General features: G+C 48.2%; 1 protein-coding gene and 1 non-coding gene across 9 annotated transcripts; both read left to right on the plus strand.

Annotated features, from left to right (window-relative positions):
• Nucleotides 1–5242: 5242 nt before the first annotated feature.
• Nucleotides 5243–55285, plus strand: AZIN2 (antizyme inhibitor 2). 8 transcript variants are annotated; one of them, XR_006601588.1, is made up of 11 exons: nt 6004–6583; nt 16049–16169; nt 16863–17045; nt 18569–18742; nt 26515–26687; nt 27662–27796; nt 28544–28709; nt 30099–30272; nt 31456–31568; nt 49755–49969; nt 52491–52579. XR_006601588.1 is itself a non-coding variant. In XM_013064256.2 (11 exons), the coding sequence occupies exons 3-11, from the start codon at nt 16941–16943 to the stop codon at nt 52627–52629; spliced, it is 1383 nt and encodes a 460-aa protein (XP_012919710.1). In that variant the 5' UTR covers nt 6024–6583; nt 16049–16169; nt 16863–16940; the 3' UTR covers nt 52630–52977. The 8 variants fall into 8 exon arrangements, 7 of the variants coding, with proteins under 7 accessions (XP_044919352.1, XP_012919714.1, XP_012919710.1 ...); XM_013064256.2 differs by having other exon boundaries at nt 6024–6583; nt 30099–30261; nt 52491–52977; NM_001293742.1 differs by lacking the exon at nt 6004–6583 and adding an exon at nt 15822–15957 and having other exon boundaries at nt 30099–30261; nt 52491–55285.
• On the plus strand, nt 39231–39336 carry LOC123387401. The gene has a single exon (XR_006601859.1). It is a non-coding gene; the product is annotated as a U6 spliceosomal RNA (small nuclear RNA).
• Nucleotides 55286–70532: the final 15247 nt, after the last annotated feature.

Consider the following 70532-nt stretch of genomic DNA (forward strand, 5'->3'; position numbering starts at 1 on the left):
TTCCCTTGAAAGGCATAACTCAGGACTTGCCCACATCACTTTCATTTACATTGTACTACCCAGAATTCAGTGTGGCTATGGCTAGGGGCCAGGTTGCTGGGAAATGTAGTTTCTATTCTGGGCAGACATGTGTTTAGCTAAAAGGCAGAGGCTCTATTATTAAAGGAAGGATGGAAGCTGGGAAACAACCAGCTGTCTTCAACAGGGAGTGATGATCCTATTTGCTTTTTGGAAAGATCTCTCTCAGGAAAGGTGGAGGAAGTTCTGGGTGGTAAGAGATCAGAGCCAAGGAAGTCATCCAAAGGAGAGCTACGGAGGCCCGAACCAAGGTGGAGACATCTGGGGTAGAGGAAGTAGACAGAGGCTTAGGAGAGAGCTGGAGTTTGAACAGACCAGGATATGGTGACCAACTGGACTTAGACACACATCGAATTGACTGTACTTAGCACAGTGCTAGGAGATTGTGAATGTACGAGGGGAGAGTAGGAGCCAAGGACAATGACAGTGATAATAATGGCTCCTGGAACTAGCTTGACTGAGGAATATCAACATTTAAAGATAAATATCGGGGTGCCCTGGGTGGCTCAGTTGGTTGGGTGTCTGCCTTCGGCTCAGGTCATGATCCCAGGGTCCTGGGATTGAGCCCCGCATTGGGTTCCCCACAGTGGGGAGCCTTCTCCCTCTGCCTGCTGCTCCCCCTGCTTATGCTCTCTGTCCAATAAATAAATAAAATCTTTAAAAAGAAGGTAAATATGGAATAATTTTTTTTAAGAAAAATAAGTGCCACCCACTGGTCCTCCAGCTGGGAGGACATTCTGTCATTCTTAGTTATTAACGCAGTCTCTTGTTTTGGGCATTAGCCTGGTCTTTCTAATTCCTCCCTCCTCCTTCCTCCCCCCTCCCTCCTTCCTCCCTCTTTCCTCTTCCTTCTCCTCCTCCTTCTCTCTCACTCCTTCCTCCTTTCTTTACCCTCTTTGTCTTTCTACTTTCAAATGTTGATCTCATGGTGGACTCCAAGTCCCAGCATGCAGGACCGGTGGTGGGAAGGGAGTTGACCACGGTCTGCCCTCTCCCGGTGGGGAGGAACAGAAGGAAAACAGGACCTGTCCCCTGCTGGCCCTTGGCAGGACCCTTCATCACTGCTTATAAGCGGGCTGAGTTCCTGTTGTCACAGCTGCTCAGCTGATGGTCTACAGCCACGGAGTGTGGGGCTGAGGGCCGCACAGGCCACCCTGAGAAAGGACTTGGTGCTAAAGAGCACTCCTCTGCCGGCGGCCTCGGGCTCACCTCTTTGCCTCCAGCACGCCTGCTGCCCCCATCACATCTCCCCTCTGTGGCTCCAAACCCGGGGCTGTGGACATGGGCAGAGTCTGTCTTTCTTCTTCTCACCCACTGGCCACCCGGTCACACCCTCAGCCTTTTCTCTTGGGTGTCCTTTGCCCTACTTCAGTTAGCGCCAGGGCAGGTCACAAGTACAGTGGTTCAGCTGACACCCATGGGAATGCGAGGCCAGGCCCCTCCAGGGACACCCCAAACTCAATGAATAATTCTCTGGGCTCTGGTCCACTTGTCTAGTACCATGTACTAGACTACCCCAAACTTCATGGCAGAAACAATTACAAATAGCATCCCCTCAGGTTCTGTGGGCCAGGAATTTGACAGGATGCCAGGGGCATGGCTGGACTCTGGTGGAGGTAGGCAGCCTCCGAGATGCCTCCCAGTACTCACACCCTTGCATGTTAGTCTGCGCCCCCTCTGTATCAAGGTGGGTCTGTGTGGCAGTCCAATATGGCACATGTGATCATATGTCACTTTCGAGGTGAGGTTATAAAATATATTGAGGTTCCTGCGGATCTGTCTTTTGGATCGCTTGGGGGAAGCCAGCTGCCATGCTGTTAGGACACATATTCATGGAGAGGCCCATCTGGAGAGGAATGGAGGCCTCCCGCCAGCAGCCATGTGAGGGAGCTTTGAAGTGGCTCCTCTGGCCCCAGAGAAGTTCTAAGATGACTGCAGCCCTTGGCCGACAGCTAGACAGCAACTTCATGAGAGAGTGGGAGTCAGAACAACTCAGGTGTGCTTCTCTAGGACTCCTGGCTGTCAGAAACTGTCAGATGCTAACTGTTGTTTGAAGCTGTCACACTTCGGGATCATTTGTTATGCGGCATTAGGTAACTGATACACTGCTCCAGGATGTCTGTGTCCTTAGCTGAGAAGACTCACATGGCGGGGGGCTGGGATCCCCTGGAGGCTGCTTTACTTGGGGTGGGGAGATGGAGCCTTAGTGGGGATGGCCTGAAGGTTCTGTTGGCCTTGTCACCTGGAGGGCCGACATGTGGACTATCCATGTGGTGTGGCTTCTCACAGCATAGTAGCTGGGCCACTAGAAGGAGTGTCTGTAGAGTGGGCTTTCTGAGAGAATGTTTGGCCTTGTCCCCAAGTCGAGCAGGGTAATTTCTGCTGTATTCCGCTGTTACAGGTGAGTCACTAAGGCTAGTACAGATTCCAGAGGAAGGGATTTAACTGGTTCTCTTGATGGAGGAGTGATAAGGTCGCATTGCAAAAGAACAAGTGGGATGGTAGAAACAGCGGCCATCTTTGCAAAAGACAGTTGGAGCCCTGCGTCAGGGGGAGGAGCCAGTCCCTTGGTCCAGCCCTCAGGAAGGGAGGGATCCCTGGCTTTTTACCAGCGACACATCTCCAGTCCTTCCTATCAAGTCCTGGGAGGACTTGATCAAGATAGGAAATGGCCCTTCCTATCAAGTCCTGGGAGTCATCCTCCGAACTTGGAAGGCAGGGTAGTGCATACCTTTTCTTCTCAGCTCTGGATTCTGGGGATCGTTTCCCTTTCAGGATAAACAGGGAAGGTCCCACACGTCACCTTCTCCTGCCAAGGCCTGCCACCCTTTCCCTACAAGCCGCAGTGCTAACCTTTTTCCCTCAGTTAGTCTTGTACCCCTCTACTAGCTAGGAATTAAGATTCCCTGCCTTTTCAGAGCAGGAAGTAATCCAACCAAGGTCACATAGCCGGAAGTGGTAAGCGGAGACTCAGCACCCTGACCGGTAAGTCCAGGCTCTAGGGCCCTGGGATTCCAGAAAGCCTACGGGGCATTGGAGCCTTTCCCCTAGTCTCCTCAGGACCCTGCTGAGGGCAAGGCCAGTGTGAGCAGTGTGAGGGGGAGGGGCTGGACTCTGCCTGAGGGTTTGGGCTAGTTGTCAGGTGTGCTGCTGGGTGAACGGGCAGGAGAAACAAGAAAAGGAAAATCCATTTTTACTTTCTTTTCAGGCCTGTCCCCAGTCAGCAAATTTTTCAGCATCCAGAGGGTGACCTCCAGAGTACCAGACCTGGGCTCACTGCCCCTCTGCATTTGCTTGATGGAAACCCCTTCTCTGTCCCGGAGCCTCTGGTCGGAGAGCCGTCTGAGCTCCTGGGACCGGAGGATGCTGGGTCTTGCGGCGATTTCTGGCCCCAGTGAACAGGTCTCTGGCCGGTGTCCAGCCTGACCTGCCCCTCCTCTCCCTTGTCCCCTACTTCCCAACACGCCACACCTCCAGATGCCAGGATGGGACATTTCCCAGCACCTACTGCCTGCCAGGCGCTGAGCTCATGTTAGGGACCCAGAAATAAGGCAGATATAGCCTCCGTTCCTGAGCCAGTTGCAGTCTAGTAGGAGGTGAAACGTGAGCTGTGAAGTGGTTGGTGTCAGGTCAAGGGCATGTCGAATAAGGGTTTATAAAGCTCCAGGTAAAACTATGATTATACAGAGATAGATTCAAGATCAGTAGTCATTTAGGGTGGGGGGGGGGCGAGACTGGGAAGAAGCAGGAGGTGGTGGCTCTTCTGTGGAGTGTTTTGAGGATGAGGAATGGTCTGCGGTGGGGAAAATAGCCTAAATCTTGATAGGAGTGTGAGTCACATGAGAATATTTGCTTGTTACAGCTGAGGGGTTCACCTAAGATCTGTGAATTTCATCATATGTAGATCATACCTGTGATGGGCAGCATTCAAAATAGGCCCCGGGACCCCTGCCTCCCAGTGTGCACGCCCGAGGGCAAACCCCATTCCTTGGATGGCGTCAGGTTGGTCTCCGTGGCTCATAGAATATGGCAGAAAGGATGGTGAGTCCCTGCTGAGATTAGGCTACAGAAGACGCTGCTGTTCCATCTTAGTCTCTCTCTCTCCTCATATGGCTTGTTCTAGAAGAGGCCCTGTGCTGAGCATCCCTATGGAGAAGGGCGTGTAGCAGAGGAACCGAAGCCGCCTGCCAAGAGCCGTGTGAGCGAGCTTGCGGGAAGTGGGTCCTTCAGTCCCAGTCAAAGCCTTCAGGTGTCTGCAGCCTTGGCTTGCTGCTTGATCACAAACTCATGAGAGACCTTGATCCAGGGTCCCCCAGCTAAGCAGCCTTCCGATTCTGCCTCTCAGAAGTTGTGTGGGATGATAAATGCTTAGTGCTTTAAGCCATTACATTTCGGGAATTATTTGTTCGGGAGCTCTAAGTGATGAATACAATATTTCAGTAAACTGAACATGTGGGGAGAACAGCTTCTAAGTGTGCTTGGCCCAGCTGGCTTTCCAGAGGACCTCCAAGTGCTTTCTATGACTCAGACTTCTGGGCTCAGTGTCTGGAACAGGGAGATGAGCGGCCTGGAGCTCTGTCTAGACATCAGGAATGGGTGTCTCCAACATAGCCACGGCATCTACCCCCGGCCCCAGCTCCGAAACAGCTGCACACGGCACCCAGCCTGCAACTGCTGTGGGGAGAAGACTCCAGAAATGTTCCTCCATCCCTCGCCCGCACCCCCCGGCCTCATGCCCAGGTCTACCTGCAGGAATCCACACAGGCCTCAGAAGCGAATCACAGCTACTATTTTTGGAACACTTCTTATGTGACAGGTGATATGCAAAGCGCCTGGCGTGCATCTTTTAATTTATTCTTCCCACCATATCAGATATTCCTGAATCTATTTTACAGTGGAGGAAACAGAGACCCTGAAGCCACCTGCCTTGGATCCTAGAGCTACTAGGGCGTGGCTGCTTTAGACTTCCATTTGGATTTGTCTAGTTCCCCCACTGAGAGGCCAGGAAGCAACCCTAGACCTGAAAATACTTTTCTTATCTGTTCTCTGGGAGAGAAATCCCCTGCGCATTCCTCCATCAGAGAAAAGGCCACAATATCAACCCAGATTCCCCAGACCGATGATATAAAGAGCTTGGGGTGGGGGATGGGAGGGGGGTGGTGGTGATGGTCATATTCCAGAGCCAGGAATCTCAGAGATCACGGGAATCACGGAGAGCAGGGGACTGAGATCCAGAAAGGGAAGCGACTCTTCCAAGGACTCCAGCAGCCCAGGGCTCTTTCTACTGCACTGCCCTGCCTCTGTCACACAGAGGGGAATTGTCACCTTGTGGGAGAAGCATAACAGGGTAATGGCTTTGGGGGAGGGGAATGAGAGAAAAAGGGAAGTCAAAGGTAACAATGGCAAAATTGAGATTTGCTAATTTTGTCTTGGGTCAAGTCTACAATGGCCAGGGGCTATGGAACCAGCATCACAGATGGTCCCACTGAGAGCCTCAGCAGCCCCAGTGGACATCACAGAACATCTCTGAGAACAGCGCCTGGCTTGTGGCAGGACCTGCTGAAAAGCACTGTTACTCATTTGCTGTGATGTTAGGTTGCCCTAGTCATTCATTCATTCATTCATTCATTTGTTAATTCCCTAAGTATTTATTGACGGTCTGCTATCTGCTAAGTACTGTTTTAGGAGCATGGGTTATTTCAGTGAACACAAGATCCTTGTCCTTATAAAGTTTACAATACATAGACAATATATAAATTCCAACTAACCTAGAAAGTGAAAGGTGTAAAAGAAGAAAAATTAAAGAGGGGCTAAGACCTGAGAATGAAAACTGCATATGGAGGGCGTGGGTTGATGTCTTTTCAAGGTGGATTGGGTCAGCCTCCTTGAGGAGTGTAGTGAGTACGAACCTTTAATAAATAAAGTGTAATAAATAAATGAATGAATAAATAAATAATATTTAGTAAGTGCAAACCCCTATTAAATGAAAAACAGGAACAAATTGCAAACTAACCACATAACAAGTAAGCCTGGACCATATGCGTGTAGTGATAACAAACTAACCTCATAGCAAATACCACATAGCAAGTAAGCCTAGACCATATGCGTGTAGTGATAAGATTAGCGCGGAGTAACAAGTTGTAAATATTTTAACTTGTGCGAAATATCGTAGACCAAAACATGTTTACGACGTGTGTATGTTTTTGGTGTGTAAGCATAAGGAAAACAAGTGATGTAATATGTTTATGAAGGAGACTTAGCACAGTATATAAAGAGGCATCGGGTTGGACTGAGGTGAAGCGAGTTCCCTGTCGGGAGGACATCATCGCCGGTGCTACCGACGCCCCGACAGTTTCGTTGCCGACCACTTGCTGGTTCTCAGTCTCAACTTCTGCGGTGACCTCTCTGTCTAGATTGTGAGGCGACGTCTCCTTCTCCGTGACAACGTCAGCGGACCATGACCGGGCCATGATAGTGGTGCGGACCTCGTCCCAATAAAGATCAAGTGAGTTACATCATATCCATCTCTCTATCTCCTCTTTACACGTTGCGACCTCCTGGCGGGATGCAGGGGTTTTGCTCGCGACAAGGAGGTTTCTTTGGATCAAAGACTTGAAGAAGGTGAGGTGTGCCACATCCAAGTGAGTTATATGGACATCCGGACAAAGCACATTCCTGGCAAAACACACACTGATGTATTATGGGTAAAGGGAAATTATGTCTACAATTTACTCTCACACAGTTCAGAAAATTAAATTACAGGGACACATAGATATAGATACACAATATGCATGTATATTCACACTTGTATAAATATACATGTACACATAGAAAAAGAAAGATACAAATAATGTCAAAATGTTAATATTTGGGGAATCTGGGTGAAGGGTATATATTATTTTTAGAAATTTTCTGTATGAATTTTCAAAATAAAATACTGTTTTGAAAAATTTCTATTCTTTTTTTTTCTTTTAAAGATTTCATTTTATTTATTTGCCTGAGAGAGAGAAAGAGAGAAAGCAGCAGAGGGAGAGAGAAGCAGGATCCTCGCTGAGCAGGGAGCCTGGTGGGGACTCCATCCCAGGACCTTGGGATCATAACCTGAGGCAAAGGCAGATGCTGAACTGACTGAGGCACCCAGGAGCCTTAAAGGATTTATATTCCTAAAAAAAGAAGAAGAAAAGCATCTTAGGAAGAGGGAGCAGCCTGTGGGAGGATCCTAAGGCAAGACTGCCCGAAGGGCACCCCACTGGTTTTGTCAGTGGAGCGCCTGACTCTTGCTCTCCGGGTTGTGAGTTCAAGCATCATGCTGGGTGTAGAGATTACTTAAAAATAACTTAATTACTTAAAAAAGAGAGAAAGAGAGAGAGAGAAAGTGCCCGAATGTATGAAGTGAACAGAGTACCCACAAAGGGAGAAAGGGAGTGCATTGGTGGTTTTTACTGGCCTAGGATGCATCCCTCTTCTTCTTTTTTTTTTTTTTTTAAAGATTTTATTTATTCATTTGACAGAGATCACAAGTAGGCAGAGAGGCAGGCAGAGAGAGAGAGAGGAAGGGAAGCAGGCTCCCTGCTGAGCAGAGAGCCCTGATGCGGGGCTTGATCCCAGGACCTTGAGACCATAACCTGAGCCGAAGGCAGAGGCTTAACTCACTGAGCCACCCAGGCACCCCTGCATCCCTCTTCTTTAGGTAACAACACCCTATTTTTCCTTTGGGGAAGTACCCTCTCCCCAGTCTCCTTCCATATTGATTCCATCTCCTATCTGGGGGAGAGGAGTAGCTCTAGACCCAGGCCCGGCCAATCAAAGACAGGGCTGAGGAGACAATTCTGGGGTCCAGGGCTGGTGGTGGGGTAAGAGCCCACCTGGGGAGGAAACCAGTCCTGAAGAAGGCAGAGCTGAGACCCAAAGCAAAGTCTGCACCTGAACGTTTTGCCCTCCAGTGGCTTCGGTGCACGAGGCAAAAAGAAATTTACTTTTTGCTTGAGCCGGTGTGAGTGGGATTTTTTCTTACTCTCAAAAACAAAAAAAATGTGTTGACTGCTTCCAGGTGTCGGGCACAGCCTCTCTGAGGAAAGGACATTTATGCAGAAACCCAGAGGATGAGTAGCAATGGGGCAGGTGAAGAGGTGGGAAAGTGTTCCAGGCAGAGGGGCCAGCAAACACGAAGGCCCCAGGAAAGGAATGGGCGAAGCGGTTTGGAGGAGCTATGGGACAGTGGCCATGGTGGTGGCAGGGAGAGTGAGGAGCTGGGCAGAGAGGAGGCTGGAGCTGGGTCCCTCACGGAGGTCCTCGCAGGTGTTGTCAAGGATAGGGGACTTGATCCCACTAGCAACAGAGAAATCTGACCCTGACTTAATTTGCATTTTGACATTATTTGCATTTTAATAACATGCTGGGGGCTGTGTGGGGACTAGATTGACAGGAGGGAAGAGTAGTACAGGGGGATTACTTGGAAAATAATTGCAGACCTCCAGGCTAGAGATGACAAGCACGACTCAGAGTCAGGGCAGTGGGCAGTACAGAGACTGGATGGCTTTTGGGGCAGCTAGGCTCCCAAGACAGCCCCGAGGAACCAGCCGCATCCCACGCTGAATCTGGGACAGCTCCATGACCCACTTTAGCCAACAGAATGCAGAGGAAGTGACACTGTGCCTTTCAAGGGCAAGAAGCCTGGTGTCCATGTCATCAAGGACTGCTATGTGACCTCTGTGAAGGAGCCTACCCAAAGGACCCAGAGTATCTCCCAGACTCGAGGTGTGAGTAGAAGCCTTTGGCTCCCTCTAGAGTAGATTCCATTGACCCTGACTCTGACCTATCACCTGAGCACAGTCTCCATGTCTCTGATTGGTGCGTTCACTGGAGGCCTAAGGATGTGGGGATGTTTAGTCAGCAGTGGGGGAGGGGAACAGAGCGCCCTGAAGTATGACATGGCCGCCTGGTTCCACTCTGCCTGGGGGTGAGTGAGCAGTTTTCCAGAGGAGAACATGACTACTACGGTAATTTAGAAAGAGGCCCAGCTTGCCTCAGGCTGGCATGATGGGCCTCGGTTCCAATTTCTTGGGCTGACTCACACTGGGCTGACTCTCCCTGAGCCTCTGACCCCTGGTAGGTGTCCCTTAGCCCATGTCCCCAGACAAAGCTCCCTGTGGAGCTGCTTCTCCCACGCTGCCCCAGCAGGGTCCTTCTGATACATTTCCAGATTTTCTCTTCTGACCTCCTGCACCCCTGGCTCGGGGTAATAATATTAATTGCTACCATTTAGAATGCATTTGTGAATGTATGTGCCAGGCACTAGGCAAAAGCTTTTACATCCTCGTGAATTCCTTACACCTGTTCTAGGAGGTAGGCATGCTTGTGCCCAGGTCACAGATGAATAAAGGGAGGGTTCACGCAGGATAAGTAAGTTTGCCAAGGTCATACAGCCAGGAAGTGGACCTAAGCTTATCCACCCCTGAAATGTGTTCTCTTGTTGTTTAGAGATGGTACAACCGTTCAGCCCAGGATGGTTTTTGCCCCATTCTACAGCTGGGGATGAGAACCTGATGCCCTTCTTTTAAGAGTACTCAGCCTTGGGTGCCTGGGTGACTCAGTGGGTTAAGCTGCTGCCTTCGGCTCAGGTCATGATCTCAGGGTCCTGGGATCGAGCCCCTCATCAGACTCTCTGCTCATCAGTGAGCCTGCTTCCCTTCCTCTCTCTCTGCCTGCTTCTCTGTCTACTTGTGATCTCTCTCTGTCAAATAAATAAATAAAATCTTAAAAAAAAAAAAAAAGAAAAAAAGAAGAGTACTCAGCTTTGACCTCTTTGCAGGCTGTGCCTCAAGTTCACTGAAGCAGGTGTTCTCAAAGTGTGGTCCCTGGGCCAGCAGCCTCAGTATGCCCTGGGAACTTGTCAGGAATACATATTGTCAAGCCTTCTCCTGACTTTCCGAAATGAAACTCTGGGGTGAAGCTGAGGCATCTGCTCCTATCTGAGAGCTGCTGGAGAAGGTGGGAGAGGCCACAGCATTTTCCATCCCCTCCCAGTGGCTCCAGGGATGGCAGCTGGAGAAAGAATTTTCCCCTGAGTAGTTTTATTTGGTTATTGTTGTTTTCCTATCACATTTGTCAGAAATGACTCAGGTCCGGCTTGAGAGAGGGTGTGTGAATTCCTTAATTGTCACACACTATTACTATTTTTTCACATTTCTGTTCAGCCTGAAAGAGAGTGAAAATAAACATAAAGAGATCCAAACTACCAAATTCAGCATCTCAGCACCTCATTCGTCTAGGGAAGGGGTGTGACGATAATCCCACAGGCAGTCACCACACTCGAACCTCGCCTCCGCAGTGCCTCGCCCTGGGCCTCTGTCCCACTTGCCTCTGTGTCAGGGGATATGGACACCTCACTCATAACTAGAATTCTGGGTTCCCACGGATGGGGGCCAACGTCTGCTCCCACATGACCCTGGGCTCCATGGTTCTAATTTCCTCACTGTAGAGCCTTGAGGTGGAGTCCAGACTCTGCCGTCTGCCTGCTGTGTGGTCTTGGGAAAATCACTTGGCCTCTCTGGGTTTCAAATTCCTCCACTGTGAAATGAGGGTAGTAATTCTCACTTTGCAGGCCTTGTTGTGAGGATGGAGGAAATGTATGTAGCCTGGTGGTGCCTCATGCTTGTTTTGGGTCCTTGAGATTAGCCTCTCCTTCGTGTTGCCTCCCCTCTAATACCCACGGCACACACTGCATCAGGCGGCTGTGAGGTTAGGGGTTATATCCATCTTACAACAAGGCCACGTGATGGCAAGTACTCTGGCCATGTTATCATTAATGCATACTACCATGCCTGGGGCCTGTAGTACGCTCAATCCATGGTGGCTACTGGTATTACTGGTTTCCATCCCGAACTTGAAGACAGTTCTGCTCTTGCGATGCCGAAGGCTGCTTCCAGCTTCTGGTTGCTTCAAAGTCTCCATCTCACTGATGCCTCCTGGGAATTTGCCATTCATGCCCTTTCTGCCAGGTCAGCTTGCATCTGACTCTCAGTTCCAGATTTTCTTGGGTCTCCTGTCGTTTGCTCTTGACCTGGTCTTCATCTTCTTTGTTCTGGCTTCCTGCCCCATTCCCAGGGCCTGTCTTATAGGCATCAAGTTTGCCAGACCAGAGTTAAGTCCCAGCTCTATTACTCACTAGCTGTGTGACCTTAGACAAAGGATTTAACCCCAATTTTCTCATTTGTAAAATGGGACTAATAGGGACCCCTGTGCGGTCCAGTCAGTTAAGTATCTGCCTTCGGCTTAGGTCATGATCCCAGGGTTCTGGGATCCAGTCCATCAGGCTCCCTGCTCAGCCGGGGGGAGCCTGTGTCTCCCTCTTCCTCTGCCTCTCCCCTGGCCCTTCCTCCCTGCCGGTATTCTACCTCTTGCTCTGTTTCTCTTAAATAAATAAAATATTTTTAATAAAAAATAATAATTATAAAATAATTTTTAATAAAAAATATTTATTTATTTATTCATTTATTTTGGGGGGAGAAAAAAAGAGTTAGAGAGTGAGCATGGGGGGGACGGGCAGAGAGAGAAGCAGATGCCCAGCTGGGCAGGGAGCCCAATGTGGGACTCTTTCCTAGGACTCTGGGATCACGACCTGAGTCAAAGGCAGACACTTAATCTATTGAGCCACCCAGGTGCCCCAAATAAATAAAATCTTATTATTATTTTTTAAATGAAATCTTAAAAAAAAAAAGAAAGAAAATAAGGTCTTTACATAAGTAAATCAAGTTAAAATGAGGTCATTTGGGTGGGTCCTTACCCAATATGACTGGAGTCCTTATTAAAACGGGAAATTTGGACACAGAATCAGATACAGACACAGGAAGATGGTGTGAAGAAGCACAGTGAGAAGACAGTTGTGCGAGCAGGGGAAGAGTCTCCCCTAGGACCATCAGAGAGAGAGCAGGGCACGGCCCATTTGGCACACCTTGATTTGGGACTTCCGGCCTCCAGAACTGTGACAACAAATGTCGGTTGTCTTAAGCCACCCAGTCTTTGGTACTTTGGTACAGCAGCCCTAGGAAGTTAACAAATGTGCGATTTGGTGATGGCAACCGGAGCTAGCTTTCCTGGTGACCGCACCATCCAGCGCTTGTCCTTAACGTTGGGAACAATCACAGGGAGATGGGCACCGAACAGTTGGTCTTACTGGTTAAATGTTAGCTCTGGCAATGCTCCTGCAGCCATTTTGGGCGATGAAGCCAGAAGCCAGGAGATGAGGATGGCAGAGTTAGAAGAGGGGAGGAGCCTTGGTTCCTGATGACCTTGTGGAGCTGCCACACCAGACTTGACTGCCCACCTCCAACGTTGTATAGCAGAACAGACCTGTGTTTGTTCATGGTCTCGAGAAATTTTTTTTAAAGATTTTATTTATTTCTTTGTCAGGAAGAGAGAGAGAGTGAGCACAAGCAGGGGGAGCAGCAGGCAGAGGGAGAAGCAGGCTCCTTGCTGAGCAGGGACGCCCCCCACCCCATGCTGAACTCGATCCCAGGACTCTGGGATCATGTCCTGAGCTGAAGGCAGATGCTTAACTGACTAAGCCACCCAGACATCCTGCTTTGGGAGTTTTGTCCTCTTATTTTCCTCAGCCAAGCCTAAATTGAACTGAGGTCCAATCCTGTGAAGCATTGGGAACCCTGCATAAAATGATGAACCAGAAAGTATTTTGTAAACTCTCCAGTTCTCAACACATGTAAGGCATTTTTATTTCTGCTGTGGTTGTGACTATAATTATGATTGGTTTAGGAGGAATGGGTTGAAATTGACTGACATGATCCTGGCCAGAGAAGAGAGGCTCTTTGTCCTGCTTCAGCAACATGTTTCTGAGGGCTGTGCAGGGATAATAGTGGTACAGGAGCCTGGCAGAAGAGGAGCAACCAGCCTCTCATCTGGATGCCAGCAGGATGACTGGGTGATGTTTGGTGACCTGGGGCCCAAATGCTCAGGCACTGGTTGGCAGGAAAGCATAAAGGCTGAATTGGGATGGATGGGTTTAAATCCGGGCTCCCCCTTTACTCGTGATGTAACCCTGGGCAGGTTACCGAACTTCTCTGAGTTTTCAGATTCGTCATCTATAAAATGCGAACAATTATAGCCCCTATGACATAGGGTTGTCATGGAGATTCAGTGACATCACATACCCAGGAGGGAAAAAGATAAATCTACAGCTTATCTGTATCCAGCCAGGGATACAGATTTTTCTGCTCTGACTACTAACCCGTGACAAATTACAAATGGATAGGGTGGATTCGGGCTTGTTCCTTCTTACCTTTTTTGATTCATTCAGTAAGAAGACTGAATGGGCCCACTGTGCACTTAACCATGTACCAGGTGATGACAAGAGCTATGAGGCAGACTTAGACCATGGCATCCAAATACAGCCAGCTCAATGAATAATTAAAACAAAATAGAGCCAGTTTGTTGGAGTGTCCATACCCTTCTCTTGCTGTCACCTTTTCTTGAGGGCTCCTTTTGAGGTTTCTGCCATAGCTAAGTTGGATGCTTAGTCTCAGGAAGACCTCAGTCACTAATTCATCTTACGGTGCAAATGACTACAAATCTCTCAGAGCACAGACCTGCAAGGACCTGCCGATGACCCATCCTGTCAAGAGGAGTGCCCCTGAAAGGTTGCTGCAATGCATAGAGAGCAAGACGGTTCCAGGCAGAAGGGCCTAGAGTACTCACTCAGTTTGAACCCTCTCAGTTCACAGTGGGGAAACCAAGTTAGGCAAAGGGAACCTTGGTCGAAGCAGAATGACCCAACCAAGGATACTCAGCAGTCATGTGGTCAGGCTGGGTAGGGAGCAGAAAATGGCTCCTCCATACTCCCATGGTCTACACCATATGTATGCCTTCCAATTAGGTTGTGCATGATGCCCTAGGGAGGTACTGAAGCAGGACAGGAAGTGCCTCTGGCTTTCAAGAAGCCTACAGTCCGACAGAGAACATAAACACACGTATGTTAGACCAAAGAGCCCTTTGGCCCCATGGATTGGAAATGCTGCCATTACCTATCAGATTCTACAATCTGCATGAGACTGTTCTAGACTCCGTTCTGTTCTGCTGTCTCTTCCTGCTCAGCAACACGTTTTAAAGACTATAGCTTATAAAATATTTTGATATCTGGTCTAAGAAGTCCTCTCTTTTTTTCTTTTCTTTTCCTTTTTTTCCTTACCTTTCCTTTTCTTTCCCTTCCTTCCTTCCTTCCTTTTTTTTTTTTTTTTAAAGATTTTATTTATTTATTTGACAGACAGAGATCATATGTAGGCAGAGAGGCAGGCAGAAAGAGGAAGGGAAGCAGGCTCCCTGCTGAGCAGAGGGCCTGATGCAGGGCTCGATGCAGGGCTTGATCTCAGGACCCTTGGAACATGACCGGAGCTGAAGGCAGACGCTTTAAACCACTGAGCCACCCAGGTGCCCCCTTCTTTCCTTCATAAGAATGTCCTGGCTAGGGACGCCTGGGTGGCTCAGTTGGTTAAGCAGCTGCCTTCGGCTCAGGTCATGATCCCAGCGTCCTGGGTTCGAGTCCCACATCAGGCTCCTTGCTCGGCGGGGAGCCTGCTTCTCCCTCTGCCTCTGCCTGCCATTCTGTCTGCCTGTGCTCGCTCTCTCTCCCTCTCTCTCTCTGACAAATAAATAAAAAAAAATCTTAAAAAAAAAAAAAAAGAATGTCCTGGCTATACTTGTACAATCACTGTTTCAGATGGACTTTGGAAGCAGTTTTTGAATAACACAGATACTGAATCGTCTTTGGCACGCTTGTTTACAGCAGGCACTGGATACTTTTTGAGGAGTCAGGCCCTCATTTCCTGCCCTTGGGAGATCACACAATAGCTGGGAAGTGTAACCAAGCAAGAAGTGTAAAGCAACAATAGGATTCTCATGCTCTAGGTAACAAGAGCCAGATGAGTGAGGAGTGTACACAGATATAACCGCTGTGAGTTCCATTGTCCCTCCAGCCAAGGAAAGTCATAGACGCTCAACAGGGAAGGTCACATTATACTGTATTTTGATAGGTGAGCAGGAGTTTGCCAGGTGTAGAAGAGGGAAAAAAAAATGCATTGAGTTGAGAGGAAGTCAGAGAATGCATCTTGGAGGAGACATTTTATTTGAAAGTGAGTAGGAGTTTGCCAGATTCAGAAGGTGGGATGAAGGCAGCGATTGCCCTGAGCTGGGAAAGTCACGTTTTTGAAGCTGGGTTTTGAGTTGGAGGAATCAGAGAAGATGCTGGGAGAGGTAATTAAGAAGGATTTTATTAGAAAAGTAACACAAGGAGATGACATTTGACCTAGGCTTTGAGGGATAAAATGAGGAGATCACCAAGAGGAGAGGAGAGAGGCACCCGCAAGAGGAGGTAGTCAGAGAAGATTTCCCAGAGCAAATAGATAACCTCCCGGCTTCCTGCCCGCTCGCTAAGATCCATGATCCAAGACCTAAGCTTCCCAGCGTGTAGGCGCTCCGGATTCTGAGGTGGCGGCTCTGCAGTTCCCACTTCCCAGTGTGGGGTAGCTGTGCAGCCCGGCTGGGAGGATTGACGCTTACTCAGGTTTGCGGAGCAGGGTAGCAGAGCTGAATGCTTTATGTCGGAATCGACCAATGGGATGGCGGCACCCGGTTGCCCGGGCTACGGAGGGGGCCGAGAGGGGCGGGGCCTGGGCGTCAGGGGCGGGGCTTGGGCGGGGCTTATATAAGCAGGCGGCAGGGGCAGGCGGGGTGTGGGGTCGGTGGCTGCTGGGCGGGCGGGGCGCAGGCCGCGGGGCCCGAGCCGGGGGGAGCGGGCGAGCGGAGGCGCCGAGGATCCGATTCACTCGCTGGGGAGACCTATGGGCCGAAGCCGTGTAAATGCGTTTTAAGGCGAGTGCGGGGAGTGGCTCGGGGAGCCTCCGGGGGCGGACGCCCTCGGCTCCAGTGCTGACCTGCCCCCGGCCCCCTTGCCTCCTCTCAGCAGGGGCCTCGGCTCCGCAACTGCCACTCCTCCTTGGGGTGTTGCACAAGTTTCGAGGTCACCGGCGACCCCCCCTAGCAGCGCGCCTGGCTCTGGCCCCCGCGAAGGAGGACGGGGCTTGGTAAGGTGATGTGGGGGGCGGGTCCTTGGCCCTGCACTCGGGAGGGCTCTCCCGGGCAGAACCTCAGGTTTCGGTTCCCGCCCAGGAGCCCGCGACCTCTACCCACCATGTGGCCCCATGCACGCTTAGAATCCTGGCACGTCAGGACCTGCCCGCCAGCCCCCCCCCCCCATTTACAAACGGTGAAACTGAGGCTCGGAGAGGTGACAGGGCATAGCCAAGGTCACGGAGCTGAGGGGGGACTCGAACCTAAGCTCCTGTTCTGGGGCTGAGACTCCTTAGTGGGGCCACTCCTTAGTGGGGCCACCCCCAGTCTCTTTAGTTGGGGTGGTCAAAACTGGGGGGTCCCTTGAAAACTTCCCCACCTGAGCTTCTTGGCTTTCCTGCTCCCTCTCCTTTCCCTTTTTGCTAAAACCCGAATTTCATAACTAGAAAGGATCTCTAAAATGATCCATCCGTTTTACAGATGGGAAAACTGAGGGTCAGAGAGGCAGTGACATCTAGGCATGTTATGCCTTGTCCCAGTCCGGGATTCCTGGTCGTCCCCACCCTTCCCAGGAGGCCTAAGCTCTCCAGACTTGAGCTGGTGGTGGGTTGTGACAGGACTGGAGCCCCCGGCTTGGGGAGGTCAGAGGGACAGTGGAGGGCAGCCCTCCAGCGAGCCAACTCACTTTACTCCCTCTTCCCCTGCAGTGTGTTGCATACTTTCTAAGGCGGCGGGGCGGCGGGGCAGCGGCTCCATCCAGCCCGAAACGGCTCCTCCTCCTCGGCATGGCTGGCTACTTGAGCGAAACAGACTTTGTGATGGTGGAGGAGGGCTTCAGCACCCGAGACCTGTTGGAGGAGCTCACTCTGGGGGCCTCACAGGCCACCGCGGTGAGGGATGGGGAGTTGGGTTGGGTCTCTTATTCCCCATGCCGGCCTTTCTTGGAAGGACTCCTTGGGTCCTCATCTTCCTTCATATTTGGCATTCAGTCTTTGCTGTTGCCCGAGATGGGCTCATTTGACCCCCATTTCCTTGTTTTTGCCCCAAACTTTGTCCTTCCTGCCTGCCCTGCCCTGATGAACAGCACCACCACCATCTACCCCGCCCTCTAGGTCAGAAACAGGGGAGTCTGGCTCGCCCCCCCCCCCCCCCCGCCCCAGGGCACCACCAAGCTCATTATACCACCAGCCTGCCCCCGGGGGTGCTCTGCTGGGCCCTGGCTTTGTAGTTCAGACCTCATCTCTCTAGGGGCCCACTAATCTCCCTGCCTCCTCTCACTAGCCACCCCCCAACCCCATCACAGCCATGCTCAAACTCAGAATTGTTGGGCGGTCCCCAACTGCTTGCAAGGTGAAGCCAGAGTTCTGCCTTTGGAGCCCCGCACCCGCCCGGCTTTGCCCAGAGCGGATCATGCTTGATCCCAGCCGAACCACTGCTGCTTCCTGATGACGCTGTGTGCTGTTATCGCCCCTCGGCCCAGGCTGTTCTCTCTGCCTGGAATGCCTTTCTCCCAGGCTGTCTCACTCTTACCTGTTTCCGTCCTTCCTCATTACTCATCAGTGTCACTTTGTCCTAATCTCCCGGGCCGATTTTGTATTTCCTCTTCTCTGTGGCCTCCACCGCGTTGTGGAGAAGCTCCGGGAGAACATTTATTGAACGGACCTGTCCTCGCTCAGAGGGTTGGTTGCCTTCAAGACCCAAGCGCCTTCAGGGCCAGAGCCCTGTCTGGTCACCTGTGTCCCTTAGCATCACGCCAGACACCAAGTGGGCTTCAGTAAAAAAGTGTAGCGTAAAAGGGAAACTGTTCCAGGGAGGGCTGAAGTAAATGCTTTCTCACCTGGAATCTCGTACAGGTTTTGCCCTCAACAAATCTGTGGTGACCCATTGCTCAGAGGCAGGGGTCGCAGTGGAGGTGGGACTCATGCAAGGCTTCAGTGGGCACCTACATGTGGAAAGCCATGGGCTTTGGCCTGCAAAGAATCTATCTTTTTCTGGAGAAAACGAATGTATATACAGCTCTGATACTTTGAAAGCATGTGTTACATGCAGCGAGAGCCCTAAAGTGGCGTTATTGTTTCGGGGGAGGTAGCCTGTGAGGGGAATCTTGAAGGTAGACTGGGAATTTGCCAGATCCAAGTGGGGGCAAGGGTATTCTGCGCCAAGGGCATGATGGGAACGAGAGCTCGGAAGGTGTGGAGCTGGGGCTGGAGCTGCAGTGAGGGGAAAAGGGGACTTGAGCCAGATCCCAGAACCCCCAGTGCAGTCGGCCTTCTCTGCAGAGACCGGAAGAGGTAGAGCCGGGCGGCTTGGTGGCCAGAGTGGGGCCTGGGTCAGGTTCCCCGGGAGGATGGCAGATGGCACGCACCAGGAGGGAGCTAAGCAGGGGGGTCTCACATTCACTCTTCTTGCACAGGGTGATGTTGCTGCCTTCTTCGTGGCCGACCTGGGTGCTGTGGTGAGGAAGCACTTCTGCTTCCTGAAGTGCCTGCCCCGAGTCCGGCCCTTTTACACGGTCAAGTGCAACAGCAGCCCAGGTGTGCTGAAGGTCCTGGCTGAGCTGGGGCTGGGCTTCAGCTGTGCCAACAAGGTGAGCCCCTATCCTCCCCCACCCCAACCCCACTGCTTACTGACCCTTGCTGCCGGGTCAGCACACAGGAGGCTGGAGTGCTGCCATTGGCCCCTACCCCCTGGGACAGGCCACCCACTTGGAAGAGGGCTTGAAGCATCCCTTCAACAGGGAGAAACAAGCATGGAAGTTCTCAATGGGAACCCGTGTGTGTGTGTGTGTGTGTGTGTGTGTGTGTGTGTGTAGGTGAGTCACCTTATTCATGGAGATTTTCAGGCTTCTTGGCTTAGAGCTCTGCATGGTATCCCTCTAATTAAAACAAGACAAAACAAAACAAAAATACCTTCTTATCATTTTTTTTTCTTTTATAGTCTTAGTAACGTGTGGCAGTACCTTTTCTCAACTAGTCCTTTGAGAATTCTGTTGTGTTGCCAATTTTGCTGCCTTTCTAATGAGATGACTACTGTTGTCTGAATTCCCCGCCTGCTCTCTCTAGATTCACTCTGCTTACTTAGTGTCGTTCCCTGTCATCGGGCTGCAGTGTGCGGGTCAGTGTGTAACTAGGGCTGGCAATCCAGTGTTGAGTAAGACAGGCTCTGTCGTCTGGGGGTTGAACTCTTTGCTCATCTCTTTTCTCCCTGTCCTTAGCTGATGACAGCCTTCAAGTGTATAAAGTTTCTCAGAGTACCGCTCTGGACACATTTAGTCATTCAGCAAACCTTTTTTGAGCACCTACCAGAGGGCACATTTCAGGCGGGGATTTAGCAAGTGAACAAACCAAACCAAACAAAAACGGCCCTTGTTCATGGGACTTGCTTTCTAAAAAACAAACAAGTGAAACGATGAAAATCTATGTTGTTTTAGGTGGTCATTGCTAGCGAGAAAGTTAAAGTGGGGAAGGGAAGTAGGGAATGTTAGGAAGGAAGATTGTACTTTCATGGAGCTTGGCCAGAGAAGGCTTTGCTGAAATTTAAATACGGACCCAAAGGAAGCAAAGGATCCAGCCAGGTGGTTAACTAGGGGATGTGCTTCCAGGCAGAGGGAACAGCAAGTGTAAAGGCCCTGAGGTGAGAACAAACCTGGTGGGCGTTGCTTTGTGAGGTTGTCATTACTGTTGTTTTTTTAATGGTTAGTATTGATTGTTTTGAGGGGAACTCGTTTGAAATCCTGGCTGGCAGTGTGGTTGGGTGTTAGGAGGAGGAGGATTCTAGAAAGGGACTCTGGAGGAGAAAGGAGGAGAGCTAGCCTGGGCAGGGTGACAGGGGTGGAGGGATTCTGGGTGGGAAGGAGGTGGGCAGCATGGTGGGATGGTGAGTGAGAATAAGTCTTTTCTCAAAGACAATGTTAATGCTCTGAGTGATAGATGAGTCTCTCTCCCTATCGTCATCGCAAAACCTCTTGGCATTAGCTCTACCTCTTGGCATTAGCTCTTCCTTTGCACACCTAGCTTCATGCGTGTCTTGCGCCAAGCTTGTGAGGAGAGTAGGAGAGAGATCGCCATTCTACAGTGGAGGAGACTGGGGCCAACTGTGCGCAGCTTGCTGGTAGCAGAGCCCGGACGTCCCCCTGCAGGCCTGCCATGCCAGGGTTCAGCTCTGGGAGAAGAGGAAGGGGCTCCTTTCCAGGCTTCTTGGTCTAGGGGTGAAGAAAAGGAGCCAACCCCCCTGACAGGTCCTATGCATCTGGAAACCGAGAGATGGGACACTGTGCTTGACCGTCTGGCCTCAGAGCTGGCCTCCAAAGAGCAGAGTTAGAGGGGGTTAGGGCTTAGCCTTTGAAGTCCACAGGGACGTTAAAAGTGCGTTCTGTTGTTGAGGGCTTCTGTCCTGTCAGGCATTTTGCCAAGCGTTTTCTGTACGTTATCTCATTTTATTCTTGCAACAACCCTGTGAGGTAATTATTACTACCCTGATTCTGACAATAGCCCTGTGAGAAAGCAGTTAACAGACCAGGAAGGGGGCGCAGGACGTGAGTGACTCACTAGGGAGTGGCCACGTGTGTAGTGTGGCCAGTGGTAGTGTGGGGTCTCCAGCTCTTGCTGTATCTATCCATGTCCTTGGGAAGGGGATGGCAGAGCTGGGCCCCAGCTGGTGAGGAGATTGCCTTTGCTAAGCCCCAGGGCCGAGAGGGGGCCATGGCTCCCTCCCTGCAGTTGAGATGATCCCACTTACTGAGAGGTGGCTCTGGGAAGCACAGCTTTTCTTGAAAGGCCAAGACTGCCCTCTTCTGGTTGGCCATCATTAGTGGCTACACTTAACATCACCATGCCCCTGGCCAACATTGACCTAGGATCTGGTGTGAGCGGTGGGCTGGGTGTAATTATGCCATGGATAGGTCAATGGCACAGGCCATGCCTTGCATGGGGCTCTCGTCCACCCACCCACCTTCACAAGGACCTAATGTCATCTCCCCTGCCCCCATTCTGCCTTTTCTTGCTGTCTCTATCAGCATCCTCCCGTCTTAAAAAGCCTTCCAGGGACTCTTCACCACCTCCTGCGTAGTCCCGTGCTCTCTCTCCATGGCCAAACAGAGCTGTCTACACCCGCTTGTGTGTGTGCACCTGGCTCTTTCCTCTAACCCCGACATCTGAGCCATGCGCCCCCATTTCCACTCTCACTACTCTGAGGAATCTCTTACCAACTTCCTTACCAACTTTTTTTTTGTTTTGTTTTGTTTTGTTTTTTAGAGTTTATGATAATTTTTATGTTCATTTATAGTTTTAATATAGCATTAACAACATAGAAATCAAAGACTTAGTATTTAATCTATATCAACTATAGTCTATTAAATCATAAGAGATATTTTCAAAAGATCCTCTAACTTGAATAATACTCTAAAATATTAATTTTGGTACTGACTGTTCATCAATAGGCTATGAAAGAGAACATATTCACTTTTCAAAGAAAGTAACAAATCAAACCTCAAGCCAGAATATAACACTGAGTATATTGGTTTCATAACATAATACTGTAAAGTATTCTTTTTCTTCTAGCATCTACATTAGCAACATTTCAGTAAGACAAAAAAAAAAATCTTAGATGACAAAAAGCAACTTAAGCACTTTGCTTTCTTTTTGTGCAGCTTCTTGTTACTATTGGCACTCGAGAATAATTAATAGTTGTTTTGGCTTTCAAAGATTTTTTAAAGTATTTAAAAATTGACTGGAGGCTAGAGGAAGGGGCTAGGTTGTGTTTTTCTGTACCAGCAGAAACCATAGGAAACTCCTTTCTTAAAACAGTAGTTGCAGGTTTATCCAAAGGCTTGGGACTTGTCACCCATTCATGGCAATGGTGCTTTATCCAGGCTAATAACTGTACATCACTTCCCAGCGATCCCCCAAGACTCAGTAAGCACTTGATTTTAAACATGCGTTTTGAATTATTCGAAGAATACATTGATTCATTCACGCCCACACGTAGGCCATCAGCTTTGTGTCTCTAGAGACAATCACCATTATCTCTGTTTGACTTTGGTGGGTATATGGTGTTTAAAAAATACGTACAAATATGATCCATAGAAAAGATACAAAACATAAAAGATGTTTATGTGGTGGGGACTGTGTCTCAATAGCTTTAAGCTTGGCAGGTTGGAGATCTGTCCGTGTAGATGCATTTAGATCTTGTCAGGGGCACTCTTTGGTTCTCTTATTATCCAGACTCTCAGTAACATTCAACACAACGACTGTTCGTTTTTGGAGTAAGAACACTTAACGTGAGGGACTCCTGGATGGCTCAGTTGGTTAAGCATCTGCCTTCAGCTCAGGTCATGATCCCGAGGTCCTGGGGTCGAGCCCCATGTCAGGCTCTTTGCTCAGCAGGAAGTCTGCTTCTCCCTCTCCCTCTGCCTCTCCTCCTGCTTGTGTGAGCACATGTGCTCTCTCTCTTTCTCTTTCTTGCTCAAATAAATAAAATCTTTAAAAAAAGAACACTTATCACAAGATCTACCCTCTTAACGCATTTTTAAGTGTACAGCACGGTATGGTTGATTGTAAACATGGTTCGGCAGATTTCTAGAACTTCCTTCATCTTGCAGGACAGGAACTTTATACGCACTAAGAGCTACTCTCCATTTGGGACAGATTCTTTTTTTAAAAACACTCAACAATAACCTATGTTCCTAGTTTAAAGACTTCAGAAGTAAATGAGAGGAATGAGAGTGCTGCTCCGCACCTACCCTTCCTGCCCAACCCCCGCTCCCCGCCCAACCCCCCTCCCCACGCCCCGCACCTGTGAGAGTTGACACCCTCCTTCTGTACGGATAGGAGTCACAAGATAAGGTTTGCCGTGACAAGACTATATAATCTAGGTGTTGTTCCCCTTCTGGATGAATCCTTGCTCCTCCCCTCTCTGCAGGTCCTGGGTGCCCGACTTCCCTCTCTCTCAATGGGAGAGTGCCTTTGGATTCTGTCTCGGGCTCCCTTTCTCTTGTAAACGCTCCTGCCTCTTAGGGAATTTCATCTCCTCCCACTGCTGTAGATACCATTAGTATGCCACCACCTCCCACATTTCGATCTCCAGACCAGACCTTCTATATCCGGTGGCTGCCTGGATCCCACAGGTCACCTAGAACCCAGTGTGCTCCAACACTCTCATCATCTTCCCCTTGGAGAAGGGCTGCTGGGCCTGCTAGGCGTGGAGTCAGATAGCCCCACGAGCTAGCCACCACCACACTTGCCAGCCCTGCCCCTGGAATACCTCTCTCCCATCTGTTCCCTCACCTCGGGAGATTGCCACCAGTCCCCCACAGAATCCTGTCAGCCCTTCCTGAGTCTGTACTCACATGGTAGCCAGTGATGTGCATTTAAACCTTGCAGTTCAAGTGCAAATCTGACTGCGCCATTTCCCTCCTTGAAACCCTTCCAACAGATTCCCTTGAGTCGCAGGATAAAATATAAATCCACATCAGCCTTCTCGGTCTCCCTGTTGGCTCTGCCCACCTCCCTGACACCCTGTCTTCCCCCCCCCCACGGTGCTCTCCCTGCCCAGGCGAGAGCACATTCTGTCTCTATCAGCATCCTGATAGAGGGTCCCCTGGTCCTCGACCAGGCTGAGGGTCCCCTGGTCCTAGACCAGGCTGAGCACATTCTGCCTCCGGGTCTCGGCAGGACCTTCTTCCTGCTACCAGAAAGTTCCTTCCTTCCCTCTGGGCCTGGACGAGGCCTCCTGTGGAACTCAGCTTCACTTTCTGACCTTCAGAAAGGCTGTTCTTGACTCTTCACATCCAGGTCCCCCATTGGGCTCTCTAGTATCCCGTGCCTTTTCCCCATGCTCTGCTCACGTTTGTAACTCCTTCATCATTCAGTGCTCATGTGTTCTTGCCTGCCCCCGCCCCAACCCAAGAAAGCTCCATGGGGTCAGAGGTTTTCTGCTTCTCTCACCACTTGTTTTCTTATTAGCATCTCAACTGATGCTCCAGGAACACTTGTCTGCTTTGAGGTTGAATTCTCCATCGCAGTACTGTGGTAAAGAGCTTGTTGTGCGGGGCACCTGGGTGGCTCAGTGGGTTAAAGCCTCTGCCTTCGGCTCAGGTCATGATCCCAGGGTCCTGGGATCGAGCCCCGCATTGGGCTCTCTGCTCTGCAGAGAGCCTGCTTCCCTTCCTCTCTCTCTGTTTGCCTCTCTACCTACTTGTGATCTCTCTCTGTCGAATAAATAAATAAAATCTTGAAAAAAAAAAAAAAAGAGCTTGTTGTGCTGAAGTCTGACAGTCCTGGGTTAGAGTCCCAGCTTTGCCGCTTACCAGCTGGGTGACTTTGGACAAGTCACTTTACTTCTGAGCCTCTGCTTCCTGCCTCATAAAATTATTATGAGACTTAAATACAAATGAATAGAAAATATTTAAGGCGATGGCTGGCCTGTGGAAATCCTTCAGTGAATAACAGTTGTTACTGTGTGTTTATAACTAGATCACAAGCCCCAGATTGCCACTGTGGCTTCCTCCTCATGTGAAGTCAGGAGCAGAAACACATTTGCACATCCACTCGGACTCAGGGTCTTTGGAAAACAGCTGTGAGGCCAGCAGTTCCAGCTCCATCCTGCTCTCTTCCTTAGTGTTTCAGCAGGCACATGGGCTTCTCTGAGCTCCATGTGGTCCTCTGTAAAGTGTGGCCAATGCATATGTCTCAGGACAGTTACAGGTATCACGCGAGATAATGCACGATAGTACCCCATGTTGAAAAATTGCTACATTAAATTGGAGACTTATTATAAACTCAGAATGGCTAAAAATGGCCCTGTGTCTCCTACATTTTTTCAGAGCTGGCTTCCTCTTCTTTTCCTGCCCTCCATCATGGAAAGTCAGACCTGAGTTTGAAAGCTGGCTCTGCCCCCTGCCCACTGTGTCTCTCCGCTGAGTACCAGTTTCCTTCTCTCTAGAGTGGAGTCGGCCCCCCTCTGATGGGATTAGTGCAAGGAGTAGATAAAGCAGTGAATCCAAAGCAAGGGTTGGCCGATGATGGATGGTTATCAAAGCTAGGCCACTGCCTGATTCTGTCAGGTTCTGTCGGATCACAGCCGTGCTCGTTCACTTGGGCCCTCTCTCTGGCTGCTTTCGTGTTGAGCAGATGTCAGGGAACCTCTATGGCTGGGGCGCCTGGGTGGCTCAGTCCATTGGGCACCTGGTTCTTGGTTTTGGCTCAGGTCATGATCTCATGGTCATGAGATCCAGCTTGGCCTCAGGCTCTGTGCTTGGCCTGGAGTCTGCTTTGGATGCTCTCTTCCTCCCCCTCTGCCCCTCTGCCCCTCTGCCCAGCTGCCCCTTTCCCCGTCTGCTCCTCTCCCTGCTCATGGCTTGCCCATGAGCACACAGGTCCTCTTTCTCCCTCTCTCAAAATAAATAAAATCTTAAAAAGAAAAAAAAAGGAACCTCTGTGGTTGACCAAACCTAAACTATTTGTTCTCTGGCCCTTTTTCTGACATCTCATTCAGTGCCTGCTTGTGGTATGTGCTCAGTGACAGTGGTTGCTCTCATCAGCATTGTCTGTATCATTAATGCTGCAAGCTGGTGGAACTGTGTTCTGTAAAGGTGAGGAAGAGGAAGCCCCTCACGGAGAAGGGCTGACCAGAGTCACCCAGCAGAGCGCCATGCACACAGCGGGCCTTGGGATGTGGGATGACCTGTCAAAAGGACTCTTGGTCTGATGAACTTTCCAGTACATCAAGGAATATATTTTTTTAAGATTTTATTTATTTGAGAGAGAGCGCATGAGCACTTGAGCTTGCACAGGTTGGGGGAGGGGCAGACAGAGAGGGAGAAGCAGATTCCCCTCTGAGCAGGGACCCTGGGATCATGATTTGAGCTGAAGGCAGATGCTTAACCAACTGAGCCACCCAGGTATCCCCACCAAGGAATACTCTGAATATTAAATCTGTCAGGAAAATGTATCATGCCTATTGTTAGGCCTATCATGACTCTATGTAATGTCTTTCAGTGAATTAGAATATATATATGATATATTATAATATATATATATGACTTTGTGAGGCTAAGATGCTCTACTGCCAGGAAGTTATAATAACTATATAAATCTACCATGGATTCTCTGTGACTGGGACCTCCCTCACCTCGGTTGTACAGTGCACCACCTGCCCAGCTGTCTGTGGCAGCCTTGTCTGTCAAAGAATGGCGAACTGTCACGCGTCCTGATTTTCACATATCTGTTGTGTAAAACTGCAGCCCACTTCTTAGGGACCTCCCCAGGCATGCTATGACTCTGCCCCTCATTTGTGCGTCCTCGACTTCTGTGGGCCCGGTAGACCCTGAGCCTCCTCACCATCACCTTTGGGATCCCACAGGCAGAGATGGAGTTGGTCCAGCGTATTGGCGTCCCTGCCAGTAAGATCATCTACGCCAACCCCTGTAAGCAAATTGCACAGATCAAGTACGCCGCCAAGCACGGGGTCCGGCTGCTGAGCTTTGACAACGAGATGGAGCTGGCAAAGGTGGTAAAGGGCTACCCCAGTGCCAGGTAAGCTGAGGACTGCTCGTGGGGAGGGCTGGGCTGAGTGTGAGGGCCGAGGGGGAGGGAGGGGGAGCACTGGAGCTGAGGACCCTGAGCTGGCCCGGGCCATAGTCCCAGGAGTCTGGGGTGGGCGCGCCTGGGTCAGACCCAGCGAGCTGGGGCCTGATGAGGACCGGGGCAGAAATACCTGTGACGGCCTGGGCACAGCAAAGCTGCGGTATTCTGGAGGTCAAAGTCATAGGCCGAGGGAGCAAGAGGGGGTTGGTCAGGAAGGCAGCGCAAAGGAGGCGGCCTTCGAGGTGGGCCCGATCAACAATGTATGTGGGTGAACTGCTCAGCAAAGAATGCGAGGAAGTCAGAAGCAGCCCTTGGGTGTTTGAGGAATGAACAGAAATTTGGGGTGGCCAGAACAAACCCTGTGTGAGGGCAGAGGGCAGCTGTGAAGGCTGGTTGGTCACAGTCCCAGGGCAGAGACCTGATGCATGTGGGCTTTGGTGGGGGTCAGGGCTGGATGCTTTGCTCTGGCTTTGGCTTTCTCGTGGTCACCTGATGCCATAGGGGCTCCAGGGAGGGCCACCTTGGGGTGATGGGGGACCACTCTGGTTCACCCAAAGAATCTTCCACGTTGTTGATTTCACTTGATATCGGGGTTCTCAATAAGACTGTGTTTAAAAAACGGTTCCCCTCATACAAGAAAAGTTGGAAAAGCCTGGCTGGTGTCGAGGCTGATTTGGAGGAAGTGGAGCTGCCTGGGAGAGCTGGAGAATTCAGGGCCAGGGCAGCGGCTGCGGGGCTGGGCCCAGGGAGGTTTAGGGAATGGACTGGACAGGCTCCAGAGGCTGACTGGCAGTGCAGGTACAGGAAGGGGACAGGGCCCTGTGGGGTGGGTGGCTCTGAGCTTATGCCTCTGTTCTCCGAGAGGATATAATTGGGGTGGGGGGTGGGGTCCCCCCGCAGAGGTGTGCTGCGTGTCTCCTCAGGATGGTTCTGGGCATTGCTACTGATGACCGTCACTCCCTGAGCCCCCTGAGCTTCAAGTTCGGAGCGTCGCTGCAATCCTGCAGACACCTGCTTGAAAACGCCAAGAGGAGCCACGTGGAGGTAGTGGGGGTGAGGTGAGTGCCCAGAAACCCCACCCTCCCTGCCAGCCCCCTGCCTCTTTCCCAGAAATTAATCAGTTCTCTTATGAGATCCTCCTTCAGGGTTTGCAAGGAGGGCCTGTCCCCAGGCATAGAATCCTGCCATTGGACAATTTCCTCTCTTTGGAAAGAAAGTTCGGAGTGTCCCACTCACTCAACCCCATGGTCCTCAGATCTTGTCCCCAGAGGCCCTAGGAGGGACCTGGCTTGGCAGGAGCCATGCACACCTTTGCTCTGACTCTTTGCACGCAGGGATATGGAAGAAGTCATGATAATGACCTAATAATATAGTTGTCATTTATTCTGTGCTTAAGATACACCAGGCACTGTGCTAAATGCGTCAGGTACATTATTGCACAGCCTTGTGGGATCTTAACTCCACTTTATAGCTGGGGAAACTAAAGCACAGTGCTGGCTGGGAGGGACCTACGGACACAGCTGACTCTGAGCCCTGCTCCTCATCCCAGGGGCCTCAGCCCCAGTGGCAGCATGAAGGGATGGGAGGGACACCAAGTGCCAAAGGACTTTGGATCTAGTCTCCTGTCCACACCTCACTTGCCCCATGACCTTTGGCAATGCATCTAACCTCTGGGGCCCTCAGTCACTGTATCTGCAGAATGGGCACGATGCCCATTGTGCTTGCCCAAGGCTGCTCCTGGCTTGGGCTGCGGCCATGGCACCTGGGGCCCTGCATGTAAGCCGAGGGTCTTCCTCCCTTCCCAGTTTTCACGTTGGCAGCGGCTGTCCTGACCTTCACGCCTACGCTCAGTCCATCGCAGACGCCCGGCTTGTGTTTGAGATGGGCGCTGAGCTGGGCCACAGGATGCATCTCCTGGACCTTGGTGGTGGCTTCCCTGGATTGGAGGGGGCCAAAGTGAGATTCGAAGAGGTAACCCTAGACTGTGTGGGAAGTGGGGATGGTGTGCCCAGGGCTGTTGAGTGGGTCCTACGTGCTGTATGCTGTGCTAGGTGCTTTTCCCAGATCATCTTATTATTAGCCCCATGTTACGGCCGAGCAAACTGAGGCTTCTCAAGGTCACTTTCTGGTGTACAGCAGAGCTGGCAACACACCCTGCTCTCTCTGACACTAGTCCATGCGCATATTTGAAGTTAACCAGGCCTATTTGCGTAAGTCCTGAAACTTTCTGAGGGCCTGGCCTGCTCTATTCTGTCTTAGGTGAGCTGATGAGAAATCAAACGGGAAGGCAGGGAAAAGAAAGGCCCACCTGTCTGCTCCTTCCATGTGAGATGAAATCCAGAAAAATGTCCCCCAGCAATCCCCACTGCAACCACTAGGGGTCGCCTTTCCCTAGTAAAAGCCAAGTTCTGGGCGCTCACATCCGCACTAACCCTAAGAAAATAATCCCCCACCGGCACAAAGAGTTAGCCTCAAAGAGGAGCTTTGTGGCATTGTTCATAACAAAAACCCAGTGGACTTTTGTGGTCCATCTAACACTCGAGAATTGGTTAAATGGTGATACATTCATATGACCTCCTTGTGAGGTCATTCCCAGAGTCTGTTGCGTAAAACAGGTTATAAAACATGTATAGCCTTATCTTATTTATAATAAAAAACTGTGTTTGAGCCTTATCATATTTATAATAAAAAACTGTGTTTGTATAGAAAAAGAATTAAAGGAGCTACTCCAAAAAGCTAACAGTTATTAACAATCTGGATGATAGAATTAAGGGTGATTTTGATCTTTGTTCTTATATTTTCTGTGAAAAACGTGTCCTTTAACAGATTGTTCACTTATGAAAGAAAGATATACATCAGGGCTTCTAGAGCCTGAGTACCAACTATTACGTTAAAACACCTCTTCCCGGGGCACCTGGGTGGATCAGTGGGTTGACCCTCTGCCTTCAGCTCAGGTCATGATCCCAGGGTCCTGGGATTGAGCCCTGCATCAGGCTCTCTGCTAAGCAGGGAGCCTGCTTCCCCCTCTCTCTCTGCCTGCCTCTCTGCCTACTTGTGATCTCTCTCCGTCAAATAAACAAATAAAATAAAATTAAAAAAAAAAAAAGAACACCTTTTCCCAATTTGGGAGTGTTAAGGAAGCTGATTGACACAAGCGTAAGGGTCTTGACCCTGCTCCGTCTGCATCCTGCCTTCCCGGCCACCTGTCCGCAGTCACCAGTTGGGGCCTTAGCAGCTGCCAAATGCTTCTTTCTGAAATCAAAGAAGCTTTCAAGGAATAGACTTGAAGCTATAGCAAGTCCTCAGTATGTAAATCCCACATTTCACACATGTCATTGTTCCCCATCCCTGTCCCACCAGATTGCTTCTGTGATCAACTCAGCCTTGGACCTGTACTTCCCAGAGGGCTGTGGCGTGGACATCCTTGCCAGACTGGGGCGCTACTACGTGACTTCGGCTTTCACCTTGGCTGTCAGCATCATCGCCAAGAAGGAGGTTCTTCTGGACCAGCCTGGAAGGGAGGGTAGGTTCCAGGTGGGCAGCAGAGCCCCATTTTTTCCCGAAGCTAGGGACAGTGGCTGGCTGAGTAAGATCTAGTTTTAGGGCTTGGAGAGTCTGGAGGATGGATCCTTGCCTTAGGGAAACTTATATCCACTCTTACCCCCTCAAGATACTTGGTGTCAGTTTTTCCTATGTATGTTTATACTTTATGAAGATTGAGGTCAAAACAACATTAGGGAGAACAGATAGTTTATTAACCAATTGTACAGGTGAGAAAACTGAGAGCCAAAGAGAATATAAGTGAATTGCTTAACAGTAAAAAGCAAAGCCTGCATTCGACCCCATGTCTGTCTGCTCTCTAAAGGACAGGTTCTTACTCATCCTACTGCTGCTCATAACATAAGGAAAATAATTAATGACAACCTATAATTGTCTAAGCCGACTTTATAGATGACAGAACATAGGCCTGGAGAGGTTGAGTCACTCGCCCAAAGTCACAGAGCTGGTAGAGTCAATGCCTGGATCCAAGGTCAGGCTGGGCTGACTCAGGGTTCTCTGCCCACACTGCAACGTCGGCACTCTTTCCTGCCCTTCCAGAGAGATCAGTCCCTCCAGCAGCCCCTTGAGTGAGTGGGATCAGAGGCTCTGATCTTGGGGCTTCTCCTTCTGCTGCGGGGTCCCAGGCAGGAGAGCTGAGGTCTGTGTGTCTTCCCCTGAGAATCCATTGGGAGAGGTGGTGGGCCCCAGGTAGAATGTCTTGTGTGTGTGTGTGTGTGTGTGTGTGTGTGTGTGTGTGCAGAGATGACATTCTTCTGGCTTCCTTTATAAATCTGGCTCATTACCTTATCTGGTCCAGCCAGGAGACCTGCTTTCTCATTTCTGCCCCATATCATATGCCTCTGAGTGAGCAGCTTAACCTCTTGGGGTCTCGAGCTTGGGTGGGCTGCTCTTCGGCCTTTGCTGGGGCGTCCAGGGGCTCAGCTGCAGGCCAGAAGTGTGTCTGTGCAGGGGTGCCCAGCTGCAGGGGTGAGGCTGCATCACATGAACCTTGTGTCTGTCATAGGAGGCAGCAGGACCCACCCCAGAGCTGAGGAAGGGGCAGCCTTTGGGCTTCAGTTACCCATCATCCTTGCTGAGCTGCCCACTGTGCCAGCACCCCACTCCCGCCCCCTCACACTGCTGCCTGTGCTGCCCCTGACCCCTGCCCTCCCCACAGAGGAAAGTGGTTCCATCCCCAAGACCATCGTGTACCACCTCAGTGAGGGCGTGTATGGGATCTTCAACTCAGTCCTGTTTGACAACACCTGCCCTACCCCCATCCTGCAGAAGGTGAGCCTACCCCAACGTGGGCCTGTTTTCAATTGTGTGTGTATGTGTGTGTTTAAATAACATTCTGGGGGGTGTTTTTATCTAATTTTTAAAAAGTAACACATATTCATTGTGGAAAATGGCAGGATGATGAAGATCACCCAATCCCACCATGTAGAGATAGACTCTTGGAACATTAGATTTCTTCTTAGTCTTTAAAAAAATGTACTCTGTTTTCAGAAATAAAGTTGGATTGTGTTCTTTTGTAACTGCTGTTTTTCCACTTGTTATGGGGTATAGCTCTTTCCATGCCATTAGTTTACCTTTGGCAACTTGCATTTTGAAGACTACGTAGTATTTTAACCCATCTAACCTATGGTGGGTTTGCTGTTTTGAGTGTTGTTGAGCACATCTTGACATCCATCTCTGGTCAAGCCCTAGAGTGAATTTCTAGAAGCTAAAAGAAACAGTTCATCATTGATGGGTTTTTCCAGGGTGACCAGGGAACAGGCATGGACAGAGAGGGGAAAGACTATCAGACACACTGTTGTATTTTCACATCTACAGGCCTTTGTGTGGCCCTTTTTCTGGAAGGGAACTTCAGTGTCTAGAGGGACCTAGACCATCGTGAGCGCTCGGTGTGTTTTTGTTTGTCTCTCTTTTTCCATTCTTTCTCGTTTTTTAAGACCCACTCAAGTGTCAGCTCCTCTGTGTAGCCTTTCCTGCCCCTTATCTGTCACAGGCAGAAGGAGCCCCCCCACCCCAATGCCTACGTCCACGTGCCCATGCCACGACTTGAGTATATCCTTATTCCAGAGCTGGGTTGTTCAATGTGATTTCCTCTAGCTAGTCTGAGTAAGCCTCCCTGATGTGCTCAGGAATTCAGTTTTCCCCCGTGATATGCTAGCCCAGCCTGCATTCTTGTGGTTTCCCACATCCTACTGCACTGAGAAAGGACAAGGCTGGCCTAGGCCAGCCACGCCCCAAGACACACAGCAGGCTGCAGCTGCTTCCCAGGTCCTGACCCCCTCCAGACCCCATCTGCCTTCCAGTACCCCTCTTCCTGTCGCAAGCCGTCCGTGACCCACGCCCCATTCCCTTCATCAGTAACTCAGATGAGCAGGACTGTGGGCCCAGCTCATTACCACACCCCCCCCCCCATCCAGGGTCTCTATTTTGATGAATCTCTGGTTGATATTCCTGCCTTGGGCCCCAGAATGTTACTGACCTGCTTTGTGATCAGTCCTGTTTTCCTCTGGATGCTACTGAAGTTTCTTCCTTGGGGCTTGTTAACCACTTACCAGGTCCAGCCCTGTGACCAGATCCAGGGTGGGGCCCCTGACTGGTGGTGGAGACAGATGACCACACACTCAGTAAATGAGCTACTGTTGTGTTGGGCGTGTGTCAGAGGGACCCGGCCTGCCTGCAGTGAGATCTGCACCTCCTTCCCCAAGGAAGGTCCCCTTCATGAGTCTCGGTGGCAGGTCTGCATCCCTGCTCTTCGTTCCCCAGGACTTTGTGTTTGGACGCCAGGCACAGAAAGTCCTCTTAAACATAATCAGTCCTTGGTTCAAAGTATACTTCTTATTACTGGAGCCCACCTGGCTCTTTTTTGTTTGTTTTCTTTCTTTCTTTTTAAAAACTCAAGAAACATTTGAGTATTCTCGTTATGCAAAGCCCCTTCCTGAGGCCTGCACAGAACAGTAGGTGAGACAGAATTGTCTGCACTTTGAAAATGCTGTCCTGCTGGGTACGGGAGTGTGTGCCTGTGTGTGTGTGTGTCTGTATGCGTGTGTGTGTGTGTGTGTGTGTGTGTGCATGCAAGTGGTGAGCAGTATACAGGCTTCAACAGTGTTGTGAGAAAAGCACAGAAAGGTACAGAACAAGTGTTATTGGAATTTTTTCAAAAAGATTTTAGTATATTGGGGTACCTGGGTGGCTCAGTGGGTTAAGCCTCTGCCTTCGACTCAGGTCATGATCTCAGGGTCCTGCGTTCGAGCCCCGCATTGGGCTCTCTGCTCAACAGGGAGCCTGCTTCCCCCTGCCCCCCACCTGCCTCTCTGCCTACTTGTTATTTCTCTTTCTCTCTGTTAAATAAATAAATAAAATATCTTAAAAAAAATTATTTTAATACATATCTTTAAAAGGAAAGGACTTCAGAAAAGTCATGATACCATTATCAAATTAAAAATAAACAATATCCGGGACACCTGGGTGGCTCAGTTGGTTAAGCAGCTGCCTTTGCCTCAGGTCATGATCCCAGCGTCTTGGGATCGAGTCCCACGTTGGGCTCCTTGCTCGGCAGGGAGCCTGCTTCTCCCTCTGCCTCTGCCTGCCATTCTGTCTGCCTGTACTCGCTCTCCCCCCTCCCCCGATAAATAAATAAAATCTTAAAAAAAAAATAAACAATATCCCGAATCATCCTGCCTCATAAATGGTTTTTCTAGTTGACTTGCTGAAAGCAGCAGCCAAAAAAAGTCCATATACTGCATTTGGTCCAATGTCTCTCCTTAACCTATTGGTTTCCCCAAACTCACTCCTGGTTTGTTTGTTTTTTGTTTTAATTATTTGTTGATGAAACTGAGTTGTTGGTCCTAAAGTTTCTTGCATTCTGGATTTTCCTGATTGGCGGATTCCCTGGATTTCCCTCTGGTGTTATCGACTATGTTCTTCTGTGCCCTGTATTTATTTCTTTGAAACTAGGTAGTTCAATTTCATGGTTTCAGGTGGATTCCTAATCAGTTTTAGGGTAAAAACATTTCCTGGGAGGACTTGTCTTTCTTTTTAGTGAAATAACCATTCTTACATTATTTATTCTTTTTCTGCCACATTCCTTTTGTCTCTTCCCATGGAAAGTACCCACTGTTTTGACTCAACTGCTACCATTTTTTCCATATGGCTTTTTTCTTTTTTGATATAGTTTTTTTTTCCCCTATTGTGGTAAGAACATTTAACATAAAATCTCCTCTTGGAGATGGTTAAGTGTATGATGCATTACTATTATCTGTAGGCACACATGGTATAGCAGATCTCTAGAACTTGTTCATCTTGTGGAGCTGAGATTGTATGTCCATTGATTATTGACTTCCCAGTTCCCCCTTCCATCAGCCCCTGGCACCCACACTTCTAGTCTTTGTTCCACAAGTTTGACTGTTCAATACCTCAAATAAACCAAATGTGCAGTGTGTGTCCTTCTGTGACTCGCTCATTTCAGTTAGCATTGTGTCCTCCATGTTCATTCACTGCAGCTGTGAATGCTGCAGTATTTCCTCCTTTGATAAGGCGGATAATATTCCATTGTAAGGATAGACTGCATTTTATCCATTGTAAGGATAGACTCCATTCATCCATCCTCAGACATTCAGGTCTTGGCAGCGGTTGACAGTGCAGCGATGAATATGGGACTGCTAATCCCTCCTAGAGATCCTGATTTCAGTTCTTCTGGATAAATACCCAGCAGTAGGATGGCTTGATCATACTGAATTTTTTGATAAGCACCATCCTGTTTTCCAGGAAGCGTCTGCATCATGAGGCATTCCTTCCAGCGGCATAACAGCGTTCCAGTGTCTCCATGACCTTGTCAACACCAGTTGTCTTTTGTTTTTTGATAACAGCCTTCCTAACAGGTGTGAGGTGACATTTCCTTGTGGTTTTGACTTGTGTTTCTTTTATGACTAATGACATCCAGGCTCTGGTCATGAGCTGGTTTGCCGTTCATCTGGCTTCTTTCACATTTTGTCACATCAAAGCTTATTCCTCAACGTATTATAATTTATTTTATTTTACTTTGCAAAAAGGATGTTATGATGTATGCAACATTTTTGGACTTCTTGAAAAGTGTACTGTCGCAGTCTAAGCTGCATCACTGCTGCTGTGTGTCCCTAAGGCCCACACCATGGGTGAGCATGCTGCGGCCAGTCCGTTTGCTCTTCCTCTCCAGGCGCTGGACTGTTTCTAGGTCTTCGCTACTGTGAGATCTGCCACTCTGAATACTCTTGTTTGCGACTCTGTGGAGTTGCTGGGTATAGATAGGGCACCTGATTGTTCTGCCTCATGAGATCATGCCAGATGGTTTTCCAAAGTGGTGGTACTGCTTGGTGATCCCCCACCCCTGGTAGAGGCTGGGTAGATCCGCGTATTCCCCAGCGCTCGGCATCGTCAGACTTTCAACATTCTCCCAGTGGAATGGATGTGAAATGGTTTCTCCTGTCTTGATGTGCATGTCCCTGATTACTAATGAAGTTGGATATCTCTGTGTGTATTTATTGGACACACATATTTTCTCTTCTGTCAGAGACTTTGTGACCTTCCCTTCAGTGTCTGCTCTTTGCATCTGAACCTCTCCAGCCAGTGGACTGCACTTGCTACCCTTGCTCCCTCGGCACTCACTCCCTCTTCGAACCTTTCCAGTGGAATATAGATTGGGCAGCTGTACAGAAGATGCTTTTGAAAGTTCCTTGCACGTGGCCAGCCCAGGGGTGGCACTTCTGTCTTCAGCAGCTGATCTTTCTCCACCTTCTTGTTCTCGGCTTTGCCTCCTCCTCGGTCATTCCCACCTTCGCTCTCCAGCACTTTCCCACACTCCCCTGAATGTTGACTCTCAGACCTCCATTCTCAATCTTCTTCTCTGCCTACGTGAATTTCCTAGGTGAGTTCTTCCAGACCGAGGTTTTCAATATCTTCAATGGTCTCATCATTTTCAAATTTATATCTCTAGTCTGGACTGTTCCCCTGAGCTCCAGACTTGTGTATCCCTCTACCCACTTGCCATTTCTGCTGGATATTTCACAGGAACTCAAATTTAACTTGTTCGGAAATGAACTCTTGATATTCAACCCAAACTTCTTCCTTCCCGAAGTTTTCTCCTAGGAAACCACCGCCAGCCAACCAACTGTTCAAGTGGTAACACTTTGGTGGTATTCTTGATTCTTGCTTTCTTCTCTTCCCACAGGCAGTTCACCTGCAATTTTTCAGTCCAATTCCAAAATACACTTGGAATCCATCTAATTTCTTCCCTGCCACCAGGGCAGAGTGCAAGCTGCCATCACCCCACTTCCTAGGCTAGTGTAGCACTCTCACTGGTCTTCTCACCCTGACTCCTGCTTCCTACTATCTAATTTCCACACTGTAGACAAAGTGATTTTTTTAAAAGAGATTTTATTTATTTATTTGACACAGAGAGCGAGCAAGAGAGAGTGAGAGAACATGCACAAGTAGGCAGAGCAGCAGGCAAAGGGAGAGGGAGAAGCAGGCTCCCCGCTGAGCAAAGAGCCTGATGCGGGACTTGATTCCAGGGCCCTGGGATCATGACCTGAGCTGAAGGCAGGCACTTAACCAACTGAGCCCCCTAGGTGTCCCCAATGTGATTTTTTTAAGTACCCAAAGATCATCTCTCTTTTCTTCTTAAGACTTTTGGTGGCTCCCTGTTACTCTCAGAATAGAATCCAGGCTCCTCACCCTGGCTGGCAGGGCTCCTGCCCATGTCTTTAGCTGCATCAGTCCCCACTGAGCCCCTCATTCACCTGCTCCAGTCCCAGTGACCTCCTTTCTGCTCCTGGAACAACTAAGCTCCTTCAGACTTAGGAACTATTGTATTCACCTGCCCGAACACTCTTCCCCTTGCTCCTGAGATGACTTCCTTACTCTCCTCTGGTATGTCTCAGGTTGGATGTCACCTCTTTGGGGAAACCTTTCCTGATGGCTCATTCTCAAGGGCGTTTGCTCCTCACTATCAGATAATACTGTCACTTTGTTTATTATCTTCGTAATGCATCAGAATCTGTAATTATTCCTATTGGGTTTTGTTTCCTTGCTTATCATCTGCCTTCCCCGCTAGTGCACAGGCTCTGTGGGTGTGGCCACATTGTCTACTCGTTACCTTTGAATTCCTAGCACCTGGCGCAGTGCCTGGCACATAGTAGGTGTTCGATAACTACTTGTTGAATGAAGGATGAATGAATGCGTCACTCACTATACTGGGAGCCCCTTGAGGGCAGAAATTGTTTCCGCAGTACAGGGCCTGGCACATAGTAGATGCTCTATGTTGGAATGGAATCAGTCTTTAAAAATTATGGGAGTGGGGCGCCTGGGTGGCTCAGTCGGTTGGGCACTTGCCTTCGGCTCAGGTCATGGTCTCGGGGTCCTGGGATCGAGCCCCTCATTGGGGCCCCTGCTTGGTGGGAGTCTGCTTCTCCTTCTCCTCCCCACTCATGCCCTCTCTGTCTGTCTCTCTTTCAAATAAATAAAATCTTAAAAAAAAATTATGGGAGCAACTTAAATTTAAAGGAACAAAGGAGGGAGAAGCTCTGCAGTCCTCTACCCTAATTTATTCATAATGTCACCCCTCTTCCATGAGACACACCAAGTGGCATGTGGCTGTGAGCCTCACGCTTAGTGGTGGCGGCTGAAGCCACCATGCACTTCCTGTAGCACATGCTGTACAAAGCACTTTATGTGGCGTTACCCACGTAATCTTTATAACACTTCTACATGGGGGATACTGTTATCAGACCCATTTTACAGGTGAGAAAACTGAGGCATGGGGGGTGAAGCAACTTACTCAAAGTCCCAGCTTTATAAAGGGTATTAATCACAGCTAATAAAGAGTAGAATTTTTATACTGCAGACTGTGAGGTGCCTGGGGGTAGGGTGCATAGCCTCTTTATTTTTGATTAGCTGGGTGTCACCAGAGAACAAGCTCTTCGCTACTTTCCTATGAAATTGTTGCCTCCAGATAAAATCTTCTCACCACCGGGCATTTGGACATTGCTGATTTTTTTTTGAAAATTTATTTATTTATTGGAGGGAGGAGGGGGAAGGGCAGAGGAAAAGGGGAAGGGAAGCAGACTCCCTGTTGGGTGCAGAGCCTGATGTGGGGTTCGATCCCACAACGCTGAGATCATGACCTGAGCTGAAACCCAGAGTTGGTCGCTCAGCTGACTGAGTCATTCAGGCGCTCCGGCCATTGCTAATATTTGGTTATGTTCATTCATGGGTCCATGAGTCATACCTCTGCCTAGGATGCACTTTGTGAGTCTCTGTGTGGCTGATTCAAGTTACACAATGAAAGTGGGTTCCCTTAAAAAAACTGTTTTATGATGAGCCCCTAGAATAGGATTACCAGGTAAACAGATAGGAGCCTTTTTAGGTCTCTTGATACATATCGCCAGATTGTTTTCCTCAAAGCTTGGCCCAGTCTATACCGTTAGCAGCTGCACTCATTTCATAATAAGCTCACTATCCGTGCATGCTGTGACTTTCTCTGGTTGGCTAATTTATCTGAAATGGTATATATCTCAGTATTTCTTTCATTTCTGTCTTCTTGACAAGGATAAAGCATTTTATTGTTTTATTTCCTTTGTTGTCAATATCTTTTTATATTCTCCACTTACCTAATTTGGAGTTTTTTTCTTACAAGTGAAGATGAACTTGCATATGCATATGTGTGGGTTTTTCATATAGTCTTTGACATAAGTAGCTTTTTCATCAGTCTGTTGGTTTTATTCGAGTTTTGTGATTCTTTGTTTTTCCTTCTAGAAGTTTCAGCATACTCTCATGTGTCTTAACTAAGTGCTCTGCAATTAATAGGGAGGGAATTTGTTCCTCTGCACCTTTTGTGCTCTGCGGGTTACAGACCGCCTTTATGTTATACATATGTTTTCCATTGTAGAAATAGAAAGTGTTGTGCTCGCTTTGGCAGCACATGTACTAGAATTGGAACGATACAGAGAAGATCAGCGTGGCCCTGTGCAAGGAGGACATGCAGATCTGTCAAGTGTCCCACAAATTAAAAGAGAGAGAGAGAGAGAGAATGTTTATTGAGGAAAATCTAGTACAGACAGCCATATAAGGAGGTCCCTGAATCCCACCATTCAGAGATGATTATTGTTAAAAGTTACTTTGATTCCTTTTTTTTTTTAAGTGTCATAGTACGCACTGTTTTTAATTTTAAAAGAATGTATATTGGGAGATGTGTTTTTCTTTAAATACTGATATATTAGGTGGACTTTTTAATGTATAAACACTTTATATGTTCATTGAGTGGTCTAAAATGTCATATACTTAGGGTTAAAGATACAATTTAGTAACTGTGTATTGGCACCTCTTCAATGCAGGGTAGAGTGGGGTGTGGGGAGGGACCCAGATGGGGCAAGTACCCTGGGAATTTTATAAGAATCTTGGGAACCAAAATTCAGGATACAAGCTTCCATCACTCCACTCTGTCCGGATCCCCTCTCTCTGTTGACAGGGTTGGGCTTTCTTAATTGCTATTGTATTTTATTCTAGTGATTTGTGGTTACAAAGTGTGACTCTGTCTTGTGTATTGTAATAGCATTTGTCAAGCGTGGATCTGGTTAGTTCTTAAGAATTCTTAAGAAATGATCTCTAATGCTTTTTGTTTTACTACTGCTTTGCCGTACTGTACACTAGTTTTATTTATTTCATCTCTTGTCTTTATCCTGTCCTTTTGATATTTTTTTTCTTTGTTCAGCCTATTCCATAGTGTTTTGGCAATAGCTTTGTGCTGTGTTTAGAAAACTGGTGGGGTGCCTTCTATTTCCAGCAATGTGGTCGTCCAGATACTCTGAACAGCCTCCCCACTGACAACAAAGAAAACTGCATCCTGACTTACAAGAAAGCGGGGGATCCTTCAGAGGTCAAAATTAAGTGAAAGCAGGCATCTCCACTTAGAGTAAAAGCCAGCCTATTCTCCACCCACTAGCCAGAGGGATTCTTTTAAAATGTAAGTCAAATCATATCAGGTTTTATTGAAACTGCCCCAAACCCTGTGCTGGCTCCCGTCTCACTCAAATTAAAGCCAAAGTCCTCCAAGAGCTTCTAAGGCCCTTTGGGATCAGCCCCTGTCTCGTCTCAGATTCTCTCCCTCACCACAGTCCCTCCTGCTCATCCCATCACAGTCTTGGCAGCCTCCCTGCAATTCCTCGAGCTCCCCCAGGCACGTTCCTGCCTTAGCACCTTTGCACCAGCTTTTCCTTCTGCCTGGATCACATTTCTTCCAGGTACCACACAGGGTCACTCCTTGACCTCCTTTGCATCTTTGCCTGAAGGTCAACTTCTCAGTGAGGCTTTATGCTTTATTTAATCCTGCCACCTGCCCCTCCCCCTGCTCTTTTCTTTCTTTTATTCAATACCATTTGTTATCTCCTAATTTACTATATAACTTCTTTATTTTATTTACCTCCCTCCTGATGGACTGTAAATATGATGAGGACAAGGACTTTGTCTACTTTGTTCATTAGTGTATCCCACACATGTAAAATTATGACTATTCAAATATGTGGTAAATGAATTCATTAACTCAGAGAGAAAACCTAACTCTGGAACTGGCTTTCTCTCTGGGAGTGTATGTTGAACCCTTGTGGCATTGATCTTTAGTTTTGATAGCTGCGTGGGTTCCTAGGGGCTCAGTCAGGATGGAGACTCTGATAGGATCCCTTGCAGTAAGCTGGGAACCACCCCCAAAGGTCCAACATCAGTGTAAGGATAAACCAGAAAAACACCTACCCCACAGAAGAGAACAGCAAAAAAACACATGTCTTTGGAATCTTGATAGTGGTTGGAAGAGGGCACAAAACTGAGACTTTACAGCCCTAAGCTAACCTTTTCTTGGGTTTGTTGCCCAAATTTATATTAATTGTGTTGTTTGAAAAACCTCAAGGCTAGAATGTATTATATCTTGCAGAAGCAAACACGTCCATCTGGAGTGGAAATCTTTAGCCTAGACTTTTAAGAATTCTCACAAATAAACAGCCAAAGTACATGAATTAGCAGTCAAAAATCACAAAACACAAAGAAACAGGTCACCATTGAGGGAAAGCCAGCAGAAGTAATAAACAACAGAACCAGACCTGAAATTATTTCACGTATTAGAATTCTCAGGTGTTAAAGATAAAATAGAATGTTTACAATGTTTAAAGAAATAAGGAATTGTGACAAAGGGATACTTGTGTGGCTTAGTTGGTTGGGCCTCCAACTCTTGATTTCAGTTTAGGTCATGATTTCAGGGTCATGGGATCAGCTCTTCATTGAGCTCTGCATTGGGCTCCACACCCAGTGTGGAGTCTGCTTAAAACTCTTTCTCCCTCTCCTTCTGCCCCTGCTCCCCCACTGTGCTCTCTCTTATTTTAGTATATGTACTGCTGAAATGAGCATGTGTGCTCTCTCTTAAAAGAAAAGAAAGTGTGAACAAAGAATAAGCAAATATAAAAATATGAACTAGCAGATTTTTTTAAGTGGGCTCCATGCCAACATGGGGCCTCAACTCATAACTCTGAGATCAAGACCTGAGCTGAGATCAAGAGTTGGCTGCTTAAATAGCTGAACTACCCAGGTGCCTCTCCAGCAGACTTTTTTAAAAAAGATCTTATTTATTTATTTATTTATTTATTTATTTATTTGACAGAGAGAGAGACATACACAATGAGAGAGGGAACACAAGCAGGAGGAGTGGGAGAGAGAGATGCAGTCTTCTCGCTGAGCAGGGACCCCAATGCAGGGCTCAATCCTGGACCCTGGGATCATGACCTGAGCCAAAGCAGATGCTTAACGACTGAGTACCCAGGTGCCCCACCAGCAAATTTTTAAAAGGATTAAATAGAACTCCTAAAAATAAAAATATATGAAAATTGAAATAGTGCACAGAGTAAGCAAGCTATTAGAGACAGTTAAAGAGAGAATTAGAGAATGGGAAGATAGAGCTGAAGAACTGATGTCAGTGTAGCACAAAGACAGGGAGATAAAAAATAAGAAAGGCACAGGAAGTGGCAGACAGAATAAGCACACATCAGACACAATGTCTAATTATAGTTTCAGGGGAGATTGCATGAGGATACAGAAACCCTACCAGTAATCTGAACAGGATTTCAGTATAAAGAATTTCAGTATAAAGAATTGTCAACTTTAAAAATGGTTAATTACTAAAAGGGGCAAAAGCAGTTACTGCTGTTAGTAAGAGAGAGTTAACAAGGAAGCAACTTGGAGGAGGGCTCCTCCCTCCAAGGCTGAGGTTGAAACCTTTGAAGAAAGGCCATGACCATCACAGAGACACACAGCCTATCAGTGGCAAAGAAACTTGTCTAAGGGTGCCCACCACAACTGGATCATAGGGGTGGTTTGCTTCTGAGTGGAGGGGAAGCTTGCTGGAGGGTTCAAGATTCAGTTCAAGGCTGAACTGAGGTGAAGGCTGCCAGACTCTCCTATGCTGAGCCATGGAGGCCACACAGAAAGCAGCAGGCTAAAGAGAGAAAGTCTCTTCTTCCTGATATGCCTTACGGTGTCCTTCTAGCAACCTCTGTTGACAAAGCCTAACACAGAGCTACCTGGCAAAGAATGTTCAGCTCTAGTACTACAAAGCAAGACAAAGAAGGGTGGATAGGGGACTGAGAGGCCAAAAGTTAGTAACTGGCAGAAAGTCAATACAATGGGAGAGAGGAAGACATGTCTTCCGATTTAGGAAACCCAACAAATCCCACACTTAGACAAATAATAGTAAAACTGAATACTGAAGACAAAAAGAAAATCTTATAACTAGTGAGGGAAATGAGACAAATAGACTACCTATTGAAGAATGACAGACTTAGAGCTTTTCTCTATAACAGTGGAAAGTGGGAGATACTGGAATAGCAGCTTTAAATACCAACCTAGAATTTTGTATCCAGCAAAATTGTTTTTCAAGAATGAGTATGAAATATAGGCATTTTCAGACAAGCAAAGAGCGAGAGACAAAGCTTCACTAACAGAAATTCTAAAGGATATATTTCAGTCATAAGGAAAATGACTCCAGAAGGATGGTCTGTGTTGCAAGAAGAAATGGTGACCAAAGATAGCTAAATATGTGGGTGTATCTAAAGGATCATTGACTGTCACCACTTCCACCACCAATAACATTTAATTCGTGGGGTTAAAAACAGTATTCAGGGGCACCTGGGTGGCTCAGTCATTAAGTGTCTGCCTTTGGCTCAGGTCATGATCCTGGGATCCTGGGATCCGGCCCACGTTGGGCTCCTTGCTCAGTGGGGAGACTCTTTCCTCTTTCTCTTCCTGTGCCTGCCACTCCCCCAGCTTATGCTGTCTCTCAAATAAATAATAAATAGATAATATAATGGATAATAAATTTTATATATTAGAAATATATATCTATAGAAGTAGATGATATAATTGCCAACATTGAAGGTAATTAAAATGGTTTAGTTTAGACACCAGCATTTAAAAAATAGACAAGAAATATAGTTGAAAGCACAGGAAACCCCCATATATATCTGGAAACTTGATTTTCAACAGGGCTTGCAAAACAGACCATTGGGGATTGTTTAATATATAATGTTGGGGCACCTGATTGTCCAAATGCAAAAAATGAAATTGAATCCCCATCTCAATGCATGTGTGAATATAAATCCCAGAAATCCATATAGGAGAATATCTGTTTGACCCTGAAACAGGGAAGAAGAGTAAAGAATCTCTTACAAACCAAAAAAGGAAAAGACTGATATTTGTCTACATTAAAACGAAGCACTTCTGTTCACCTGTTAGTGAAAGGAAAGAGGCAATCAGACCCTGGGAGGAAATATGCAAACACATGTACAACTGGATAAGGAATCAGTACACAGAATTTATGAAGGATTCTTTTTAAAAGATATATTTTTTTATTTGAGAGAGAGAGCGCGCACACACACAGGAGGAGAGTGCGAGGGCGGAGCAGACTCCCAGAAGAGCAGAAAGCCCGAAGTGGGACTCAATCCCAGAACCCTGAGATCATGACCTGAGCCAAAAGCTCAGATACTCAACTGACTGAGCCACCCAGGAGCCCCTCTATGAAGGATTCTTACACAAGAATCTTAAGAAAATAAGAAGAAAAGCAGGAAAAAATAGAAAGCAATAGAAACATAGACAAAAGGCTTTAATAGGCAGTTCACAGAAGAGGAAATCCAAATAGAAACTGAAAAAGTGCTCAACCTCTCTGGTAATCAAGGAAACACAAATTCAAATGAAAAGGAGACATCATTTTCTACTGACTAGATTAGAAAAAAATTAAAGGCATGACAATATCAAGAGCTGGTGAGGGTATAGAGTAGTTGGATCTCTTAGACACTGACAGGTGTTTCTATTTTGGGAAACCAGTTAGCATTATTCATATAAAGTTAGACATGTGTGTACCCTACCTTCCAGCAAGTTCTTAGATATGTGTTGTAAAGAAACTCTTGGCATGCGTATTTGAGGAAATACACAAGAGTGTTCACAGGAGAAATTTTTTTAGTATAAAACATTGGAGTCAACATTAACGTTTGTTGGCAGGGTAATAGATAAATAAATTACGGTGTATTCCATATAATGAATTTGATGCAGCATATTGTGAATTATGGCTACATATTTCAGTTGGATGAATCTTGGGAATGTGCATTTCAACAGTAAAAAAAAGCAAGTTGCAGAGATTACGTACTCTATGGTTTCATTTTACATAAATTTCAGAAGTGTACTAAATACTGTGCCAAACAGAACAGGAGAGTAATGAAAACAAAATCCAGGATAACGGGTACCTCTGGAAGGGTTAGGGAAGTAGCATGTCACTGGGGTGGGGTCACATGGGGGTTTCAAAGATCTTGGAAATTTTATATTTATTTAGCTGGTGGTGGGTACACATATTCTTTTTTTTTTTTTTTTTAAAGATTTTATTTATTTATTTGACAGACAGAGATCACAAGTAGGCAGAGAGGCAGGCAGAGAGAGAGGAGGAAGCAGGCTCCCTGCTGAGCAGAAAGCCTGATGCGGGACTCGATCCCAGGACGCTGGGATCATGACCTGAGTCCAAAGCAGAGGCTTAACCCACTGAGCCACCCACATTCCCTACACAGATATTCAATTGATTGTTATTCTTTATATCTTACATGTACAAAATTTTTTGTAGGAATTAAATATTTAACAAAAATTGAGTCTGTCATTATTACTTATTATATTCTTTGATAGGCTCACATTTATTCTTTTATCATGCCACTTCTAACATTCAGAAAAATATCTTGGGGATTTTAATTAGTGGTAGCCTACTTAATCTATTTCTTAAATTGGGGAGCATTCTCTTTTTTGCTTTATTAACGTTTTCCAGCTAGGAGAGGTAGAGCTCTTGTATTTTATTTCTCTCATTAAGGTTTTATTATTCTCTCTGAATAAGTTATTGTGGCTCAAGTACATCCAAGAATTTAATAACATAATGCTTTCATTACTATTGTGAGTGGAAACATTTCCCTGTGTTTCTGAGCTGAGACAATGACTTGCATGCTGAGACACTGATTTCCCCCCCAAACTACCCATTCCCTTTGGATTTTCCAGGTAGGCAAACAAGTCATCTGCATTTTATATATATTTTTTACTTCCTATATATTATATTTTTCATTTCTTTCCCCCCCTCCCCCAGTAGCTATTGCCCAAAGAAACATGATATATAACGTAGGAATGGTGACAGAAAGCATCAGACTTGGGTCAGAAGTCTGGCTTGTCAAGTCAAAAGTCTTGGCCAGAAGTCTGGCTCGAGTCCTGGCTTTTCCATATAGCAGCCGAGTAACTTTAGGCAAGTTAACTTAATCTCCCTGAACCTGTTTCTCCCGTTTCTTCATCAGGAAAATGAAAGGTTGAACTCAATTACTAAGGTTGGTTCTGGTTCTGAAATGAGGCCATTCTAATGAATTTCCATTAAGTTGGACTCGCTCTTTACCTTAAATAGTCTCTCTGCATTGCAGGGTTTGACTTTGTCTGTAGTTTTAATCAAGAATAGATGCTATAGGCTACAGAATATTACCTTCACACATACTGAGAAAATGAGATTTGAATTGTAGATTCCTCTTTTCCATATTATGATGAAGCCAGTGGTGGCCTGGCTCACATTGTTCCTGTCTTCCAGAGAGAGGTAAATTGTCTGTATTGTTCCACATAGAGGAAAATCACTGAAGGTGATTCTTTGGCTACGAGGGCAGATTGGGTTAGTTATGGTTTCATTTTAGATTTTCCTGTATGTTCACGAGTTAAATTCTGACCATATGTTTTTGTTCTTTTCCCCCCTTTGTATGTGCTGCCTTTGTTCATTCCATTTTTTTGTTTTTAAAATATTCTTGTGCTCTTTATGTAGAATAGAGATTATTGATTTATTCTTTAAAAGTTGGGGAGTTACTTAAGGACTCCATAGGGCCAGAAGATATTTTAAATGTTTGGCCTTGTTTCTTGTGTGGATCCACTAATTTATTGGGCCTCTTTGAGGAGGGCACCCAGTTGGGTGCAGCTGGATGGCCCCTTGCCTGGGACCACTTGGAGTTCTGCTACTAACTCCCTCCAGAACCTATAAAAGGTCACTTCCGTTCTCTGACTTTTCTCATCTGTAAAATGGGGACTGCAGCTGCCGCCCAGATGGGGTGTGAGGCAATGGTGGGGGTGCTCTGTAAACTCCCTGTCCTCTCTCTGGGAGGGGCCTGATAAATTGGGCAGCTTGTATTTTGACAGGTGTTTGTCCGTTTCCACTCAGTTTCCAGACTCATAAAAAGAGCTAAGACTTAACAAGCCTGTTGCCACATGCCTTTAGAATATTTATTTTGCAGGGGCGCCTGGGTGGCTCAGTGGGTTAAGCCGCTGCCTTCGGCTCAGGTCATGATCTCAGGGTCCTGGGATCGAGTCCCACATCGGGCTCTCTGCTCAGCGGAGAGCCTGCTTCCCTCTCTCTCTCTCTGCCTGCCTCTCCATCTACATGTGATTTCTCTCTGTCAAATAAATAAATAAAATCTTTAAAAAAAAAAAAAAAAAGAATATTTATTTTGCAGATTTTTTTTTTTTGGTTTCCTTTTATCTTAAAGACAGGGGAGGGGGAGGAGACAAAGATGTATTTATTTATTTATGTCAGAGACAGAGTGCACACAAGCAGGGGGAGTGACAGGCAGAGGGAGAAGCAGGTTCCCCCCCCACCCCCCGAGTAAGGAGCCCAATAGGGGCTTGATCCCAGGACCCTGCGATCCAGACCTGAACTGAAGGCAGAAGTTTAACTGACTGAGCCATCCAGGCATCCCAAGGCGGGGCTTGAAGTAGCAAAAGGGTAGCTTTGCATTATTTCCTGTGAAGTTAAATTTTTTTTATTTATGTCACTAATAAGAAGAGAACTCTTATTGTAACACAAGGGTGTCTTTTCTTCTTTATTGTGAAAAAAACTTTGGAACCTCTTTTCTCAGGATCCTCATGGATTCATTTATATAGTATTTCCTCCCAAAAGCTTTAAAAGTTAGCTTAATGCTTTTTAAGAAGTGGAGCTAAGGGAAATAATTCAGAGCAACTGAGATTAATTTTACTTAGTAACAGGAATCTCATAAACAAGAATGTTAAGTTATATGAACAAGGATATATTTGTTTCCCTTTTCTAGAATATATACTTCCTGGCTCCAAGATTGAAGCCTGGCACATAGTAGGTGCTCAAAAAGTATTTATTGAATGACTCAATCAATGAATATGGATAGCTTGAATTTTTGACTTTAATATGTGCATGCTTTTCTTTACTAATGAGACTAATGGCTTATTAGCTTTTTATCATATACATGAATATTATTTCTGCTTATGCAACCTGTGGCTTTTCTTTCTCAATTTTACTCACTCCTGCGGCTGGCTATGGTATTGTAATACTTTTTGTTTTTCCCCTGTTGGTCTTCTCCACTACCTCCTTCTAGGCTCTTCAGAGGGCTTCTATTAATCTCTTCTTCCTTTCTTCCTCCCTCCCCTTTTTTTCTTTTTTTCTTCTGGTTCTTTTTCTCATCACTCACATATTTCCTATTCATTCATTCATTCATTTAAAAGGTATTATTCATAAAAGCACCTACTCTATGCCAGACTGCTAGGAATGGGGGAGATGGGGGGGTGAACGAGATGGTCATGATCTTTGGGGTCATGGAATTTAGAGTCTGACAGGGAAGACAGGCCTGAGCAGATACATTTCACAAATACCTAATTATAAATTATGACAAATGCTATGAAGGCTAAGCTTGTTGGTGGGGGGGGGGTGCATGGAGCCTTAGGAAAGGCTTTCATGAAGCTGTTGTAGCTGAGATCTAAAGGAAACTTAGGAGTTGGCAGGGTTGGGGCCTCAGGGAAGAGCAGGGGGAGGGCTGGGGTGGGGGGAAGGGAAGTGAGGTTTCCCTAGGAGCCCAGAGCAACTGGCTTAATGGAACATGGTAGCGCAGCGAGGACGAGAGGACTCCAGGGCACAGTCAGGGCTTTCTCATATCCATCTTTCAGTCAGGACTCCTCCTCTAGGACCTGCCTGGCAGAATCTCACACTGTGACAAATTGCACTGGTTGTCCGCAAATGGTCTGTGTTACAGATTGCTTTTCTGCATTTTTAAGTCATCTAAGAAAAAAAATTTTAATTTTATGTAATTTGTAGTTCCGTCTTTGGGCAAGTCACATAACCTCTTAGAGCCTCGGTTTTCCTGAAATGGGAGGAATTTTGTCTACCCCTTGGGGTCCTCTGTGACCTCTGCTGGGTCACCCTGTGATTACCTGTTGGAGGCCCATCTTCCTCCCCAGACTGAGAGCTGAGGGTGGGAGAAGGTCGAACTCACCTGTGTTCTTCTGGCTCCCGCGCCAGGGCCTGGCATGGAATGAAGGCATCTGGGAGGCCTTCACAGAAAGAGGAAGCCCCAGGGCTGGGCCGGAGGCCACGCTGAATTTGAGGGAGGGGGAAGGGCTGGAGAGATGTGGACAGACCCCAGGTCTGGAAAGTGGCAGATAGGTCAGTGAGGACCAAAGCAGAGAGGAAGTAATGATAACAACGATAATGATGGCACTGTCTCACTGGGCCCTTGTCGTGTGCCAGACACTGGTCTAAACGCCCTACACACACTCATTTATCCTTTCAGGGACCCTATGAGTTAGGTACTATAATTATTTCCATTTTACAAAGGAGCATACCGAGGTTCGGAGGGATTAAGTACCTTGCCCAAGATCACATACCTAGTAAGTGTTGGAGCCTGCTTTGAAGACCAGGCATTGTGGCTTCAGAATGACAATGAATGCAGAGGAGGAGGAGGGGCTTAAACGCCAGGCTAGAAGCCCCTTCAGTCTTTATTGTACTCGTTATGGGAGCCATGGAAAGCTTTTGAGGGAGGGAGTGCTCAGGCTGTGCTCAGGGTGCCGAGGAAAGCTGAACGTGACTGTGCCTCTCTCCTGCAGAAATCATCCGTGGATCAGCCCCTGTACAGCAGCAGCCTGTGGGGCCCTGTGGCCGACGGCCAGGACTGCGTGGCTGAGGGCCTGTGGCTGCCGCAACTACACGTAGGGGACTGGCTGGTCTTTGAGAACATGGGCGCCTACACCGTGGGCATGGCTTCCCTCCTTGGGGGGACCCAGACCTGCCGAGTCACCTATGCCATGTCCCGGGTGGCCTGGTAAGGGGGCCCTGCTGAGAAGGCAGTAGGGGAAGAGAAGGGAGCAGGTGGGGAACGAGAAATCTGAGATCTGAGACTGGTTTTCATGTAATCCAGTTTGACGAGTACTCTTGGCTATTGATTCCAAGTGAGGCCTGCGCTTGGCACCTGGCCGTGGCCATGAAGGAGACAGAGCTTCCCTTGAGCAGCTCAGCACCCTGTGAGAGACACAGAGCAGCAGACGGGCCTCCTGATAATACGGGGGCCGGGGGTGGGGGGCGCTGAGGTTGGGCTGTGGAACCGGAGAGCCCTCCCTGATGCCCAGACTGACCTCCCAGAGGAAGGAAGATATGGGAGTCAGCCGGCAGGAGGCAGTAGGGGGCTCCGGGCAGAAGGAGCACAGACCACCTGAAGTTGGTTGTGGCTGGAGAGGGAGCAGGGCTGGATCTGCGGAGGGCCTTGAAGGCCGAGTGAAGGGCTTTGAGTTGTGGGAATCATGGACTGATAGAAGCGAGGGACAGACGTGGTCTGGTTTGGATTTTAGAAAGGGCACTATGGCTCCTGGGGGCAATAAGAGGGGACGGGGGCAGACGTGGATTGAGCAGACTAGCTGGGAGGCTGTTCTGTGGCCTGGGAAAGACTTGCCTGCTGACTGAGCCTCCTCAGGAAATGCACACCACACTCCCCCTGCTTGCCTGACTGGACCGGTGCTGGGATCCAGTGAGGCAAGAGGGGCACGAGCCCTACAGAAGTCACGTTTGTTGAACCCTCCCGTCAGGCCTCTCCTCTCCACTGCACAGAATCAGTGCTATCACAAAGAGGGAGGTGTGGTCAGTGGTGAGGGGACTGCTGTGGGGGTGGGGAGGGACAGAGCAGTCACAGGGCCTTCCATGCCGGGCCTCAGCCTGTGCTCTGGAGGACATGCTGGATGTTGGAGCACCCCACCCCCCAACAGTGTTACCAACCCCCAGCCCTCACGGGGCTCAGTCTCAATGGCACATTTCATTCATCCAGTCAACAGACCTTTGTTGTATCTGCTCCCCCCAGGGACAGAGGTTTGGGCCAGTGCAGCGGTTGTGACATCAGGGGTATTGTGACAAGGTTTGAAAACTGAAAAAGCCAACCACACAGGGCTCCTTATCCCGTCTCTGCTCCATCAGAGCAAACACTGGGAGATGGGGTGCAGGAAATCCCTTTATTCATTGCTAGAAACAAAACATTTTTATGTATTAAACTGGCTGTGCCAGAAAGTATCAAAGGAGCCCCGCCCAGACATCCTGCTTTAGAGCCTGGCTCTGTGCCGAGTCCCAGGGCAGTGAGAGCACTCGAGCCGGCGTGGTGACCTGCGCACACAGACGCTATTGCAGAAGCAGGAAGGTCACTTGGGAGCGAGGGACAGCAGGGTGGCGGGGTGGTCAGGGCTAGGAGTTAGCCAGGTGCGGGAAGGCAGATGGGGGGGGTTGGTGGTCCGGGCTGAGATGTGGGGGTTTGAGTCCAGTGCCGTCAAAGAACTGAGAATAGTTGCATGTGGCTGGAGTGGCCTGTGCAGAAGACTGGATGGCGAAGGACCCTGGAAGCCCAGGTTGGACTTGATCTCAAAGGCAGTAGGGAGTCTGTCATGGATGCCTTTTAAGAAACTGGACCAACCCATTCTGAGAAATAAGGAGATAGACAGAAGGGACTTGGCTGGGGAGCCTCCTGCTGGAAAGAAGAGCCGGGCCACTGACTTCCTGTTGAAGTGAACATGTCAGCGTAGAGGGAGGCCTCCCTGGGAGCCTGGGCTGGACAGGGCCTGAGACCGGAGCTGCTGGTGGCTCAAGGGTAGGAATGAGCCTCCTGGAGAACTGAACTGTCTGGAGGAGGCAGGAGCAGACCGGCTAGAGATGGTGGTGGCCCTGGGAGGTGGGCACCCACCAGGAGGTTCAGAAGCTGGGCTCGGCAGGGATGGATTGGGCAAGGAACAAGATTCCGGACTTGCGGCTGAGCAGCTGGTCAGACGGTGGGGCCATTTATCAACCTGGGTAGGTAGGTTTGTAGGAGTTTTTGAGGGGGGCCGGAGATGATTTTTTTTTTTTTAAGTCCTAAGCCTGGGGTATAAGGAGTGTGGGATTTGGACTGAGAGTTGTGTTGAAGTTCTCCCACTTTCTAGGGATGTGACCTTATGCAGGTCACTTCTCTCCCGGCCTCAATTTCCTCATTGGTAAAATGGGGATGATAATGCTGCCCTTACGCAGTTTGGGGGAGGACACAACTAGATGCTCTAAGAAAGGTGCCTGGCACACAATGTGTGGCCTGTAGTAAGTACCCAGTAAATGTGGGTCCCATTTCCCTTGTGGAGGTGGGCCACAGGGGAGAAGAGAGCGCTGGGGGAAGAAGTCAGCAGACCCACCCCCATTCCTGCCTGAGGCTGGGCTCTCTGGGGCCAGGGGGGAGCCCTATATACAGAGGGGGCTGGCTCTTTTGATGCCGGGGTCTTCTCAGGAGCTCCTGGCCTGTGGGGCCCCATGCTGGCTGCCTCCAGTGCCCCCTCTCTCACCCACAGGGAAGCGCTTCGAGGGCAGCTGCTGCCTACAGAGCAGGATGAGGACACCGAGGGCATGTGCAAGCCTCTGTCCTGTGGCTGGGAGATCACAGACACCTTGTGCGTGGGCCCTGTCTTCACCCCGGCGAGCATCATGTGAGCGGACCCCGTTTCCCCCCCCAGAGAACTCCAGCGGGGCTGCAGAGATGCCTCTGGGAGACGTGAGGAAAGCAGCAAGCAGGGACACCCTCTGGCCAGGACTCTGGTGCTCGCTCTGCTTCCCCCCACGCTCCGCCTGTAGTGTTTCTGCCCTGTAAATAGGACCAGTCTTACACTCGCTGTAGTTCAAGTATGCAACATAAATCCTGTCCCTTCCAGCTGTGTCTGCCTCCTCTGCAGCGCACGGGGCCTGGTCAGCCAGGTGTGGGGTGTTCTGGGGGTCTCCCTTGGTCTCCTTCCCACCTTTGTAAATATGAAGCAAATAAATATTTAGGTTTTTTTTTTAATACTCCAGTGGAATCTAGCAGCTCAATTCACAAAGCAGCCTGGGCGAGACTTTCGCACCCAATACATATGACCCCATGCCCTCTGCTTCAGTCCTGACCCAGCAGTGGTGTGGGCATCTCCCATGGCACCCGGCTTCTCTGACTCACCTCTGTGCTCTGCAGCGGCTGCCATGCCTGGGGTCATGAGGAAGAGTGAGGTGTCAGGGCTTGAGGCGGGGGTCAGAGCTGCCGTCCTTCGGCCCTAGAGCTGTAGCTCCCTGCTGGTTGAGGGGCCTCTATGGAACCCAAGACCCAGCCTAAGGCCTGGCCCAATGTGGGGGGCAAAGAGCAAAGAGATGGGTGTCAGAGACGTTCTGAAGACACACCCTGCACCCTTACTGTTCTTGCAGGTATGTAAGGCAGTAAGAGTAATGCAGAGATGGGGAGGCTGGTATTGTTTATCCAGGGAATAACTACCAGAGCAGGGCTGGCCACAGAGCACTGCCACGTCCAGTGCTGAGGGGCCTGATACTGATGTCTCCTCAACTGGAAGTTCAGTGTCACTGCTGGGGTCCGAGGCAATGCACCTGCAGAGAGTGAGCTGCTTAGCAAAGGAGATCAGATGTTAGAGTTCCCCTAGCTGCTACAGGGGCCCTGAAAGATTTTTCTTCTGTAGTTAAGAAAAACTGAAATACAAAACTCACATGCCTTAAAACCCACCCTTTCCAAGTACAGAATTCATGGTTTTTAGTATACTGAATCTGTACAACCGTCACTACTGTCCAATCCCATGTTCATTACCTTGAAGAGGAAGCCTGTGCCCATTAGCATTCACGCCTCACTTCCCCCTTCCCCCAGGTCCTGGCAATCCCTACTCTATTGCCCACCGCTGTGGATTAGGCTGTTCTGGACAAATCATTATGAAGGTTTTTATACCCTCACTTGAGCTTCTGTCTGGGTAAGCCTGGTACATGGGTTTTTTTCCCCACACTGCCAAGCAGTTCTCCGACACCAGCTGGGTGTCCCTCAGTTCAACTGGATTCTGACACTATCTGCCCAGAGACAGCTTTAGATTCCACAGGTCAGGGGCTCAGTCCTACAAGACTGCCCCACTCTCCCCCTACTTCAGACCCTGATCTCCAAGCCCAGGTCGTGACCTCTGTTTGGACCAACGGGTTATAGATTGGAGGCTCCAATAACCCACTTCTTTGGGTTTAATGAATTTGCTAGAGTGACTCACGGAACTCAGGATAACCCCTTCCTTACTATGGTCCTGTTTTATGATGAAAGGATGTAACTCAGAAGAGCCAGAGAAAGAGCTGCACGGGGCAAGCCCTGATGATGGTGCAGAGCTCCAGTGCCCTCCCCAGGCGTCAGTCCCCCAGCATCCCCACGTGTTCACCAGCCTGGAGGCTCCCCAAACCCTGTCCTGTGCAGCTTTTATAGAGGCTTCATTACCTCGGCAGGACTGATTAGATCATTGGCATCGGCGACTGAACTTGATCTCCTGCCTCCTTCCCTCCTCAGAGTTGGAGGGTAGGATATAACAAAAGACACCTTTGTCACCTCGTCACTTAGGAAATTTTAGGATCTCCGTGCCAGGAATGGGGATGAAAACAAAGTACATGTCTGTTATTGAAAGTCACGATATCATACCTGGTGCACCAGTTCTAGCGTGCGTTTAGCTCTGAGGTCCCCTCACAAGGCAACATGTTCTGAGTGAACTGGGTGCATGTCAAAATCAGAGATGCCTTTTCTGGGCTGAGCCTAGTTTGTGGTACTTTGACAATAAGCAGGCTGAATGGTCAGGACCCCAAGAGACACAGGGACCAAGCAGCCAGGGTCCCTGTATTGCCCGCTGGTTCTCAACGCACCACCAGGTTTTGCATCTTACCATGCCAGGCTCTGGCCTCGTGCATGAGGCTGTTTTGAAGACTTCTCATGTTTTGATGCCTTTTTGATGCCAAGCAGATCGGGACCCGCTCATGCTTGTTTGGTGGAGAGGGAAGGAGGGCAGACACAGGTTCTGCCGGAACTGGCCATCTGCTTCCAAAGGCAGCAGATGTGCTGCTAACAGCGCTGGCTGCAGGGAGATCCAGGCATAACTCATTGCCTTGTCCACGACCAGTTCGCTGGGGAGAGGCTTCTGTGGCTTTTAAAGTGACAGCAGCTGGCACAGAGTTGGAACAGATTTCTCACTGGAGCCTTTCAAATGTTTCACGTTCCATTTGCAGCAAGAGTGTGAAATTTATACTTTTCTGAGAAACACAGAAGTTGCTGTAACTTGCTTGAGAATAATAAACAGTCATTTCAGTTGTTTTGGTTTGTCATTTCCATTTTTTTGTGAGGAGAAGGGTATTAAACAGGTGGAGGATGTTAAGGCCCTCAGGACTCTACAGGGGAATCTGACCCAGGGTCCCTGGAGCCCAGGCTGCACAGGCATTTGCCTCCCTAAGCAGCCACTGGCAGTGAACTTGAATGCCATGCTGGCTGCCCCAGAGGTCACTTTCCTGTCGGCCTCTACCAGACCCATCCTGCCCTGGGACCTCACCTAAGGGACAACCTCCTCTCAACACCTCCCCACAACCCATCTGTGCTTCCTGAGGCTGCTCCTGTGGACCCACCTGCTCACTCTGGGAGGTTCACGGACCTGCTCCGGCCACTTCCAGACCACGCTGCCACCCCTCTCACCCAGGGATTGGCCCCCTCCTGCCCCTCCACCGCCCACTCTGCTCAGAGATGGATCCAGTCGCCGCCAGGATTCCCATTTCATCGAGAGTAACATTTAAAGTCCTCATCCAACTTCTCCTCCCTCTCCTCCTCCCTTACTCACTCCTCCCCAGACACACTGGCCCCTCCATTCCTTGAACATGCCCTACATCACCCCCATGCTGGGCCTGCACTTGCGGTCCCCTCTCTCTGACATGACCTTCTCAGGCTATCAGTGGGGCTCACTCCAAGATCTACTCAAATGTTGTCTCCAGGCAAAGGCTTCTCTGATCACTCTTTAGAAAACAGCACTTTCCAGGCTCTCTCTCCTCTCGTAACTGGTTCTCTTCTTACCTATCCGCACTCACCACACTCTATTACATGTTCTTCTGTGCATCATTGGTCAGCCCCTCCAGAATGTGAGTTTGGCACCTGGAACTTTAGTTTTTTTCACTGCTAGGTCTTCATTACTCAGAACAGAGTAGGTGGTCCAAAAGCATCTATCAAATGGACAAGCGAATGAGTCTAGCATCTGACCTGTCTGAATCTGTTTCTTCCTTTGCAAAGTGGGGTTGCTAAATATATTCCCCTCAGAGGGCTATTGGCATAAAGTACTCAGCTCAGGGCCTGGAATATTATTAGATGCTAAGTAAATGATGATGAAAGGGAATTCCTTGAACATTTGCAGTGGCCATGGCCTGTAGTAGACGCTGGTGATGCAGAGCTGAGTCCTCAAGGATCTCACAGTGCAGTGGGGTCATAAAGGACCCTGAATGAGAATAAGGAGTCTGACCTTAGTTCTGTAGGCAGCAGGGAGCCCCACAGGCTTCTGGAATAGAAACACGACACTATCTTTAAGAAGATAATTCGAAGTATATTCCAAAAGAGGCAGAAGGAGAAGAGCTGGTGGGCTGGTGATAGCATGTACTTCCTTCCCCCCACCCCAGCATGGTTAACGCAGGCCCTGCCGGGGAGCATTATGGACCTCCCAGCAATTCAAGTTGTCATCTCTGTCTATGCCTGTTCTGGAGGGACACTGTGGCTCTCTGGGTGTCATCCCTCCCTTTGGAAGCCCACCTGCCCAGGCCAGCTCATGCAGTTGTAAAGGAACTACAGGGAAGGCAACAGGATGGGAGTTCCCACTCAACATTTTGCTCCAATGTAAATCCTCTTCCTGGCACTTCTGGGATGAGCAGCTAAGCCTGTGTAAATTCAACCAGCAATATTATCCAATACAGCCTCCTAGCAGTCAAAGGGATCTTACTGAAACCTGACCCTGATCTTGTCAGTCCTCTGATGAAAGCCCTTCAGTTGATTCCCACTGTAATGCCAATAAAAGTGAAATTGCCTGAGACCTCTGCCCATCTCTCCAATCTCACCTGATGCCATTCTGCTCTCACCACGCTCCAGCCTAGTACCCTCTTTTCAGTTCCTCACATTTACAGAGTTCTTTCCTGCCTCTAGGCCTCTGCCCTTGTTTTCTCTCTGCTTCTCCTGGCTCACTTCTCATTTTAAAGGTCACCTTAAATGTCACTTTCTCAGGAAGGCCTCTTCTAAATACCCTTAACAAGGCAGCCCCCATCTATGTTAGGTGGAGTCACATTTTATAGGAATTAGATCCTTGAAGGCATTGAGATAAGAAATGCATCAAGATTATCCCTGAAAGTCCTTAGAGCCCCACATAGCTCCATGATCTCTCACTGTCACCCCTTCAGGTCTTTGCTCAAATGTCACCTTCTCAGTGAAGCCTTCCTGACCATCACTCTAAAACAAACACTCCCACCACAGCATTTTGTAACCCCTTTGTTCCTTTACTCTTCTCCCTCTGCCAACCCCCGCCCCATAGCTCACCATCTGACATACTATATATTTTATTTAGAATTAAGCTCTTAGAGGCAGAGATTTGTTCACTGCCTGGCCTCAGTGCCTAGACTCTGCTCTATACATAGCTGTTCCGTAAGTTAACTGTTGAGTGAAGGAATCCTGCAGGTCTCAGCTTAGCTCTCTCCCTTTCAGCTAGGTAATGCTTCTTTAAGCATTCACAGTCTCCTTTATCTATCTACCCCTATTAAAAAACTGTTGAGGGGCATCTGGGTGGCTTAGGCGGTCTGCCTTTCATTCAGGTCATGATCCCAGGGTCCTGGGATGGAGTTAGCCCCATCCAGCTCCTTGCTCAGCGGGGAGCCTGTTTCTCTGTTTCTCTGACAAATAAAATGATTTTAAAAACCCCAACAAACAGAACTGCTGATCACAAGGTAATTTTTTCTGCATTTGTTAATCTCACAAAGATAGGGAGCTTCTCCTAACTGCCAGTGTCACCTGGAGCCTGGGTTTACGCTTGGTAGAGTAGGAGCTTAGTGTCTTTTGAATAAACTAGTCTTGGAGGGCGAGGGGAGAAGGTTGGGCATCTGGGCCCTTCAGCTCAGCTTCCCCGCAGCAGCCTGGAGCCCGCAGAGTGCCGACCACGGACGGGCACGGGCTGGGGGTCCTGCAGGCCACCTCAGCATCGCACGCAGCCGGAGTGAGGGCGACACACGGGTGAGCCTTAGCAGGGAACGCATACAGGGTGCCTCCGTAGCTACGTCTACTCTTCCACTCCGCTGGGTGACCCTGGCCGAGGCCGGTCGGATAGATGCGGATTCAGACAAACGACGGACTTTTTTTTTTTTTTAAAGGGAACGTTAAGTCCGGACAATATGTGGGCTATTCTTACAGAGTCGTTACTTGTGGTTTACCTGAAATTCAGCTCTTACTGGGCTTCCTGCATTGTATTTGCTAATGCTGGTAACCTGACCCTGCCTGTCTCTGGGTTTCGTTTTCCCCATCTGTGAAACGGGGCTATTTCTGCAAGACCGGCCTCGAGGGGCTCCCCAGGCGGAGCAACGGCCCCCCGGCCGCCCCGCGCCCGGCGCCGTCCCTCTGCGGAGTCGCGTGCGAGCGCGCTGGTCTCGGGAGAGCTTCTCGCCCGAATGTGCAAGTGAGTACGTGCAAGGAAGGCCCTTCCGCCGGGAGCCCGGTTTTCTCACTGAACAAGCGATGGGCGGAAACCATTCTCTCCGCCACGGCCTCATCAAACCGCAAACGCTCGGCTTCCAGCCGCGGCGGCCGCGGATTTCCGGTAGCGTGACGTCTCTTCCGTGCCAGAGAGCCTCCTCGGCTTCGAGCCCTGCGCTCTCGTGCTCTCTGCCGGTCCGGAGGACGAACTGGCTTTACCGAACGGAAGACAGAGCGGACTCCATTGGTTGGAAGACCGACGCCGCTACCAGTCTCCACCAATGGACAACCGAACTTTCGTCGTGGGCGGGGCTCCCACAGGAAAGGGGTCAGCCCGGGACGAAAGCGGCGTGGGAAGGCGGCGACCGGGTCTCCGCCGGGAGAGAAAGGGTCGAAGTGACACCGGAAGTAGGCTTGTTACCCACCCGCTACTTCCGCCTCTCTTACAAAGTGGGAGGATCCTAGAGGAAAGAACCGGATTGCTGTAGGGCACTGGGACGCTCGGCTGAGGTGTCCGCCCTGCCAATCCTTTTCATATCTGAGAGACACCTGATGAGTTCACGCAGAAAACCAGGGACTTTGAACGCATACTTGACCTGGAGGACCAGCTGTTTTTACGTTTTAAAATAATAAAGATTTCTGAGTTCTGACCGTGTGACTTGCCCTGCTCTTCCCCCCGCCCCCCACTCGCTCTATTTCATTTAATCCGCACAAGCCTGTGAAGTTATTTTGACGGATCCCCACCCCTCACTGCCTGTATTGGAATCATGATTCTGTTGTTCTTGCCGGTTTCCTGGGGCAAGTTCAGATTTTTTGCCACGGTTTCTGCGTCTGTGAAATGGAATAGTTGCACTTATCTTACACGGTTGTTAACGAACATTTAAAGCACTTAAAATATCATCTGACTTGCTAATATAGCAACTCCTTAGGTTACTTCAATTTACGATTTAGGAGACTAAGTCTTTGATAGGACAGAGCTTGGCCAGAACAGATAGTATTCCCTGAAGGCAGGCTGGGAAGCATCTCGGCCTGCCCTGGGGGAAACTCTCAATCCTATTCACCCAGCCCTGTGGAAGCTTGCGGGGACCACAATTGCTTTTACAGTAGCCTATGTATCTAGTAGGACCCTATTACCAAATTGCTGCTCTCTGGGCGTTTTAATAACGTCAATTAAGATGGTGAAGCTCAATAACTTGTTCTGTACATCTCCAATTAAGAGGGTGAATCTGCTAAATCCCATTAGTATGAAAATCAGCAGAAATGAACTTCTGGCAGGCCTGGGTGGCTAAATCGGTTAAGCCGCTGCCTTTGGCTCTGTTCATGACCTTGGGTTCCTGGGATTGAACCCCGCAGTGGGCTCCCTGCCAGCTGGGAGTCTGCTTTTCCCTCTCCCTCTGTCCCTCCCTTTCCTTGCTTGCTCTCTTAAATAAAATAAAATAAAATTAAAATAATAAATAAATAACATCTTTTTAAAAAATGATCTTCTGAACATGTTAAGTTTAAGATCATGTGAGATGTATGAATGGGGATAATAATGATTAGGTGTGGTAGGTGCTGTTAGTGGAAAGCACAGGATGCCCAGGGAGGTCTGATTAGGGATAGATGTAACTGCCTGCTAAGGTTAGGACAGAAGCAGTGGGCTGTGATGGATGAGTAGGAGCTGGCCAGATAGAAAAGTCAGGGGAGCATTCCAGACCAGGGAAATGGTGTGTACAAAGGAATAACGGTGTGATAATTTAGAGTCCTTTCTTGGGATCTGGAGTACTGGATGGAGGATGAGAATGCAATGGAGGTCAGGGCATATTATGAAGCTTATGTCCTTGAGGTACCAGCAAGTCCACAGAAGTTTCTGAGCAGGAGACAGAAACGGTCAGCTATGTGCTTCACATGGCTCCCTGGGAGGCAGTGAAGAGGATGTGGTAGACAGTCTCTAAGATGTCACCAATGATCCTGAACTCCAGTATTCACACCCTGGTGAGATTCCCTTCCCTAAAGTATGGGCTGTGTTTATTGATTCCATGACTGTGTTTATTGATTCTATTCTATTCTAACGAATAAAATGGGTTACAAGCGATGGATCATGATTTCTGAGATTAGATTACAAAAATTATGGCTTTTGTCTTGGGTACCCTCTCTTTTTCTCTCTTTCACTTGTTCTTAGGGAAGACATATATCATGGTATGAGCTGTCCTGCAGAGAGGTCTATGTATCAAAGAACCAATGTCTTTGTCCTATAGTTAGCAAGGAATTGAGGACTTCTAATAGTCATGTGAGTGATCTCATGTGAGGTGGATCTGCCCTCAGACAGGCCTTGGAATGATTTTGGCCACGGCCAACACCTGATGGCATTCATGTGACAGACCCTGAGCCAGAGGTACCCATCTAAGCCACTACCAGGTGTCCAACCCAAAGAAACTGTGGGATAATATGCTTGTGGTTTTAAGTTTTAATGAAATTTTAAAGTAATTTGTTATGCAGCAATAACTAACTAGATAATATAGCAAGATGAGGAGCAAGGAGAGAAAGCACGGAGATTAGAGGGCGACTATTGTTGTAGGCCAGGATGATGAGAATTGGAATCGGGACTGTGGCTGTGGGGTGGAAGAGCAGGGAACGAATTTGAGATATGTCTGGGAATAAATGCAGACATTTGGCAATGGAGTTGGATGTGGGAATGAAGGAGAAGGCAGAAGAGAGAACAGTGTCAGTGTTTGGTAATAACATGGGGGATGGTATTAGCTAGAGTTGCTTGCATGCTGGCCATGGGGGTGAGTTTAAAAAGTAGTTCCTTAAGATTTCTGGCAACAACAAGGTAGATCAACAAGCAGACTCTGGGATGGACAAAGAGAAAACAACTACTGTGATCTGGGGAAGAAATGTTGGAGTAAAATAGAGTCCAGGAAGCAAGAATCGGAGGGAACTCTCTTCCCTGAGTTAGATTTCGTTGTCAAATTGTATGGGGTGCTACTCTCATCTTCATCATTCATTCGGCAAATATTTAGTAAGTGCCTTCTCTGTGGTAGGCACTGTTCCAGGCACTAGGGACACAAAAATGAGCAGAAAAGTTCCTGCCTTCATGGCATTCATGTCTTGCTTGTGGGAAGAGAAACCATAGTTAGTTTCTGGCTGTCACTTTCTCCAACACGGCTTCTGTTTTATTCTTTGATGGTTTCGGTAGACACAGAGATGGTCCTTCCAACATTCTGTCCTCTCAGTTTCTTGCTTCAAAGATGTTGTCCTCTTTACATCTCAGCCACTTACGCATCGTCATCCATTGACCTTGCCATGAATCTGATTTTCTAAGCAGCACATCATATCTTTCCGGTTATTCTCTCTCCTCTTCTGAATCCATCAATCCTTCAAGGCCAGGAACGGAAATCTAGTAATCCCATACTTTGCATTTCCTCTGTTTGTTGATGTTCTCTCTTCCAGCCACATCAGTCAGGATAGGCCAAGTGGTAATGGAGTACCAATCTCCAAATTTTAGGCTTACATTTAAGATTTACATTTTAAGCTTTAACTCAATAAAGGTTTATTTCTTGCTCATACACCTTGAACCTTGTGGGTTTACAGGGGGCTCTGCTTATTGTAGTCAGAAATCCAGGCTGACAGAAAAGCCAACATCTCAAGTCATGTTGGTCACTATGCCAGAGGGAAAACAGAACTCTGAGGGTTTTGTTGTCAATTATATGCTTCAGCTAGGGTCTCTTACTAATTGGCCAGAACTAGTCACATGGCTATGCCTAATGTCAAGTGAACAGAAAAGTACAATTTTCCCATTTAAAAATGAGGTGAAGGGGTGGGGTTTGAGAATTGGAATATTTATGAACAGCACTTAAAGATTCCCGTGACAGCTTAAATCCCAGGGCCAAACTTTAGCATCATTCCCTTACAATCACCCTCAACAATCTTGTCTCTTTTTTTTTTCTTTTTTTTTTTTTAAAGACTTTATTTATTTATTTGACACAGAGAGAGAGACAGTGAAAGAGTTAATACAAACAGGGGTCCTGGGAGAGGGAGAAGCAGGGTTCCTGCTGAGCAGGGAGCCTGTTGTGGGGCCTGATCCTGGGATACTGGGATCATGACCCGAGCTGAAGACAGACACCTAGGGACTGAGCCATCCAGGTGCCCTTCTTGTCTCTTTTCTGTTTGTTGTATTCTCTTGGCAAAACCATAACCTTGGTTCAATACAACTTTCTACCTTCACTCATGCAGCTGAAATCACTGCACCTCTCGGAGTTACCAACAATTCCCAGGAACAGGACCTTTAGCCTACCTAGTTGGGGGATGGGGACTGATATTTCCGGCTTTCAACTATTTCATGGTTGGGGGTTGGGTGTGGGCAGGAGCATTCAGAGAAGGCTTTCTTTCTTTTTTCAGTATTTTTTTAAGTGAGCTTTACACCAAATGTGGGGCTTGAACTCATGAATCTGAGATCAATAGTCTCAGGCTCTACCAACTGAGTCATTCAAGCACCCCTGGAAAAGACTTTCTTGAGGGAGGAAGGAGACATTTGTTAATTGATTCCCTGCTGTGAGCCATTCTGCATGTGTAAGTAACATAGACTACAGCCTTAAAAATTGGGAGGATTTACTTCTTTGGTTGTCAGAGAGAAAAGGAGAAATATTTGGGATGAGGTGGTGGGGAGGAGATATGCAAAAGCGTGCGGGTAAGAAATTGCGCTTGTGTGTCAGGGTAACAGTGATGATGAGGCATGTTGTGTCTCTCTCCCAAGCATCTCTTGAATTCAGTTGTATCTCAGTATTCCTGCTGCTGTTCACAAAGCCTGTCATCATCATCTCTCATCTCTCATCTGGATGACTTTAACTCCTCCCAGCTGATCTCGCCAACACTAGCCTTAGCTCCTGTCCAGTCTTTTCTTTAAGAGGAAGTCAGAATGATCTTCCTAAAATGAATCTTCTGGCTTGAATCTCTTTGGGTGATGCCCACTGCTTTCAGAATGAAGCCAGGACTTTTCAGCTGCCCCTCCATGGCCCTGAGGATCTAAATCTGTGCCGTCCATTATGTTAGCCTCCAACATTGTGTGGCTGTGGAGTGCTCAAAATGTGGCTAGTCTGATTTGACATGTGCTATAAATATAAGATACGCCCCAGATTTCAAAGATGTAATTCAAAGAGAATGTAAAGTATCTCATTGGCAGTTTTAAAATATCGGCTACACACTGAAATATTTGTATATATTGGGTGAAGTAAAATATATTATTAAAATTAATTTCAGTCACTCATTTGTTTTTAACCTTCTTCAGTGTGTCTACTAGGGAATGTGAAATTGCATATGTGGTTCATATTATACTTACATTGGACTATGCTGATTAAACCTACATACCCCTCCAGTTTCATCTTTCTCCACTCCCTGAATTTTAGTTAAAGTTATTAAAAATAACAGAAACTGACTTTGAAAAGAAACAAAAATTCAAAGCTTAGGGGAATTGATTGTAAGGGGCTTTTGACTCAAAGGAATTGTTGATTAACCAGTCTGGGGGCCATATCAGCAGAGGTTCACGACAATACTGTAACTTAGCTCCATTTCTGGGTCTTACATTCCACATTTCAAATTCCTAGGAAGAGAGAATCTGATTAGATCCGTTTATTTATTTATTTTTTAAAAGATCTGTTCATTCATTTGAAAGAGAGAGAGAGCAAGTATGAGTCGGGGAAGGGCAGAGGGAGAGGAAGGGAGACTCTCAAGCAGCTTCCCCACTGAGCACGGAGCCTGATGTCGGGCTGATCTCAGGATCCCAGCTGAAATCAAGAGCTGGAGGCTTAATAGACTGAGCCACGCAGGTGCCCCTGATTAGAACAGTTTAAATCAGATGTGTCTATTCCTAGTCAAACCATTAAGGACTCATTGTGAGCTGCTTATTGCACATTTCCTCCCTCTACCCTCCAGCCATTATGTTCCTAAAAGGCAGCTTGAGTTCTATAACCTCTAGGAGTCACCAAACTTTTTCTGTTAATAGCCAGATAGTAAATATTTTATGTGTTGCAAGCCATAATATCACTGTCACAACTATTTGTAGTCAACAACTATTTGTCACAACAAAAGTAGTCATAAAAACACAAGTGAATGGATATGACTGTGTTCCAATAAAACTTTATTTATAAAACCAGGAAGTGGGCCATATTTTGCCAACCCCTACATTGGGCTTTCTCTTCGTGCTACCTTTTCCACCTTCTTTTCAACAATTTGCTAGTCATTCTTCAGTTCTTGGTGAAGATGCCACTTCTTGGAAATCTCAATTCTCCTTCCATTCCTGGTTAATTGTCTCTCTTCTCTATGCTTCTAAAAACTCCTGTACCCCATCCAAGCACTTCTCATTATTTTTATTCTGCTCCAAGACCAGATCACTTGTCTGGGTCTCATTTGTCCATATGAACACAACACCCAACACACTTGGTTATCATTGAATGGGTGGAAAGAAGCCGTGAACCTGTGCTAGGCAGAAAGAACAGATGTCTGAGATCTTAGGGCACTAGTGAGAATTCTGGGCTTTTGTGTTAGCTATGTGATACCTGCTTCCTCCCTTTGTTGCCCCTCAGAATCTAGAGATCAGGCAGTGGGTAAGATAGAGGGGAGGCTCCAGGCTGGGCAGGGATTCAGAGTCCTGGCAATTTCCATGCCATCCAAGACTTGCCTGTCAGGGGCTTAGGGCCATGTTCTCCAGAAGAACCATGTAACAAGCAGAAACTCCATGACCTCAGGAAAGCAGAGGTGTTTTAAGATATGACAAGTGGTGGGATGCCTGGGTAGCTCCGTTGGCTAAGCATCCGCCTTCAGACCATGATCCCAAGGTCCTGGGATCAAGACCTCCATCAGGTTCCCTGCTCAGTGAGGGAGCCTACTTCACTCTCTCCCACTCCCCCTGCCTGTGCTTTCTCTCTCTGTGTCAAATAAATAAATAAAATCTTAAAAAAAATAAGATGACAGGTGGAAAATTCTAAGGACAGCAAGCCTTGGGTAATGTGATAAGCCCCAGCCCAGCTGGAGTGAAACTACATGCTCTCATCCGGTCCCTGGAGCAGGACTTCCTGTTCCTTGGTGAGGTTCCCTGTGGAGGTCCCACCAGGTCAGGATAGGGAGATTTTCAGGGAGATAAGGGGCAGTGTGTGTGTGGCCAAGGGCAACCTAGGTCTCACAGTCACCCAGAGCGACAGTTATAGGGGCTGCAGAATGGGCTTCCTTGAGCCAAGAGTTTGTGAGTAATGTCCAACAGAACCTGGACAAGGGTGCAGAGACTGTGAGGCCACACAACATGGCTGTGACCTCTGTGTGGCTTTATCTAGCTCATACATTATTGCTTATTACCTCAAGAGAGTAAAGGGGTTTCTTCTCCTGACTTAAGGGTCACATGTCACACATTTGGACAATACACACATGATAAGGCTTTTTTCTCCTTGTTGTGCACAAGGAGACTGAGAATAAAACAGAATGGAAGTTTTCCAGTCTTTCAGTCTTGAGTGGCTTACCTGGGCTCCCGATGGGGATTGTGGGCTGGGGTGGGGGACCCGAGACCACTTGCAACACGTCTTCCATAATATGCAGCTGATGATCAGCAGAGTGGACAAGGACAACAGGGTGGGAATGATGATCACTACAGCCTGTAAGCCACCAGCATCTGGCCAAAGAGACTGAAGCATCAAAGCTATGCCCCTGCCCTCAGTAACTGTGCCCACACAAGGTTGGGATCCCAGGTCTGGAGGAGGCATGGTATAGGCAAGAACAGTCTTGGAGCCAGAGATTGAGTGACTTTGGGCAAGTAGGCAATAGCCGCCCTCCCCCCCCACCAGTGGTTGGCACTTAGAAGTTCATGGTACTTGGTCCATGTTTGTGGACTCTTTAAGTGAAAGAAGTGATGTTAATAACACCAGATGCTTTCTATGCGTTGTCTAATCCAACCTGGCAAACTGCCTGTGATATTCCCCTCTACCAGATGGAGAGGCTGAGATGCAGAGGCTGGCTTGTGGGAGACAGCAGGAATCACATTCTACGGGTTGTACTGGTGTGAGGAAGAATGTGGGACCTTCCAGCTTGCTCTACCTGTCCTCTCTGGGGCTCTTGACATAAGGGAGTGAGGCTGAGCAATAGGACTCCAAAACAGCCCCCAGTGCTCCCAGGAAACTTCTCCCTTCTTCTGTCTTTCTCTCTACCCTGTGCTACAGCCTTACCAGCCTTCACTGCCTCCAGTTTTGCTCTTTCCTGTTCAAATATGACCTCACCCCTGACCTGCTTAAAACCTTGTCATGGCTCCACAGTGCCCTCAGATGTCTCACAGCATGGTGTGGCCCAGCCCTGCTTTCCTCTCCAGTTGCATCGCTCTGCTGTCTGTGTCACATTCAACCCTCAGCCCCATAATCCCATTTCTGGCCCCCTAACCCTTGCACATGCTGTTTCCTCTTCCTGGAACACTCTGCCTAGCTCTGACTCATCCTGCAGGCCTCAGCTTCAGCAGAACTTTCTCCTGCTGCCTCTTCTCTAGCCTCGCCTCTGTACATGCGCTGTGACTGCCTGGTCACCGTCAACTCTTGGATAGAGACCTGGGATGCACCTGTCATTGCTTATCTTGGTGGTAGCACATAGTAGGCACTTTATATATATATATATATATATATATATATATATTTTTTTTTTTTTTGGGTGAGTGATTGAATGAGAGAGAGTGGAGAGCAAAGTGGGGCTATTTTGGAGGAGAATGGAGAAGGTTGCAGGGTGACCCTCTGGCCCAGCCCTCCCCCACTCCACAGGTAATGTCATCTTTTCTCCCTCAAAGACTTGCTCAAAGTCAACACTTCTCTGGACTGAGCTCAGGGAGGATGGACCCAGGCTGGGCTGAATAAACATGACCTTCCCCACCTGACCACCCCACCCCCATTCAGTTCTGGGCATTTGACTCCAGCTCAAAGGCTGTGTCTGTTCATCAATTTTCCTCTTTGAAAATTAGCCAGTACTGGGCAGGAGGTGAAGGTAAGCTGGGAGGCACAAAGCCTGGATTCACCCAGTTCTGCCATGAACTTTCTGTATGACCTTGAGGAATTCATCTCTCTTCTCTGGCCTCAGTTTCCCCAGCTAGAGCAAGGGAAGTTGATCCTTCATATATCACAGGGTGGTATGGGAATGGCAAGATAATAAGGAGTATGGGATTGGGAGTCACACAGCCTTGAGTTCAAATCTGAACTCTACTGTTTAATTAGAACATCATCTTAACTCTCTAGACTTAGTGTTCTTATCTGTAAAATGGGGACAAAAGTAGTACCTCCTCTCAGGCTGGTACTAAGGATGAACTGAGATGAATACTTTCAATAATTATTTTGTTAATGCTGCCTCAAACAAGGCCTGGTTAGGTTCAATACATCATAAGGTGTGCAGGGACTTGGAGAGAAAAGAGAACATTTGGAAACATGGCTTCATATTTAGTTATAGAATTCCAGAGTGGGTAGGTGAGTGAGGAACCACATGGTATGTGGCGAGGACATAGACCTCTTCGGAGTGGAGAAGGGTCTTGCCCAAGATCACACTCAAGTCCTTGGTATTTGGCTGGAAAATTCCTGGGGCAGAACGTGGGGCCTGGGCAGGAAGCTGGGTATTTGTTTTGGGAACCGGAAAATGTTCAAGTAGCTCAGCTCCTTCCCCACCACCCGTGGCATGGACTTGTGGCTGTTCCTTCCCGGGTCTCATAAGTCTGAGGGAAAGCTGGCTGAAGTGAAGCCCAAGGGTAAGGAGCATTTTTCGTCAACTCCCTCCCACCCCTGGAGCCCCGAAGCCCTCTTCTGTCTCAAAATCAGGACCACCCTGGCCCTCCACGCCCCATGATCAGAGGTGCCTGGTGTTCAAGAAAGTGGCAGAAAAAAGGGGCCGGGCTCTACTTACTACACCAGTGGGCACCATTTCTACTTACTGCACCACCTGGAGAAAGTTGCAGGCGGGCTCTGTGCCCATCAGTGAGGTGTCGGGGCCTCAGCTCAGGAGGAATGGAGATGGTAGGTACTCAAGGCCTTCCCAGGGCCTTCCCTTTCTGACAGGCAGGGGGACAGACCAAGGTTAGATCCTGGAGCAGCTGCTGCAGCAGGCTCCCTACTCAGAAGGGGGGTTAGGAAAAGCAAGCTTCCAGGGGCTCTGAGATGAAACAACCCTTATGGTGTCAAACTGATGCTGTAGAAGACTATTGCGTGACATGGGAAAATGAACACAATCTACTATTAAGTGGGAAAAAATGGGCTATGGAGCAAAAAGAGATTGTGTTCTGACTTTTGTAAATTAACACACTCACACGGGAACAAAAAGACTGTAAATGTTATCACCAAGGAACTATCAGTGGTTATCTCTGAACAGTGGTGGACAGATGATTTTCACTTTGTGTGTCTCAACTGTATTTTCTCAATTTTCTTCTTCTTTTTTAAAGAAAGAGTTTATTTATTTATTTGAGAGAGAGTGAGAGAGAGAGAGAGAGCATGAGAGGGGAGAAGGTCAGAGGGAGAAGCAGACTTCCTGCCAAGCTGGGAGCCCAAGGGACACCTGAGTGGCTCAGTGGGTTAAGCCTCTGCCTTTGGCTCAGGTCATGATCTGTGTGTCCTGGGATTGAGCCCCGTATCAGGCTCTGCTCAGCAGGGAGCCTGCTTCCCAAACCCCTGCCTGCCTCTCTGCCTACTTGTGATCTCTGTCTGTCAAATAAATAAATAAGCTCTTAAAAAAAAAAAAAAAAAAGCTGGAAGCCCAATGTGGGACTCGACTCCAGGACTCTGGAATCATGACCTGAGCCTAAGGTAGTGGCCTAACCCACTGAGCCACTCAGGTGCCCTCTCAATTTTCTATAATAAGCACGTTATAAGAAAAAAATTTACTCAGGAAAGCAACATACTTTAAGTGAGCAAGTCTTTTACCAACAATTCCATTTGTAGGAATTTATTCCACAGAACACATAGAAATATGAAGACTGGTCATGTTTTCGTAAAAGAAAACTCTATCTTTGTTTATACATAAACAAAAATGTCTGGAAGGGCCTGAACCAAACTGTTAACAGCTGTTGACTTCTGGGAGACAGATGAAGGAGTTTTCTGCTTTACATTCTTACATTTATTTGAATTTTTTAAAAGATTTTATTTATTTATTTGACAGAAAGAGATCACAAGTAGGCAGAGAGGCAGGCAGAGAGAGAGAGAGAGAGAGAGAGAAGCAGGCTCCCCGCTGAGCAGAGAGCCAGATGTGGGACTCGATCCCAGGACCCCGAGATCACCACCCAAGCCGAAGGCAGCGGCTTAACCCACCGAGCCTCCCAGGCGCCCCATTTATTTGAATTTTTAAACAATGAGCAGAAATTAAAAGGGCAAATAATCAAGCAACATTCCTAGTCTTCGCTTGCTCTTTCCCGTTCTCCCTGCGCAGAATCTGGCTGAAGAGGATGGGGTGGCCAGTGGGCTCACTCTGGGGGCTCAGTTTCCAATGGGCAGAACTGGGAAATGTGATCCCTGCCTCAAGATGTTCGTGGCAGTGGGAGACCCACTGTGCTGCAGGGGTCCAGAGCTTTGAGTTCTGCTGGGTCTGAAAGACTGGGACAGCTGCACCCTGAATGGGACATGAAGGGTGGGCAAACAGGATATCAACAGGGAGAAAAAGGAAGACAAGGGCTTTCTAGGCAGGCAGACAAGTATTACCAAAGCAGAGGAGTTAAGGACCCGAATATGCTTACCATGCTCCATTTGGAATCCTTCTATCATATGCAGTCTTTGCCTCCTCTACAGGTAGCCCCTCGAAACAGAAAATCTACATTGTGGGGTGCCTGGGTGGCTCAGTGGATTAAGCCGCTGCCTTCGGCTCAGGTCATGGTCTCAGGGTCCTGGGATCGAGTCCCGCATCGGGCTCT

Source organism: Mustela putorius, unplaced genomic scaffold, assembly GCF_011764305.1.
Source record: "Mustela putorius furo isolate JIRA1106 unplaced genomic scaffold, ASM1176430v1.1 tig00003853_pilon_pilon_pilon, whole genome shotgun sequence".
In the NCBI taxonomy this organism is placed as follows: domain Eukaryota; kingdom Metazoa; phylum Chordata; class Mammalia; order Carnivora; family Mustelidae; genus Mustela; species Mustela putorius.

Coding starts and splice junctions, on each gene's coding strand:
- AZIN2 (XM_013064260.2), top strand. CDS start 16,941: ATGGCTGGCTACTTGAGCGAAACAGACTTTGTGATGGTGGAGGAGGGC. Junction 30,262..31,455: donor GGACCAGCCTGGAAGGGAGG/GTAGGTTCCAGG, acceptor CCCTCCCCACAG/AGGAAAGTGGTTCCATCCCC. Junction 49,970..52,490: donor GCCATGTCCCGGGTGGCCTG/GTAAGGGGGCCC, acceptor TCTCACCCACAG/GGAAGCGCTTCGAGGGCAGC.